General features: G+C 39.7%; 1 protein-coding gene across 3 annotated transcripts; it reads left to right on the top strand.

Annotated features, from left to right (window-relative positions):
* The first annotated feature begins 27,667 nt into the window (after positions 1-27,667).
* PAGE4 (PAGE family member 4) lies at positions 27,668-32,682 on the top strand. Of its 3 annotated transcripts, none has more exons than XM_063703120.1 (5): positions 27,668-27,704; positions 28,816-28,923; positions 29,414-29,501; positions 30,944-31,069; positions 32,265-32,682. In XM_063703120.1, the coding sequence occupies exons 2-5, from the start codon at positions 28,846-28,848 to the stop codon at positions 32,279-32,281; spliced, it is 309 nt and encodes a 102-aa protein (XP_063559190.1). In that variant the 5' UTR covers positions 27,668-27,704; positions 28,816-28,845; the 3' UTR covers positions 32,282-32,682. The 3 variants fall into 3 exon arrangements, with proteins under 3 accessions (XP_063559190.1, XP_063559191.1, XP_018874566.1); XM_063703121.1 differs by lacking the exon at positions 27,668-27,704 and adding an exon at positions 27,711-27,762; XM_019019021.3 differs by lacking the exon at positions 27,668-27,704 and adding an exon at positions 28,128-28,207 and having other exon boundaries at positions 32,265-32,388.
* Positions 32,683-72,089: the final 39,407 nt, after the last annotated feature.

Genomic DNA, 72,089 nt, shown 5'->3' on the forward strand with positions numbered 1-72,089 from the left:
TTGAAGACAGTATTATCACAAATGAAAGGGAAATGTCATAATCATAAAGATGACAGTACCTTAGAAATATGTAACAATTATAAATGGTATACACCTAATGATAGAGTCTCAATGCACATAAAGTAAAAATAGACAGAACTGTAATAGATTTTAACAACGCTTCTTACTTGATAGAATAACGAGACCAAAAAAATTGTAGAAGGCATAGAAGGTTTGAAGATCACTATCAAGCACCTTGACCTAATTGACATCTATAGAATACTTCATGCAACAATTACAGAATATAAAATCTTTTCAAGAGCACATGACACATTTCACCACAATAGATCAGAGGCTGAACCTTAAAATATACCTCAATAAATTTTAAAGGGTCAAGGTCATACAGAGTACATTCTATGGTTATTAGATTAGAAATCAATTATAATATGATATATTGGAAATCTCCAAATATCTGAAAATTAAACAACACACTTTTAAATGATTCATGGGTCAAAAATGAAATCACAAGGGAAATTAGAAAATGTTTTGAGCTGAATGATAAAGTAGAACAGATCAAAATTCAGGGGATTGAACTACAGAGATGCTTAGAGGGAAATTTATAGCTTTAAATGGTAATATTAGAAAAGAAGTACATAAAATCAGTTATCTAAGGTTTCCCCTTAAGAAGCTAAACAAAAAAGTACAAAGTTAACCCTTGGTAACAAGAAGGAAGGAAAAATAATGATAATAATAGGACTCAACATTATAGGACACAGGTAATAGAGAAAATTAACAAATCCAAAGCAGATCTTTGAAAAGATCAACAAACTTGACAAACCTCTAATTAAACTAAAGAAGAAAACTAAAGAGAGGAAACAAATCACTAATATTAGGAACATACATGAGATTTTCACCAGGGACCCTGCAGACATTCAAAGGATAATAAAAAAAATAGTAAACAACTTTCAGCCAACAAATTTGACAACATAGATATGTCAAGTGGGGAAAGAAGTCAAACTTTGATTCAGACCAAATTTCTGCATGGTCACCTCCTTGGGAAGCTCTTGAATGGCCCATCAGTTATTCTGAGTTGGGTCTAGATGACTGTGCCTTTATACCCCTATGTTGATCAGTCATTAAATGGGGGCTATCCAGGGAAGGAGTGTGATCTTTAGTGAGGCATCTGCCTACAGTTGAGACAGTCCTTGAAGGGGCTAACAGCTGTCTGATAATAGCACACCCAGCAACTGAGGTAATAAGCCCTTCATTGGAGGGGGACTGGGTAGTTAATTAATGTCCACCACGGGTCCTTATAGGAACACTTGAAAGCAGTTCAACACTGTCAGTGACAATGCAGGGCACCTTGAGATGGAGAGAATTAAAGGCATGATGTCTTATTAAAGTAATGGGTCTGGGCACGGTAGCTCATGCCTGTAATCCTAGCACTTTGAGAGGCGGAGGTGGGCGGATTGCCTGAGCTCAGGAGTTCGAGACCAGCCTGGGCAACACGGTGAAACCCTGTCTCTACTAAAATGCAAAAAATTAGCCAGGCATGGTGGCATGCGCCTGTAGTTCCAGCTACTCAGGAGGCTGAGGCAGCAGAATTGCTTGAACCTGGGAGGCAGAGGTTGCAGCGAGCTGAGGATCATGGCACTGCACTCCAGCCTGGGAGACAGAGCAAGACTCCGTCTCCAAAAAATAATAAATAAATAAATAAACAAATAAATAAAATTAATTAATTAATTAATTAATGGATAAAAACATAGCAGTAATATCTATCACCCACTATGAGTCAGGCACTGTGGTAGGGAACAGAGATACTGAGAGAAGAAGAGATAATCTTTGCCCTCAGTGGGAAGAGGCACAACAGATAGTGTGAAACTAAATCTCACAAAAAAATTCATGTTATAATAATGCCATAGGCGTGAAGATGGGCGAATAAGAGGTAAGTGTGGTGAGTGGGCTGGATTTCCAGAAAGGTTTTAGGTAACATTTTAGCATCTACAAGACTAAGGGAGTTTTGTACAGGATGTGGCATTTGAGGTGTTCTTTAAACATAGTCCTGATTTTTAATGCGCTTGGAATTGGAATATTATTTGGTTTAGAAAAATATGATGTACACAAGAGTTCTTCCTCTAAAACAACTGCTAATGGAAGACATACCTGTATTACTATAAACAATATATTTTTCTGAGAAATACTTTTCCTGTCAATTATGTGCTGCATTTTAAAAACAACCGTTATGCTGTCTTTGGGACAAACATTTCTTTTCCCTCTGAAAATATAATGGAATCTATAGCAAGCAAAAGCAAGATTTATTTAGGGCATTTAAATTTACAGACATCATTTTGGAAATGTGCTTATGATTTTTAAAAATCCCCTCTACCACTTGGCTATTCATTTATAGGACCCATCAATAGGAAATGGTACTTCATTCAGTCACCTCAGATTTAAATCTTGGAATACAGAACCCCAAATAATTCAAAGACCTCATACCCTGAACACAACCCCAAAACCTCACACTTAACCTTGGAATAAAGGCCCTTAGAGATTTCAAAGACATCACACTTTAAACACAAACCAACAAATAGCAAAGTCTCTACCTTAAAACATAGACACTCAATGAGTTTGGAGGCCTCATACCCTGACATGAACTCCCCAAATATCTCAGATTAAAAACCTGGGACACAGACACTCAACTATACCTCACACACTAAACTTAAGACTCCAAAGACCTTAGACCCAAACTTGGAACAAAGATCATGAAAGAGTTGAGATACCTTGCACACTAAATACAGACACTCAAGTACCTCGTACCCAAACCTCAGAACACAGAATCTCAAAGACTTCAGAGACCATACAACCTGAATACAAACCCCAAACACCTCAGACTCAAATCTTGGGGTACAAACCTTCTAAATGTTCAGAGACTTCACCCTGAACAGAGTCTTAAAATGCCTTATATTCAAACCTTGGAAAGCGCTCTAAATGAGTTCAGAAACCTCATTCCCTAAAAACAGACCCATGATTACCTCAGAATCAGGAAATCTTTGGAAAACAGAGCCCCCAAAGAGTTAAGAGACCTCACACCAACACAGACCCCCCAAAACCTCAGAATCAAATCTTTTTACATAGTTTCTGAGAGAGTTCAGAGAATTTATGCACTGAAAACACATCATCAAATATCTCAGACTCACACCTTGTGACAGACCTTCAAAGAGTTCAGATTCCACAAGCCATTAACTCAGACCCTGAGTTACACAGAATTAAAACCTTGGGACATGACGAAGATGTTCAAAGAATTCAGAGACCTCACACCTTGAACAGACACCTAAATATCTCAGAGTCAAGCCTTGAGATTCAGACCCACACAGATTTCAGAGACCTTCTAACTTGAATATAGACCCCTGAATACCTCAGACTAAAATTTTGGAACACAGACTCTCAAAGATTTCAGAGACCTAATATCCTGAAAGCAGACTCAACAAATACCTCAGACTCAAACCTGGGATACAGACCCACTAAAATTTCAGAGACTAACACCCTGAACACAGTCCCTGAATATCTCAGACTCAAATCTTTAAAAGGGCTCTAAATAAGTTCATAAACCTCACTTTATGAACACAGACCACTAATTACCTCAGACTCAAACCTTGACGCACAATGCGAAAGAGTTCAGGGGCCTTACACCATGAACATAGACCCCCGAAATCTCAGCTCCAAAGCTTAGGATACATATCCTCAAAGAATTCAGAGAGCTCCCAACCTGAACACAGGCAACAAATATCTGAGATTCAGATCTTAGAAAACAGACACTCAAAAATTTTCTGGGACCTTAAACACAGATGCCCTAAACATTACATATGGAAATCTTCAACCCAGACCCTCAAAAAGTCAGAGACCACAAACTCCGGCCAGAGTACTCCAAATACTTAAGACTTAAAACTTGGTACACAGACCCTCAAAAGTTCAGAGACAACACATCCTGGACTCAGATCCCCAAAGCCTCAGATTCAAACCATGTGGATATGTATCCACAAAGAATTCAGGGGCTTCACATTCTGAGCACAGACCACCTATACCGGAGATCAAAAACTTGAAAAACAGATCTCAAAGGATTTTCAGAGACTTCATCTCTTGAACATAGACTGCCCAACACCTGAGACTCAAATCTTGAAACACAGACCCTCAGAAAGTTCAGAGAACTCACATCCTAACCAGAGTATGCCAAATACTTAAGTCTCAAAATTTGGCACACAGACCCTGAAAGAGTCCGGACACCTCACACACCTTGAACACAGACTCCCAAACACCTAAGGCTAAAATGTAAAAAAAAAAAAAACCACACAGACTTGCAAAGATTTCAAGGCCCTCACATCCTGAATATGAACCCCCAAATATCTAATACTCAAACTTTGGGGCATGGAACATTTAAAAGTTCAGAGACTTCACACCTTAAACTCAGTTTCTAATACCTCAGGCTCAAATCTTGGAAGAGGCCTATATGAGTTCAGAAACCTTACTCCCTGAAAACTCCCCAAATAGCTCAGAATTAAACCTTGTGATACAGACCTTTAAAGAATTCAGACACTTTATACCCTGAAAACAAGTCACCTCAGACTCAAATCTTGGGAGAGAACCTCAAAGATTTGAGAAGTCATACCCTGAAAAGAGATCCCCAGGTACCACTCTGTGAACACAGTCCTGCAAATATCTCAGATTTGAATTCTGGAACACAGGCCCTCAAAGAAGTCACATCCTAAATATAAATCCCCAAATACCACAAACTCAAATCTTGGAACACAGAATCTCCAAGAGTACTGAGTCTCTGAGATCTCACACCTTGAAGAGAGACATTAGAACCTCAGAACAAAACTTAGGACAAAAACCTTAAAAGAGTTCGGACCCAAACACCTCAGATTCAAATCTTGTAACAAAGACCCTCAATGACTTCAGAGACCAAAACCCTACAGAAAGTCCCACAATACAGAAACTTGGAATTTTATGTCACTGGCTCCCAAAATCCAAAGACTTCACACTCTAAATACAGAAGAACAAATACCTCAGACTCAATCCTATGAAAAAAATACTGTCAAAAAGATCTCACACTTTGAATGGAGATCCCAAAATGATTCAGATTTAAACACTGGAACACAATTAGTTCAGAGACCTTTCATTCCCTGCTCAGAGGAATGAAACACTTCTGATTCTCAAGTTGGAACAGAAGTCTTCAAAGATTTAATGATTTACACCCAGAACATAAATACCCAAATACCACCGAATATAGGAAAAACAAACTTTTTTCTCCTATTATACTCTCACATCACTCAATACTTCACTTCTGATACCAGATACATGGGAATTTTTGCACACATCAATTCTCCAGTAGGCTCCAGCTGGATATCCCACAATTTAACTCAATTCTGACACTATCTACCTGTAGTTAGAATCAGATCGCATAGGTTAAGGGCTCAGTCCCCCAAGACTGCCCTCCATTTCAGGACCCAATTGCAAGTCCAGACCTTCAGTAGTTCTGACTGATATAAATTGTCTCCCACGGCCCCCTCGTTGGGTTCAATCATTTGCTAGAATGGCTGACAAAATCCAGAGAAATGCTTTCTTACATTTACTAGTTTATTATAAAGGATATTACAAAGTATAGAGATGGAGAGATGAAGAGATGTATAGGGCAATGTAAGTGGGAAGGGGCATGGAGCTTCCATGCCCTCTCCTGGTGCACCAACCTTTAGGCACCTGCATAAGTTCAACAACCCTGAAGCTCTCTAAACCCTGCCCTTTTGTGTTTCTATGGAGGCTTCATCAGTTAAATCACTCAATCTTTTAAATAAAACTTTTTATTGGAATTTCATTTGGAAAATATTTACCTTTGTACAGACTTACACTTATGTTCCTTTTTTTTTTTTTTTTTTTGAGACAGAATCTCACTCTGTTGTCCAGGCTGGAGTGCGGTGGCCTGATCTCGGTTCACTGCAATATCCGCCTCTTGGGTTCAAGTGATTCTCCTGCGTTAGCCTCCCGAGTAGCTGGAATTACAGGTGCCTACCACCACACCCAGGTAATTTTTGTATATTTAGTAGAGACGGGGTCTCACCATGTTGGCCAGGCTGGTCTTGAACTCCTGACCTCAAGTGATCTGCCTAACTCGGCCTTCCAAAATGCTGGGATTACAGGCATGAGCCACTGCACTCAGCCAGATTTATGCTCATTTTCCTTCTATTACAATCCAAATCATTTCTTTTCACCCTTTATTTTAGGTTCAGGGGTACATGTACAGGTTTGTTATATAGGTAAATTGCATGTCATGGGGGTTTGGTTTACATTATTTTACCAGCCAAGTAATAAGCACAGTACACAATAAATAGTTTTTTGATCCTCACCCTCCTCCCATCTTCCACCCTCAAGTAGTCCAGGGTGTCTGTTGTTCTCCGCTTTGTGTCCATGTGTACTCAGTGTTTAGCTTCCACTTATAAGTGAGAACATGCAGTATTTGGTTTTCTGTTCCTGTGTTAATTAACTTAGAATGATGGCTTCCCACTCCATCCATGTTGCTGCAAAGGACATGATCTTATTCTATTTAATGGCTGTGTAGTAGTCCATGGTGTATATGCACCACATTTTCTTTATCCAGTCTACCATTGATAGAATTTAGGTTGATTCCATGTCTTTGTTATTGTGACTACTGCTGCAATGAACATACATGTGCATGTGTCTTTATAGCTGAATGATTTATATTCCTTTGGGTATGTGCCCCAAAATGGGATTGCTGGGTCGAATGGTAATTCTGCTTTGAGTTCTTTGAGAAATCGCCAAACTGCTTTCCACAATGGCTGAACTAATTTACATATCCAGCACCAGTGTATAAGCATTTCCTTTTTTTCTGCAACCTCACCAGCAGCTGTTATTTTTGACTTTTAAATAACTAATTAATTATTATTATTATTTATATAATTATATAATTTATATAATTATTTATATATTTTATATAATTATATAAATTATAACTATATAATTAATTATAACTATATGATTAATTATAATTATAATTAATTATAACTAATAATAAATTATAATTATAATTATATGATTAATTATATAATTATAAATTATATAATCATATTTATATGATTATATAATTACATAAATTATATAATCATATTTATATGATTAATTATATAATTACATAAATTATATAATCATATTTATATGATTCATTATATAATTACATAAATTATATAATCATATTTATATGATTCATTATATAATTACATAAATTATATAATCATATTTATATAATTCATTATATAATTACATAAATTATATAATCATATTTATATAATTCATTATATAATTACATAAATTATATAATCATATTTATATAATTCATTATATAATTACATAAATTATATAATCATATTTATATAATTCATTATATAATTACATAATTAATTATATAATTTATATAATTATATAATTAATTTATAATTATATTATATATGTTTTATATATAAATAATTAATTATATAATTTATATAATTTATATATAATTAATTATATTTATATATAATTATAATTTATTTATATAATTAATTAATATTTATATATTTATAAATTTATATAATTAATTTATATAATTAATTATATAATTACATGATTAATTAATTATATAATTACATGATTAATTAATTATATAATTAATTAATAATTAATTATATAAATATAATTATAATTATTAAATATTCCTTATTATAATTAGTAATTAATATTTAATAATTATAATTATATAATAAATATAATATAATAATATTATAAGTAATATATTAATTAATATAATTATATTAAGATAAATAATTATATTATATAAGTATATTAAGATAAATAATTATATAAGTATATTAAGATAAATAATTATATGATATAATTATATTAAGATAAATAATTATATAAGTATATTAAGATAAATAATTATATGATATAATTATATTAAGATAAATAATTATATAAGTATATTAAGATAAATAATATGATATAATTATATTAAGATAGATAATTATATGATATAATTATATTAAGATAAATAATTATATGGTATAAGTATATTAAGATAAACAATTATATAAGTATATTAAGATAAACAATTATATGATATAATTATATTAAGATAAACAATTATATTATATTAATTATATAATATAAATAATTATATTATGTAATCAATATAAGATATTAATATAATTAATATACCATAATAAATATAATTAATAATTAATCTCACGCCCATTCTGATTGGTGTGAGATGGTAACTCATTGTGGTTTTGATTTGCTTTTCTCTAATGATTAGTTGATGTTGAACATTTTTTCATATGCTTGTTGGACAGGATCTCTCAACTTTTAGCCCTTCTCCCCTCCAAGGTCAGTGGTGGGGCTGAAAGTTCCAACCCTCTAATCATTGCCCCTGGCAACCAGCCCCCATCCTGAGGCTATCTAGGAGCCCATAGCCACCAATCAATCCATTAGCATGCCAAAGACACATCACTTTGGAGATCCCAATGGTTTTGGGAGGGGTAGAGAACAAATATATACTTCTTACTACATGACAAACACACATAAATCTTGGAACACTGACTCTCTAAAGTTCAGAGACCTCACACAATGAATTTAGATGACAACAACAACAACAACAAAAATCCCGGAAGCAAACTTAGGAAACAAATCCTCAAAGAGGTCAGATACCTTCAACCTTGAAAAGAGACTCCAAACACCTCACACTCCAAACTTGGAACACATACCATGTGAGTGTTCTGCCTCATCACAACCTGAATACCTAAAAAAAAAAAATATTGAATGACAACATCACAACCTGGGTATTGAATACTAGTGATTCAATATTTGGAATCTAGACCCTCACCTAATGAATTCATAGACCTCAACCCAGTACATTAGCTTACAGACAAATGAGACTCAAACCTCATGACACAAAACCTGAAAGATTTCAGATATCACATACCCTGAAGGAGACTCCAAACATCTCAACAGCAACCTTGGACCACAAACCTTCAATGAGTTCAGAGAATTTATGCCTTTTAAAAATAACTCATATATGTCATATAAACATTAAAACACAGACCCTAAAATATTTGTGAGTGCTTACACTCAGAAAACAGATATAAAATGCCTTAGTCTCAAGTCTTGGAACATAGACCCTCAAAGATGTCACAGAACTAAAACTCTAAACACAGATGTGCAAATACCTCAAATTCATTATATAGGACATAGACCCTCAGAGACCTCAGAGATCTCACACTCCAAATGCAGATGTGCATATAACTCAAACTCAATTATATAGTATATAATTATATACAAATATGAAAATAAATATGTATTATTTAATATAATTATATATAATATTATATATGTATTTAATATATCTCAAATATTCAATATATTAATATAATATATTATATATTAAATAAATGTGTGTATATATTATATATATTATATATATATTATATATATATAATATATATAATATATATAAAACCTACAAAGAACCAGATACCTCATACCCTAATTATATACCACCAAATGCCTAAGACTCTGTGGGGGAGTAGTAATATAATCCCCAACAGGTTCTTAGTTGGAATGGACCCCTGTTACAAAAGACAGATTAACAAGAGAAAAAAACAGAAGGTTTTTTAACACGTATATTTCATATATACATGGGGAACACCCAGATAATTAGTAGTTCTTAAAGAGATGGCTTTGAATTACAGCTTATATAGCCTTATTAACAAAGAACAGTAACTTTTCAGATAATTCACAAGACAAAGGAAAAGGATCTTGAGTATCTATAGGCAGCAAGTTGGGGAAAGACAAACAAATGGCAGATAAAGGTGAGTTAGCAAAACTTGCCAATATAAATTCCTCTAGAACCATCTCCAAGCTGATGAAAGTCTAAAGCTGTCTTCATTTGTTAACCTTCACTCTTCCTGGTTGTAGGGAGGGGAGCAGGATACCTTTGTTATTATAAATTATGTCCAGTTTTTAGGCAAATAGAGGGAGGGCAGAAAGCTCTCCTGTGCCTATTTTCTCTTAATTGTGTTCAGCTCAACAATCCTTATTTGGGGGAGGCATATTATGGTCTCCCACAATCCCGACCCATCAATCTCAAAGAGTCAGAACCCTCACACCCTGAATAAAGACCCCCAGAAGCTCAGATTCAGAATTTGTACCAAAGATCCTCAGTGATTTCAGAGCCCTCACACCCTAAACATAGATCCGTAAAAACATCAGCTAAAACTTCAGGATGCAGACCCTCAAAAAGTTCAGAGACTATCACATCCTAAACATAGAGTCCCAAACACCTCAGACTCAAACTCTGGGACATGGAGGCTCAAAAAAAAAAAAAAATCAAGAACCTCACTCCCAGGAGTTAAATTAATGCAGGAGAAAACAGGTCACAGATGCTCAGAGTTCAAAGACTTTGTATCTTGAACATTTGCCCTAAATACCGTAGGAAAAAACTTGAAAAATAGGCCCTCAACGAATTCAGAGACCTCTCATTCCAAACTCCAATACTGAAATGCCTCAAACTCAAACAATGAAAGATAAACCCTCAGTGATAATCATAGCCTTCAAACACTGAATGCGGAACCCCCAAATCCCTCAGATTCAGTCTTGGAATGCAGATAGAGAAAACATGAAAGCACAGATACTAAGAGTTCTGAGTACTTACAATCTAAATACTGATCCCAAATGCCTGAGCTTCAAACTTCAAACACAGACCTTCAAAGAGAACTCACACCCTGAACAACTATCTGCAAATACATCAATCTCTACTCTTAGTACACAGACCGTCATAGAGTTCAAAGGCCTTACATTTTAAACCCAGACTCCAGTACCTCCGACTCAATCTTATTTTTAAAAAGTACTTCAACAAGTCAGGCCTCATATGCTGAACTCAGACTCCCAAATCTCTCAGGATTAGTACTTGGAAAACAGATCCCCTAAAATTATAGATATCTCACAGCCTAAACACTGGCCCAATACTGTATCTTTGACTGAAACTTTGGAACACAGACACTATAAGATTTCAGAGACTTCACACCCTCAACACAAATCTCCTAATACCACAAACTCCACACTTGGAAAAAAAACCCTCAAAGTGTTCAAGACTTCACACTCTGGTTGCTGACTTCCAAACAATGTAGACTAAAAGCTTGAAGTACAGACACTTAATGATTTCAGAGACCCAACATACAATCCAGATCCCTTGTTATGTCAGAAAGAGACCTGGGAATACACATCACCAAAGCACTTTAGAATCTCCAACCTGGAACTCACATCCTCATAGAACACAAGCAAATCTTGGTACTAATACCCTTAAAGCACTGAGAGACCTCACACTCAGATCACGGACCCCAAAATATTTCAGGCTGAAACAATGGAGCACAGACAGTTAATAAGTTTGGACACCAGGCCGGGCATGGTGGCTTATCCCAGCACTTTAGGAGGCCAAGGGTAGGAGGATCGCTGGAGCCCAGGAGTTCGAGACCAGACCAGGCAACATAGTGAGATCCTGTCTCTACAGAAAAAAAAAAATTAGCTGGGCATGGTGGTGCATGCCTGTAGTCCCAGCTACTCTGGGGGCTGAGGAGGGAGGATTGCTTGAGCCTGAGAGTCTGAGGCTGCAGTGAGCCATGATCATGCCACTGCACTCCAGCTTGGCCAACAGAGCAAGACCCTGTCTCAAAAAACAAAACAAAACAAAACAAAAACAAAACAAACTAACAAACAAAAAAAACAAACAAACTTCGGACACCTCTCACTCCCTGATCACAGACCCCTCAGAACTCCTGATTCAAACCTTGGAACACAGACCCTCAAATAATTTAGAGAGCTTATGCTCTGACCATAGACTCAGAAACTATTCAGAGACCTCACACCCTGAACACTGATCCCCACATACCTCAGATTCAAACCTAGGGATGCAGGCCTCAAAAACTTCAGAGAGCATGCACACATAACACAGACCTCCAAACACCTCACACTCAAACTTGAGAGACTAAAAATTTGAGACTCCTCTCCCTGAACCCAGACTTCCAAATATCTCAGATTTAAACCTTTATCTGCCAGAGACCCCCAAGTACCTTATATTCATACCTTACAACACAGAACCTTAAAGCTTTCAGAGACCTTTCTCTGCAAACACAGACCTCCAGATACCTCAGATTCAAACCTTTAAATGCAGATTCTCGAAGAGATCACAGACATCACACCCTGAACAGAAATGTCTAAACAACTTAAACAAAAAACTTGGAACCGAGATCTTTTTTTTTTAAATTATTATACTTTAAGTTTTAGGGTACATGTGCACAATGTGCAGGTTAGTTACATATGTATACATGTGCCATGCTGGTGCGCTGCACCCATTAACTCGTCATCTAGCATTAGGTATATCTCCCAATGCTACCCCTCCCCCCTCCCCCCACCCCACGACAGGCCCCAGAGTGTGATATTCCCCTTCCTGTGTCCATGTGTTCTCATTGTTCAGTTCCCACCTATGAGTGAGAATATGCGGTGTTTGGTTTTCTGTTCTTGCGATAGTTTACTGAGAATGATGATTTCCAATTTCATCCATGTCCCTACAAAGGACATGAACTCAGCATTTTTTACGGCTGCATAGTATTCCATGGTGTATATGTGCCACATTTTCTTAATCCAGTCTATCATTGTTGGACATTTGGGTTGGTTCCAAGTCTTTGCTATTGTGAATAATGCCGCAATAAACATACATGTGCATGTGTCTTTATAGCAGCATGATTTATAGTCCTTTGGGTATATACCCAGTAATGGGATGGCTGGGTCAAATGGTATTTCTAGTTCTAGATCCCTGAGGAATCACCACACTGACTTCCACAAGGGTTGAACTAGTTTACAGTCCCACCAACAGTGTAAAAGTGTTCCTATTTCTCCACATCCTCTCCAGCACCTGTTGTTTCCTGACTTTTTAATGATTGCCATTCTAACTGGTGTGAGATGGTATCTCATTGTGGTTGTGATTTGCATTTCTCTGATGGCCAGTGATGGTGAGCATGTTTTCATGTGTTTTTTGGCTGCATAAATATCTTCTTTTGAGAAGTGTCTGTTCATGTCCTTTGCCCACTTTTTGATGGGGTTGTTTGTTTTTTTCTTGTAAATTTGTTTGAGTTCATTGTAGATTGTGGATATTAGCCCTTTGTCAGATGAGTAGGTTGCGAAAATTTTCTCTCATTTTGTAGGTTGCCTGTTCACTCTGATGGTAGTTTCTTTTGCTGTGCAGAAGCTCTTTAGTTTAAAGTTCATATGGAACCAAAAAAGAGCCCGCATCGCCAAGTCAATCCTAACTCAAAAGAACAAAGCTGGAGGCATCACACTACCTGACTTCAAACTATACTACAAGGCTGCAGTAACCAAAACAGCATGGTACTGGTACCAAAACAGAGATATAGATCAATGGAACAGAACAGAGCCCTCAGGAATAACGTCGCATATCTACAACTATCTGATCTTTGACAAACCTGAGAAAAACAAGCAATGGGGAAAGGATTCCCTATTTAATAAATGGTGCTGGGAAAACTGGCTAGCCATATGTAGAAAGCTGAAACTGGATCCCTTCCTTACACCTTATACAATAATCAATTCAAGATGGATTAAAGACTTAAACGTTAGACCTAAAACCATAAAAACCCTAGAAGAAAACCTAGGCTTTACCATTCAGGACATAGGCATGGGCAAGGACTTCATGTCTAAAACACCAAAAGCAATGGCAACAAAAGCCAAAATTGACAAATGGGAACCCAGATCTTAAAAGATTTCAAGGACCTAATTCTTTGAATGCAGAGCAAAAATAGGTCCAAAACTTGGGAACAAAGCCTAAAATTTCAAAGACTTTGCATGTTGATCACAGACCCCCAGTTACCTCCAATTCAAACCTTACAATGCAAATACTGAAAAATTTCAGAGACCTTACACTCTGAACACAGAATCACCAGTTACCTTAGACTTTTGTACTGACCGTGAAATATTTCAGAGAACATAAGTACACACACCTAAGTATCTCAGACTCAAAATGTGGAACATACTCCCTAATAGATATCAGCGACCTCACACCCTGAGCATGGATTTCCAAACACCTCAAGTAAAAAACTTGGAACAAAGACCTTCAAAGAATCCACAGACCTCACTTCTTGAACACAGACAGACCCCAAATTTTATACCTGAGACCCAAATGTGGACTTAGACCCACCAAAAGTTCAAAGACCGTATGTCCTGAATCCAGGCTTCCTAATCCCTAAGACTAAAATCTTGGAACAGAAACTGAAAATTTCAAAGCCTTTCGAGCTCTGAATATGGACCCCTAGATAACTCAGGCTGAATCTTTGGGAAACAGATCCTCTAAAAGTACAGAGACCTCGCACCATGAATTCGGACCTCCGAATATGTGAAACAAACATTTGGAAACAGACCCCCATAGATTGCAGGGACATCTCACCCTGAACAGAGACCCCCAAATACCTCAGACTCAAACGTTAAAACAAAGATACCTGGCCGGGCACGGTGGCTCACGCCTGTAATCCCAGCACTCTGGGAGGCCGAGGTGGGTGGATCACAAGGTCAGGAGATTGAGACCATCCTGGCTAACATGGTGAAACCCCGTCTCTACTAGAAATACAAAAAGTTAGCCGGGCATGGTGGCAGGCGCCTGTAGTCCTAGCTACTCGGGAGGCTGAGGCAGGAGAATGGCGTGAACGCGGGAGGCAGAGGTTACAGTGAGCCGAGATCGTGCCACTGCACTCCAGCCTGGGTGACAGTGTGAGACTCCGTCTCAAAATAAACAAACAAACAAAAACAAAATAAAACAAAACAAAAAAGATACCAAAAGATTTGAGAGGCCTCACATCCTCAACATAGACCCACGATGACTGTAGATTAAAACCTTACAACACCAGTCCTCAAAGACTTCAAAGACCTCACACTTGTGAACACAGATCACCAAATACTATAGCTCAGAGTCCAAACCTTGAGTCACAGACCTTAAAGAGTTCAGAGAACTCACACCCTGAACATAGACCTCCAAACCATTCAGAATCAAACCTCAGAACACAGACTCTCAAGATTTCATAGACCTCACACCCTAAACACAGATAAAGTATTCAGAGGCCTCATACTCTCAACGCTCATCCTGCATAACTCAGATTCAAACCTAGGGACTCACAAATGGTAAATATTTGGGTAAATATAGTAGATGATTCTTCTCCTGAATTCTTTAAAATATGCTTCATGCTTAAAAGTAAAATGTATAACATTGTCTGATGGGGTTTTCAATGTATGCAGATGTAATACATAAGACAACTAGAGCTTGAACAAGGGATGGTTAAGAGGCCTATAAGGTGGCAAGGTTTCTACATTCCAATTAAAATTACAAAACATTGAGTCTAAGTAGAATGTGGAGAGTTAAGTGTGTATCTCCCTCTCTGTAAGGGAGATAGGAGAAATGCACCAGGGTAGAGTTTGGCAGCAGTCATTCCTAGAGTAACTACTAAAAAAACTACAGTTGGCCCTCCATATTTGCAGGTTCTGCATTCTCGAATTGTACCAACTGAGGATAAAAAATATTCAGAAAAAAATTAAAAACGATAAAAATAATACAAATAAAAACAATACAGTATGACAACTAGTTACATAGCATTTACACTGTATCAGGTATTACAAGTAAGCTAGAGATGATTTAAAGTATACAGGAGAATGTGTGTAGGTTGTATGCAAATACTATGCCATTTTATATCGGGGATTTGAGCATCTATGGATTTTGGTATCTACAAGGGTCCTGGAACCAATCCTCCATGGATACTGAGGGACGACTGTGTATGCAAGGATATAGTAAAAACAGATATATCACAACAGATATATTAAAATGTAATACTGAAAGTTTTAAATAACCCAAAACAAGGGAGGAAAGGTAAAACAGAGGAATGAAAAACTGACAGAACAAACCGAAAACAAATTATAAAATGGTAGGTCTAAATACAACTATATCAATAATAAATTTAAATGATCTAAACACACCAATTAAAAGAAATTGTCAAAATGAATTAAAAACCATGACCTAACTATATGCTGTCTGCCAATACAATGATATAGGTAGGATAAAAGTAAAAAGATGGCTGGTTTCAGTGTAGAGATACAGATGGCTGGAAAGGGCATCACTTCCATCCTCACAACAAGAAAAATGCTGGGCAAACTTCAAATTAAATACTTTTCTTGAAATCATCAAGGAAATAAGTTTTCTGGGAAAACAACTAACCTGAAATCTAGAAAGACAAACACCTATAGGGAGACACAGCACCTGAGCATTTGATTATCTGAGACAGATGCCTCTGAATGCCATATATGTCAGCAAGAAAATTAAGGTAGAAACTTCCAAATAACTTGCTAAGGGCTGAGTGTGGGCTAGTGTGAGAGTGTGAGGTCCTGGGGGCTGCAGACATGGTAGTTTTGCACTTGCTTGCAGGTTTTCCCTCTAGCAACTCCAGGAGGCACTGACAGGGAAGGTTGGGAGAATCCTGAGAAGACTAAGGAAGGGTGACAGAAGTCATTGTTGAAACTCCACTCTGCCCAATCTTCTCAATGCCCCACATAAAGCAAAAGCCTTAATTCACAGGCTGAAGAAAACCTATTGCTTGAGGTCACTGGTGCAACCCCACAGCAGTTGGGAGAAAATATGGAAGTCACCATTGAAACTCTGCCCAGACCCACCTTCCTTAGTTTCTATAGTGTGATCAGTGCCTGCAGCTTAAGCCTTTATTTCTGTAAGGGAGATAGGAGAAATGCACCAACGTGGAGTTTGGCAGCAGCTGCTCTTCTTGCCAGCACCATGGGGGAACTTTCTCTGGATTCTCTGTGTGAGCCTAGTGGTAGTACTAGGGGAGAAGCCTACAAGAGGGTAACCTCACATGAATAAGTCTTTTGGGAGCTTCACATTCTCATGCTAGCTCACACTAGGTTCCCAGGACTTCATCAAAATTTATTGTTTAATCTACACACTGGTTCCTGCCCCCTTGTAAGCGTAAGGCACAGAGTCCTGTGTCTCCCTGCAGGTGCCTGTCTCTCTCCAGATTTTGGTATAGCATTTACCCTATGACCTTGGTCCTCTGATGAGTCAAAGAAAAGTTGGCCAGGTGTGGTGGCTCACAGCTGTAATTCCAGCACTTTGGGAGGCCGAGGCAGGTGGATCACTTGAGGTCAGGAGTTCGAGACCAGCCTGGCCAACATGGTGAAACCATGTCTCTACTTAAAAAAAAAAAAAAATTAGCCAGGCGTGGTGGTGGGTGCCTGTAATCTCAGTTACTCAGGAGGCGGAGGTTGCAGTGAGCCAAGATTGCACCACTGCACCCTAGCCTGGGTGACATCTCAAAAAAAAAAAAAAGGCAAAAAGAAAAGAAAAAGAAAAGTAATTAATTTACAGTTTAACCAGCTTTTTTCTTGGATGGGATACGAGCAAAATTTTTTCATTGCTCCATCTCTGAACTTTTGGGTCATATGGTATATATATATTTAAGTTTATAGAAAATTGCCAAACTGTCCTTCAGAGTGGCTGTACAATTTTGCACTCATGTTATTAACATATGGGAGATCTAGTAGTTCTACATCCTTACCCATGCTTGATATTGTCAGTAACTTTTCTTTCAGTGAGTCAAGTAAGTGAGTAATGGTATCTTTTGCGGTTTTAATTTTCATTTCCCAAATGGCCAGTGATGCTGTGCATCTTTTCCTTTGCTAATTTTCCATCTGTATATTCTCTTTGGTTTAGTGACCATGACATTTGCCAACTTACAAATTGGGTTGTGTGTTTTCTTGTTATTGAGTTTAGAGAGTTCTTTAAATTTTATGAATATAAGGCTTTAGTCAGATAGATGATTTACAAACATCTCCCAGTCTATAGTTGTCTTTTTTTTGAAGTTAGTATTTTATTGTTTTAAGGACATTGAAGAGGGCTCATGAAAATGTAAACATAGGTAGAATTTTATCATACACATATGTCCTCAAATTATAGCCTAATCCTCCCTTCTCTTGCATAATCAGAAGCCAATTACCCTAGCTTTGACATTTTAAAGATACCTTGAACAATGAATCAAGTGATTTGAAGTTCTAAGGTCAAAATGCTGGGCAGCAAAAGGCTTGACCTTGTGAAGAAAAGATTGTATCAATTCAACTTAATGATCTTCTATGATAGAAAAACCTTAATGATCAAGAGACACTAATAACATTTTTATTCTTCAGGCCTAAGTTTGGCTTCTATTTCTATTTTATAATCTTATTAATGATTAAGTTGGATGGTTTAGGAATCATACTCCAAGGAACCCAGGGGTTCTATACAGCAGGGGTCCCAGCCCCCAGGCCATAAACCAGTACAGTCCCGTGGCCTGTTAGGAACCGGGCTGGACAGCAGGAGGTGAGTGGTGGGCAAGCCAGCATTACCACCTGAGCTCCACCTCCTGTCACATCACTGGTGGCATTAGATTCTCATAGGAGAGCAAACCCTATTGTGAACTATGCATGCAAGGGATCTAGGTTGTGTGCACTCCTTATAAGAATATAGCTAACGCATGATGATCTGAGGTGGAACAGTTTCATCTCGAAACCATCTCTCCCTACTCCCCAGTCTGTGGAAAAATTATCTTTCACAAAACTGGTCCCTGGTGCCAAAAAGGTTGAGGACTGGTGCTGTAGAGGATTCGCAGAGGCTGCCTAAGAAATTGGGAGTGCAGGGATAGAGATGATGAACCTCTGACCTCTCCTCTCTGGCTTCAAGTGCAGTAGCTCTAATTGTTTTATTATTAGGTTTGGCTACTTTTTTTGTTTAATACCCATTTTTATTTTGAAATGATTTATAGAACAGTTGTAAAGATAATACAGAAACTTCTCATATACTTTTCACCTAGATTCATCTAATGTTAACATCTAATATAACCACAGTACGTTTGTCAAAACTAAGAGATTAACATTGGTAATATACTACTAACTAAATGATAAACTTTATTCAGATTTCATTAATTTTTCCACTATCCTTTTAATGTTCCAGGATACCACAATGCATTTAGAGAAGTTTTTCTTTTAATTCTATTAACAGTATTAAGAGCACAATGCAAAAGTATCAAATTTTTATGAAGTCTGATTTATCAATTTTTTTCTTTCATGAATTGTGCTTTTGGTGTCATGTCTAAGAATTCATTGATAAAGTAAAAGTCTCTTTTTATAAAACTTTCTTGAAAACTTTTATAGTTTTACAGTTTACATTTAGATATATGACCCATTTTGTGTTAATTTTTATATATGGTATGAGGTTTAATAGTGGTTAATTTTTGTTGCATATGACCATCCAATTTTCCTCATACCATTTACTGAAGATACTATCCTTTATCTGTAGAACTACTTTGGCACCTTTGTCAAAAACCAACTGGCCATACTTGTGTAGGCCAATCTCTGGATCCTATTCTTTTTCATTGATCTATGTGCCTTGATTACTGTCACTTTATAATAATTTTAAAAATCAGATTGTTCAGTGTCCAGATCTTAGTTTCTAAATACCATTTCTTAATACAAGGAAGCCAAAAACCTGGAGAAATGGCTGATTCTAGAGCAGGTGAACTTGTCTTATCATGCAGTGCCAGGAAGTAAACAAAAGCTAAAAAACAAAAACAAAAAAAGATGACTGTGATATCAAAAGTGTGTAGGAACCAATCTGAAAGAGGTCCCAATGTATAAGCTAGAAAAATCTGAGTCACAAAACACATGGCAACTGTATTGGAATAGAACTCAAAAAATAAAAAGGAATCCATGAGTCCATACTGATATAAATGAACAATTTAATAAGTAAATAAATGGAGAAGAGACAGATCTTTCTTATGGAATAATTCCAAACAATAAATGTAGAAGGAATGAATGAAATAGAAAATCACTATTAGAACAGCACAGTAATAATTGCTCTAGGTAAGGTCCATGGATTAATACTAAAATTAGACACCTAAACGTTAAGGAGAAAAAGGTTATTTGCATTGCCTCAAAGTATTTCCCCTCAAATACGCATTAGTTACTGTAGAGATTTTAACATATATCCACAAATTCTTTTATATTCTTCCCCGCAGGAGGTGGAGCTTAACTCTCTTCCCCTTGGGTGTGAGCTGGACTTAGTGATACACTTCTAATGAATAGAATAAGAAAAGGGGAAAATAGTAATTTTACAGTGGAGAAACTTGACATACATCATCTTAATCAAGTGATGAAGGTTAATGTCACCAGGAAGAATTCATGTTTACATCACATACCCTCTGATATGATGTGATGAGAAGGGTACTTTACCTCAACAGTATTCTTCCCCAAAATCCATTATCCTAGTCCAATCATGAGACTCAATTAAACTCAAATTGAGGGGCAGTGTAAAATTTACCTGCAAGCACTCTTCAAAACCAGTTAATGAGATTCCGCCAACTTTCTTACTTTTCTTCAAAATTGCGTTAGCCATTCTAATTCATTTGCTTTTCCTTATAGATTTTCGAATCAGACTGTCTTATATGTACAAGAAGTCCTCCTAGGATTTTGATTAGTATTGTGTTAAATCTATATATCAATTTGTCTTTACTATGTTGGGTTTTCAAATCATGAACACAGCATGTATTTCCACTTATTTAGGTCCTCTTTGACTTTTATGATCAGTGTTTTATAGTTTTCAGCACACAGATTCTGTACATATTTTGTGATATTTATATCTAGGCACGTCAGTGTTTTGACTGTAAATGTTTTCTTAATTTCAGTTTCAAATTCTATGTTGTTTTTATTTGTTTGCTTTTTTTAAAATTATACTTTAAGTTTTAGGGTACATGTGCACAATGTGCAAGTTAGTTACATATGTATACATGTCCCATGCTGGTGTGCTGCACCCATTAACTCGTCATTTACATTAGGTATATCTCCAAAGGCTATCCCTCCCCCCTCCCCCCACCCCACAACAGGCCCCGATGTGTGATGTTCCCCTTCCTGTGTCCATGTGTTCTCATTGTTCAATTCCCACCTATGAGTGAGAACATGCGGTGTTTGGTTTTTTGCCCTTGTGATAGTTTGCTGAGAATGATGGTTTCCAGCTTCATCCATGTCCCTACAAAGGACATGAACTCATCATTTTTTACGGCTGCATAGTATTCCATGCTGTATATGTGCCACATTTGACAGACACTCACTTTGTCGCCCAGGCTGGAGTGCAGTGTGGCACGATCTCAGCTCATTGCAACCTCTGCTTCCCAGGTTCAAGCAATTCTCTTGCCTCAGCCTCCCAAGAAGCTAGAACTACAAGTGCGTACCACCATACCTGGCTAATTTTTGTATTTTTAATGGAGATGGGGGTTTCACCAAGTTGGCCAGGCTGGTCTTGGACTCCTGGCCTCAAGTGATTTGCCCACCTCAGCCGCCTAAAGTGCTGGGATTACAGGCCTGAGCCACCATGCCTGGCCCCAATTATATGTTGTTAATATATAGAAATCCAATCGGTTTTTGTGTGATGACCTTGTATATTGCTGCCTTGCTTAAGTTACTTGTTGGTTCTAAGAAGGTTTTTTTTTGTAGATTTCTTGGGATTTTCTATGTAGACGATTATGTTGTCTGCAAATAAGGTAATTTTTACTTCTTCCTTTCCAATCTGAATGCCTTATATGTCTTTTTTCTTGCCTTATTATGCTGGCTAAGACTCCCAGCATGATGTTGAACAGATGTAGTTAGAACAGAAATCTTTGTCTTGTTTCTAATCTTTGGAGGAAAGCATTCAGTCTTTCACCATAAAATACAATGTTAGCTGTCGGTTTTTTGCAGATCTCTTTACAAATTGAGAAAATTTCCTTCTAGTTCTACTTCACCAAGAGTTTTTATCATGAATGGATGCTGTATTTTGTCAAATGCTTCTTCTGCATCAATTGATATTATCAGATGATTTTTCTTCTTTAGACTGTTAATATCAAATATTAAATTGATTGATTATTGAATATTGAATTCGCATTGCATTCCTGGAATGCTGGTTGTGCTGTATTATTGAATTAATTAATGAATGGTTGTGCTGTATTATTCTTATTGCTAGATTCAATTTGCTAATATTTTGTTGCGGATTCTTACATTTATGTTAGTGACAATCCTAAGAACCCCAAATATTTATGCATCTAATAACAGAGTCACAAAATACATGATGAGAAATACACGAATCTATGATTACTGTCTGAGATTACAATATTTCTTTCTCAATAATTGATAGAACATGTTGGCAGAAAATCAGCAAGGATACAATAGACAATAATCTGAAAGACACAAACCACCAAGCCTCACTCAGGAAGAAATAGATAAGCTGAATAACTCTTTATCTGAATAACCCTTTAAAGAAATTGAAACTGTAGCTTAAAAATGTTTCCAAGAAGAAAACTCCAAGCCTAGATGGCATCACTGAAGTATTCTACCAAATATTTAAGGAAGAAATAATACCAATTCTATGCAAAACCTTCCAAAATATTGAGGAGGAAAGAATGCTTTCCTACTCATTCTATGAGGCCAGAATTTCTTAATTCCAAAATTGGACAAAGATATTAATAGAAAAGGAAAATATAAATCAACATCCATCATAAATATACATGCAAAAATTCTAAACAATATTTTAACAAATTAAATCCAGCAATACATTAAAAGAATAATACATCATGACTGAATGGAATTTATTTCAGGAATGCAGGCTGGTTTAATACTTGAAAATGAATCAATAAAATTCACCTTATTAACAGCTAAAAAAGAAAAAAATATGATTATTTTAATAGATGCAGAATGTTGAAAACTTTTGCCCTATGATCAGGAACAAGACAGAGATTTCCACTTTCCCCACTTGTGTTCAACATTGTAGTGGAGGTTCTAGGTAGTGTAGTCATGGAACGAAAGTAAGTAAAATGCATGCAGATTAGGAATAAAGTAAAATCGTCTATTCACAAATAACACAATTGTTTATGTAGAAAACATGATAGAATCTAATTAAACCAATGAAAACCTACTAAAACCAACAAGTGAGTTTAGCAAAATTGCAGGATACAAGCTCAATATAAAGAATAAGTTGTATTTCTGTCTACTAGCAACAAACAATAAAATGGAAATAAAAACAATACCATTTACAAGATCATAAAACATGAAAAACATAAGGGATAAACCTGACAAAATATATGAAAAATCTATACATTGAAAACTACAAAATATTTCTGAGAGAAACTAAGACCTGCATAATTGAAGAAACACAAAAAAAGAAAAAAAAAGACCTACATAAATGAAGAGATATATCTTGTTCACGGGTCTGAAGACTCAATATTGTTAAGATGTCAATTCTCCCCAAATTGATCTATAAATTTGGTGCATTCTCAATCAGAATTACTGAAGGTTTTTTGGGGGGTAGAAATTGACAAGCTGATTCCATAATTCATGTGGAAATGCGAAGGACCAAGATTAGTCAAAGTAGGATTTCAAGAGTTACTACAAAACTATGTCACAGTAGTGTGACATTGGCATAAAGATAAACAAATAGATTAGCATAGCACAGAGAGTCCAAAAATAAACTCACACTTATACAAACAACTGACTTTTGGCAAAGGTATACAGGTAGAGACATAACAACCAGCAAAGGCCAGCATGACCAACGTACCCTCACTAATTACCTGTGAAGGGATACATGCATAAGAGGAGGCTTGCCCAGGAGAAAGAAGTCCAAAGCCAGATGAGCTTTCTAGCACAAGTGAGAGGACTGCACACCATCAGTGAAGACTGAAGTGACAAGCACAACTATGAAATGGGGCTCAGTTGGCACAGAAAGGTGAACCTGGTGGTTTCTGTATAAGGAGACTGGGAAACAAGGGCTTCTCCTTCTGATGGTGGAGCTGTCAAGGACAGAATCTTCCTTCCTCTCCAGTTGCTTCAGGTGAACTACTCGGAAATGCTGACACTAAGTAATAGCTATCTGAATAGATATGAGCATGTGTGCAGCAACTGAATGGGTATGAGTAGTATTTGAAGGAGTTCACAGGTAGTTGGAGTAACAGTTTAAAATAACATACTTTGTCAATCCATGTCAAGATTTCCAGGAACTCTCCTTTGCAATCATGAAAATTGCCTTTATGTTTACCAGTCAGTGTTTAGAAAAATCATCTCACAAAATATTTATATTCATAATATTTATATTCGTGCCCTTATTGTGGCATACAGTAGGTCAAAGGACACCAGAGAAAAGATCCTCCTCTGACCCACAGCCTCAGTCTCCAGCTCCAGTGGCCTCTGCAGTTTGCAAGCATGCTTCCAAGACTTAGCACATGATGTTTCTTCTGTCAGTCCTGCATTCTGCACACGTGGGCACCTATACCACATCACCTCTCATGGATGGCGCTCATGGGGTTACTAAGCTTCTCCTTGAGCTGAGGGATTTAAAGGAACTACTGGATCCATAGGGTAGCACAAGGTGAAGAAGCATACATGTTTATGTTTATGATTCAGGCTTAAACCAGAATCGGAAAGATACAGATTTAATTCCAGGCATAACTTGCCAGAGGGTGTGACATTAGACAAGTTGTACATACTCTCAAGCCCCTATTTCTTCATGTAGGAATTTTTTTTCATGAAGAAATGTTTAAGGAAGTGGACAGAAAATGGTCCATGAGGATGTTTGCTGCAGCATGAATGATCATCTAAAATGATAAATATATGGAAACACATGCACTAAAATGACAAATAGAAGATAGGTTTTTAATGAATGCTGGAACTCCAGAGTTGTTTCTTGATTCTCCTCTTTCTGATTTTGTGGATTGTTTATGAGCATGAATTACTTGAATAACAATGTTCAAACGTATTATTTATCAAAAGTGCAAATTCAAACAGTAGTGTGGTGTTTCCTCCCATCAAATAGCAGAAAACAGTAGAATTAGTCAATTTTTAGTGATTGGATTATTTGTAAGGAGCAGATATCACCTGTGACATAAAATGAATACAATGAAAGTGACATCTGTAATCATCACAACGATACAAACAAGGGCTTGGGATCACCTACATCCTTGATCAGAGTGCTTGCTTTGCACTAATGTTGCCTGAGGATGAGGTTCTCTGGGAAGGCTCATGGTGCTGGGCAAATCGGGATTTCTTTTTCAGTTCAGATCTAAGCTCTCACACAGAAAGGACCTTACCTGTCCTCTCATTCCTTCACAGCATCCTAGAGAAACTTGATCCTATGCAGAGAACACAGCAGCTGCCAACCGACAGGCACCAAGGTCAGGGAGGCAGCAGGCTGCAGATAGCCTTTCCAAGTGATAATAGGAAACACCTGAGAGCTAATGAAAGCACTTTACCTGAGGAGAAACAGGAGGCTGAGACTAGAGCCCACAGTTTATGCTGATTGCAGAGTGTGAGATCTCAGTCTCTCAATAAATCTTTATTTAATCTACATAAAGAACTGAGTAGTAGGAGCAGCTCCTGCTTAGATATAAAAAGTGGTTATCCCTGATTGGTGATATCAAGGAAGAATTATATATTCTTCACACTTGGCTCTGTATTGACTCTACATCTTATCTGTAGGAGAGAGGGAGAGAAGGAGAGGGAGATCTGGCAATTCTACTTCTGCCATGGGGGATCTTTCTAACTCTCAAAGAATGTGCGCTTCTTTAAGGGTAACCTGCAGAGTCTGAGAACGGTCCAGGTCCAGGCATGCAAGGACAGAAAGGATATTTTTCCCCCAGGGGTTTAGCGGGGGCGGGAGGGGGTGGACAGAGATGTGCAGGGCAAGCTCCTTTCTGTCCTGCAGGCACCCATCTAACTTTTGCCCAAAGCAGTAACAGTGGGCTTCTGTCCCCCTACCCCCAACCCCCCACACCTTCTCTGACAGCAGAAGATCAGACCACCTAGGTGATGGTGAAGCTCTTTGACGTGCACCAGGTGCAGGAGACCTATGACCCCTAGCACTGCCTTTTATCTGGTGGGTTCCCCTTGGAGAACCATATATCTTTGGAGCCCCAGAACATGCTGGTTGCACAAGAACAAAGCACACTTACTGTCTGAGAGGAAGGCTGGTGGTGTGGTAGCACTATTGAACCTCTTTTCTTTTGAGATCATATTGTACATACACAGTGCTACATAACTGGATGTTTCAAGTTAATAACTTAAAATGAACAGCACCACTATTACAGGAAATATTATTCAGCACTGGTTTTGGTAGTCACCCATATTTCATTTTCAAGTGTGCCATAATTTACTTATATAGCAAGTCCATGACCATGCTATTATAAATTAAGCTGTTTTGGAAGTCCCATGTATCCAAATTTTTGTTCACATGGTTAAAGAAAAAAAACATTCAGTGGTAGTTGTTAAAGCACAGTAAGGAAAACCTTATTTAGGACCGTGGTGATGGGTATAGGGACCATTGCAATGGGATCTTGCAGTGAGGGAGACAGACTGGGCTCAATACTGAATACAGCGCAGGCCAGTGGGAATGTATAGCGAAGGAGCAGTATGGCGGTCCGTGGGTGGAAAATTACTAAGAGGAAACATCAGGGGTAAGGGGGATTATGGCTAAACCCACCTAGCAGGATTCTTGCTGAAGACAGGCCAAGGGGAATCAGACATCACCTGGGGGATGGTGGAAGATGAAGAACCCCATGCGATAGCAAGTATGATCAGATACTGAGGATGGAGGGTTCATGCCACATTGACTTAGCAGGGCTCTTTGCTAAAACTGGGTTGTACAAGGAAATGCACAGATGGGCCTAGGAGAAGAAGTTTCAGAAGCCTGACTTAAAAGTTTGGCCAAGCAAGGAATATTTGTCAACATTCAAGACAGTTTCCTTAACATTAAAGTCCTAGAAGTAGAAATGCTGGGTCACAGGATTTTTTATTTTTTGAGACAGGGTCTTGCTCTGTTGCCCAAGCTGGAGTGCAGTGGTGTGATCTTGGCTCACTGCAACCTCAACCTCCTGGGCTCAAGCTATCCTCCCACCTCAGCCTCTCAAGTAGCTGGGACTACAGGTGTGCACCACCATGCCCAGCTAATTTTTGTATTTTTTGTAAAGACAGGGTCTTGCCATGTTGCCCAGGATGGTCTCGAACTCCTGGGCTCAAGAAATCCACCCACCTCAGCATCCCAAAGTGCTAGGATTACAGGCATGAGCTGCCGCACCTGGCCTGGATTTTTGTGCAAATGTTTAGGCTTGTTTATGTATGTGGGTTTATCATCCTTCTCCTTTACATTTTTTTCTGGATTCCTATCATGCTTAAAATGGCTTTGCACTCTCTGAGAACCTAAGCTTTCACACATCTCTGGGAAGACTGAATACCCTCTTGAGGGCCACTGAGGTAGCAGCACTGAGAAAAAATTAAAGGGTAAATTTGCAGGTGAAATGCAGAGCTGGGAACATTCCTAGATCCAGAAGGACAGAACATTTTGCAGGAGGGGCCAGAAGCCAGAAACAAGCCCTTCTCAGCACCGAGCAGGCCCTTCCTCCAGGTGGCACAGAGCCTCTAGGAGGCGGGAGAGGGCTGAAAAGACAACCCACGTGACACACCCCCGAGGTTTGGGATTGGCTGGTGGGGTTGACACTGCTGAGGTCTAAACAAGGAGGCAGAAGCAGGTAGGTGCCACTTCTCTTCCCTTCTTCATTCTTCGCCAGGCTCTCTGCTGACTCAAGTGTAAGTGAGAACAGGTGTGAGTGAGTGGGCCGGCGGGCTTCTGGTGGGTCGGGCACTGTGGTCCCTGGCCTCAGAGAAGGAAGGGCCTCGAGGTCATCATCCTTCTCCTAGCAGGCAGCTATGCGGCGGGGCAGGGACAGGGGAGGAAGGAGGGCCATGAAGGGGAGGAGTGTCAGCCAAGATGCTGTGAGTTTTGGAGTGGGACACTATCTGAGTCCTGGAGGCATATGAAACTGCCCATAAAGGACGGATGCTGGGGTCCTCAGTGGGGGCCAGAGAAAGGGTGGGACAGCCCGCGCTTGACAGCGCCCGCCTCAGTGCTCATGTTCACTGGGGGTCTTCCCATCAGCCCCTTCACCCACGAGGTGAACTGCCGCGGAGCTGTGAGGGTGCCGTTTGCATTCCAATTGTCGGGACTCTTTCACCTGAGACTGAGACTCAGTGGGTGGGTCCACCGATCGTTCCTCCTGGGAGTTTAAGTGTGAGGAGGAGCTGGTGGGCTTCAGGCGGGTCGGGCAGCACAGTCGCACAGTCCGTGGCCTCGGAGGAGGAAGGGCCTCACAGGCGGTGGCGCCGCCATGACCTTGTGGTTGTGGCAGGGCTGGGGCGAGGGAGGAAGTTGGGCCACGGAGGGGAGAGGGATCAGATGGAGCAAAACTTGGGGGTACTTTTTGAGGTATCTTTGAGTCCCAGAGGCGCCTGAAACTGCCAAAAGAGGACAGGTTCCGGAGTTCTCAGTGGGGACCTGGGGAGGAGGGGACCTGGGGTGGCTGTATATTAAAAAATCTCTTTATAATGGAGTTTAGTTATGAAATTAAGTCTCTTTAGGAAAGACCCCATGTTTTGATCTAGGACTTGAAGATCACTTCTCTGCCGAGCTGGCTGTGGAAGAAACAAAGCAGTTTGCAGATAGATTTATTTGATGTGATTGGAAACCAGGCGTAGTTATTATTAACTCAGGACCTATTATGGAAATCTCACAAAATTAAAAAAAATTACAATCAGCAGATGGCCATGGAAAGAGTCGAGTATAATTACTCCTTTTTATTGCAGTCTTCAGTTCACGATCTTCTAGTTGCAGCGATGAGTGCACGAGTGAGATCAAGATCCAGAGGAAGAGGAGATGGTCAGGAGGCTCCCAATGTGGTTGCATTCGTGGCTGTGAGTACATTTCAGTATCTTATTTCCATTGGCAGAAATGTATTTTTCTGAAAGAAAATCGAAAACATTGTTAACCAATATAGATCTGTTATATAAAGGACTTCCCTGCTGAAAATAGTTGCAAACTAAATCACATTAATGAGACATTGAGCAAGGAGACTTATTTTCTGATATTGTCTGCATATGTATGTTGTTAAGAGTCTGGAAATAGTCTTATGACTTTCCTATCATGCTTATTAATAAATAATAAAGCCCAGAGAAGATGAAAATGGGTTCCAGAATTATCGGTCCTTGCAGGTAACTCCTTAAAGTATATTCTATATAGGAAGAATAACTTTTCTTAAGAGTACTTACAGAGAAGATAGGAAAAACCTCTTCAGATTTATTAGTGACTAGCTACCTTCACATAGTATGTATATTTGTGACTTCTATTGCCATGATATTAATAACAATATTCTATTTGCATCTACTCTCCCCCACGTCTCAAAAGCCCGGTGAATCTCAGCAAGAGGAACCACCAACTGACAATCAGGATATTGAACCTGGACGAGAGAGAGAAGGAACACCTCCGATCGAAGGTGAGAAGGGCATGGAGGAGCATTTTGTGTTTCATGTATGATTTTATACTAGTAACAGGAATAAATAAACCATCCCCTAAAAATTGGCTGGAAACCTGTAAAGTAATCCTTGGTAAGGGAATAGTGTAGTTTTCAGCTGCCGTAGTCCTTGTGATAAATTTTCTCTTCAGCATTTTACTTATCTCATATCTTAAGAGTTCTTTGGCATACTTGGAAAATACAATCCTTGCCAAGACTCTATATTAGCAAACAAAAGGAAACTACATTAAATTTAGACAAAATTGTAAACTGTTTCATGAGTTAAACTTGGTTTTATTGGGATATTATTTTTCTGGGCATAAGTCATTGCATTAAAAGTTTGAGCAAACCTAGATATATTATGATTAGATCTTACATAGCAATTTTTAGAAAATGTCATAATTCAGAGAAATAAAAATGTGAAATCCTTTTAGTTGCCGTTAAAAGTCTTCAATACTTTTGTCTTTCTGAACCATAATCTATTTGTCGTATATTTATTTTTTAACTTTTTACTTAGAAAGGATTTAAAATGTAAGGAAAAGTTATCTAAGTACAGTGAACTCCTGTGTATTCTTCACCTTGATTCACTGATTGCTATAACATTTTGCCATTTATCTCCCTGTTTTTACCATATTAATATATTATTGCTGAACCACTTGAGAGTTTCAAATATCACAACTGTTTACTCTGTAAGTAATTCAGTATGTATCTGCTAAAAATATGGATCATCTCTTAAATAACCTCAGAACAGTTATCAAATTCAGGAAAATTAGCATTGAGAAAACATCTAATATATAGTCCATTGCAGTTTTGTCAATTGGCCTAGGAATGTCTTTTATAGGATTTTTTTCCTGATCCAGGATCTAATCTAAGACTACTCATTGCATTTAGTTGTCATATCTCTCTGGTCTTCTTTAATCTGGAAGTGTTCCTCGGTCTTTCTTTGCCTGTCATGACATTGACAACTAGAATCCAAACCAGTTGTTTTATAAAATGTTCTTTAATTTGGGTTTGTCTTATGTTAATATTTTTACAGACTTTTTCTCATTCATTTACTGGGGCTTGCTAGGTGCCGGGTAATGTGCTAAGTGCTGAAGATATAAATGAGATAATGATTTCTGCCTTGAGCTCACAATCTAATCAGGGAAATTCATGTAAACAAATAACTGCTGTAATGAGTGATTTACAGTAACAGAAGTATATGTAGATCGTGAAAGTGACAACTAAGTTGTCTTAAACAGTCGTAGGAAAAGAAAACTTCATAGTAGAGATAATATTCTTCCCCATTTTCTAGTAGAAAATTCCAATGCCCATTGCACTCATGCATCACATTTGTTAGAATACAAGCCTACAGAGCTTTATTTAATAGCACTAATTTATAATTTACTGCTTACTTATATCAATAACTTTTTTATTTATATAAGAACGTAAAGTAGAAGGTGATTGCCAGGAAATGGATCTGGAAAAGACTGGGAGTGAGCGTGGAGATGGCTCTGATGTAAAAGAGAAGACTCCACCTAATCCTAAGCATGCTAAGACTAAAGAAGCAGGTACGTTATTCATTTGGAATGGAAGTCATGGGGTTACTCTTCTTCTATAATATACTTTAATAACAAGTCTCGCATACAAATATTATTTGAAAGGTAGTTCAGACACCAAATACTTGATTCAAAGACAGTGTCAGGGTAAAAATGAATTAGGTCAAAGCCATGTTGTTGAATTATAAAATATGAAAGTATTATTACTTTGGAGTAGAAATCTTCCAAAACTCAAGGCAAGTGATCAAATACTTTTAAAAGTATATGCATTACTTAACATACCCCAGGGGCAATTGGGTATCTAAATGACACATAGTGTTGCTTTAAGAAAAAAATTTGCTAGAATTGTTTATCACAAATCGCTTTTAGGCACTAACAAGTAAGATAGATCTGTATGTTTTGAATTTTCCAAGTTGGTTTGTTGTTTTTTTAAAAAATTGTGAGCTAGACTGAGAAACAGTAGCAGTTTCCCTCCCATTTTAATGTCATCTATATGGTAGTGGCTTAAATAAACCAATAAGACCATGTATATATTTTTTAACAGGCATATCTGGCCTCCAACCATGTAATTTTTATCATCTAAATCAGGACACTTTTGAGAGGGAAAGGGAATGCTATGAATACAACATCAGGTTAACAGGTGCCAATGAGACAAATGGCCACCCTGGTATAAAGAATCCACATAAAGATTTAACTAGATCAATGAATTATTTTTGCACTTTTGCTCAAAGAGACAAACCAAATGGAATGGCATTCTTTGACCTCTCTTTAGTCAGCTAAACAATTCCTTAGCTAATATATAATTAGCAGAATGTTTTTAGTCAATACATTTGAGTGACACTGTGTTTGCTTGCTTGTTTTTTGCTTCTTGGACTTTTTGTTTGATTAAAAAATCAAAACAAAACAAAACTGAAATCAGTGGCTGTTTTTGCCCTCTACTTAAAATGATCTTTAAATGGGCTCATAGCATTTAATCTGTTCTGGCTTGAGAAGTCTTTGTTTCCTCGTACCACTAGAGTGAGGCATTTTAAAAATTAGTACACATATACCTGAAAATGTACATTAGCATAGAAGTCTATGCAGTGGTTAGGGTTCTGGTTTTAATTTCATCTTAAGAAACGAAAACTAGTGTTCTTCGTGTGCTTTTAGTGTCATCTCAGTAAAGTTCTGCTAAGTAATGAACTCAACTGTTATGTTTATATTTTAGGAGATGGGCAGCCATAAGTTAAAAAGAGGACAAGCTGAAGCTACACACATGGCTGATGTCACATTGAAAATGTGACTGAAAATTTGAAAATTCTCTCAATAAAGTTTGAGTTTTCTCTGAAGAAGTCATGCGTGTCTTTTGTAAAATTTATTCCTAGGAAATTGACACTATTGTAAATGGTATCTTTAAAAATCCTTGTGCTCTGTTTAGAGCTGGTATATGTTTTTGTATACTGATTTTGTGTTGGGCAACATTGCTAAACTTGCCTATTCTGTTGGTTTATCCCTACATCCTTTTGGATTTTCTCCATACACAATCATACCACATGTAAATAATGATAATTCTGTTTTTTCCTTTTGAGGCTTTGTACTTTCATTTCTGGTCCTTATGACACTGGCCAGACCCCTCCAGTACAATGTTGATTAGAAGTGATGATGATGTGAATTCTTGTCATATTCCTGATGTCAAGAGGGAAACTTTCAACATTTCACTATGATAGGTTTTAAAAATATATGTAGATTCCTTCTATAGGTTGAGTATACCTAATACGAAGTCCTCCAAAATCTGAAACTGTTTGAGTGCCTCCGTGATGCTCAAAGGAAGTGCTCATTTCATATTTCAGATTTTCAGATTATGGATGTTTAACCAGTAAGTATGATGCAAGTATTCCAAAATCTGAAACGGCATTTCAGGGATGGTATACTCAACCTGTATTAGATTAAGGACTTTTCAAAAAATTCTTAGTTTTCTAAGAGTACTTACCATGCTCACCATGAATATATGTTGAATTTTATCAAACACTTGGTCTGCATCTATTGAGGTGTATGATATTTCTCCATTAAGCTGTTAATATAGCATTCCTAGAATAAGCCCAATTTAATTTGTGATATATTGTCCTTTTATGTATTACTGGTTCCTTTTCCTAATGTTTTGTTTAGGATTTTTGCACTTTTGTTCACGAGCTTGACCTATAAATTTTTAATACTCCATTCAGGCCTTGGTATCAAGGGTATTCTGGCTTCATAATATGAGTTAGAATGTATATTCTCCTTTTATTTTTCCACATAGTTCAGCTAACATTGGAATTCTTTCTTAAATGTTTGATAGAATTTGCCAGTGAGGATATCTGGACCTGGAGTTCTCTCTGTAGGGAAGTTTAAAATTGAATCAATATCTTTAGTCACATTAGGACTATTTCAATTTTCTATTTCTTCACTTTGGGTTTTATTTTTCTAGGATTTTGTCCATATTATCTAAATTTTTGTTATACAAAATAGTCCATAATATCCTCTCCTTATCCTCTTAATGCCTGTTTTCATTCATAGAACTGATCATTTGTGTCTTCTCTCTTGTATTCTTGATCAATGTCAGGGTCTTTTCAAAATAAACTAACTTTTGGCTATCCTATTTTTGTTTTACATTTTGCGAATTTTGGCTCCCACGTTTATTCTTTTACTTTGTGTTTAATTTGCTATTTTTAACTCCTTGAGATAGATGTTTAGTTCATTAATTTTCAATCTTCTTTTTAACGTATACTTCATAACTTTCTCTCTAATGAGGGCTTTAGCTGCAGTCCACAAATTATGATATTTAGTATTTTTGTTATTCAACTCAATATTTTCTAATTCACATTATTTCTTTGAATGATAGATTACTTGGAAGTGTATTTCTTCCAAACATTTGAACACTTTCTAGCTGTTGTTGTGTTACACAGTATAGATAACTGACAATATCTGTTTACAAAAGATACATCCAAAACATAAAAATTTACAGAAGTTGAAAGTAAAAGGATGGACAAAAGATATTCTGCACAAAATAATTAAAATAGGCTTTAAGGCAAATGAGCATTACTAGGAATAAAAAGGGGTATTTCACAGAGAAAAGGTTCAATTCACTAGGAAGATTTGATTTTAAATGTGAGCCTAATGTGGCTTCAAAATATGATGGGAAAATTGGCAGAATACGAAAAGAAGTTGGTAACTGAGAGAATAAGCAGACAAAAAGCAATAAGGAGGTGGGGCTCTTCCTTACCGGCAAACTAAGCACTTGGCTTTGTCTGCCTTTAAGGTAGCCTAACACTGATTCTTACCCTGAGGAGGGGATGTGGAGCAGACCTGCTGGAGAGCTCCTGGTCTTTCCTTTAGGTTGTACTCCTCCCAGTCCATCACCAGGTATTGGAACTGCTGTAGGTATGCAAGGAAATCTAATACAACCTGGACATCATTTTTACTTTCTACATGTGTCACCTGGGGGCAAGAGAGAGGTGGCAGATAGAAGGGAATGGCCTCATAAACTGGGTGCGTCATCACAGCAAGGAACTAGTTTTAGAGATTCATTGCAAGCCACAAAGAGCAGACATTTATTGAAAGGATGCTGGAATGCTTCAAGCTGACTCAGGAAGGGTGGGGCCCAGGGCGACCCTCAGTTGTATGGGAACCACGCCTCCTCCTTTCAAGGGCTCCTGATTCCTGAGGACCAACCCCTGCTGCTAACCCTAGGAGGCCTCCCCATCCCCTTCCTGGAGGAAGGGGTCAGGTGGAGAGCTGATGTCCTGTGCTAAACAAGGAGAATGTTGCTAGGGTATGTATACTCAGGCAGCACAGCCACACAAGCCAGACAGCGTGCACTAGGCTACAGCCAGTCACCACCAGGACTCGGGGACTGGACTCTTCCTAGAACACTCTTTCTCCTCCGACCCATGTCCTGATGCCTGCCCTGGGCTGCACTCTCTGGGACCAGCAGCTACAGCCCGACACCCTCGACCCATGCGCCAGGTCTGAGCCACTTACTCTGGGCACACTCTTCATGGGCTTTGGGGTGCTGCTGCCCAGTGCCAGCAGCCCCTTGGCACAGGGGTTCCCAGAGGCCCCTCAGCCCCATGTCCATCCCCCTCTCCCCACTGGCAGCTAGCTCCACAGGCTTCTTTCCACTTCCACCTGCTGCCCACCTGCGGACGCTGCCAGGGCTTAAGGGTCTTGGGACTGTGTCCTGTAGTTTAGGCCCCCTCTCAGCTGTAGGGGAAGTGCCAGCTGTAGGGATGGACTTGTCATGCCTCATCCCTCCAGCTGGCCTTGGAGAGAAGAGCTGGATTGTGCCCCGGGGCTGCTCAGCATCTGCTGGGCCAGAAGGCTGGCTGCCAAGCCATCAACCCACCTATGGCCTTAGGAGCCCAGAAGGAGACAAGGAGCAAGCCCAGACCCTGCAGAGTGCTGATAAGATGGGCCAGGGACATGCCTCTCCAGGCCCAGCAGGCTTGGGAGCCACAGCCGCTCCGGAGCTGGGGTCCAGGCCTCCCCAGAACTGCAGCTGGAGCTTCATCCTTTTCTGGGAAGAGCAGGACCTGGGGTGGGAGGGGAGATTGGGATGGGGCTGGAGGCAGGCTCTGCTGCAGAAAAGATGGCCTGTCACAGCTTCTGCCTGCACTCCTCAGGCAGGCTTCTTGGAGGGGACATTTCACAGCCTCGGAAACATTTCTGGAATTGGCACCCACTCGGCCCCCAGCTCTGTAGTGGCTGGGGGAAGCCTGCATGGAACAGGGGAAGAATAAGGGAGGAAGATCAGAGCTGTAAAAGGGGATACAAAGCCTGTACTCTACGACCATTGTGTCAGGCACAAGGTACTATTCCAGAAGCCTTTGCTGAAGTGCAATGGATAGTACCCTGGATTGGGGATCAAAAGAACTGAGTTGGCTTTTGGTTCTACTTCTGAAAAACTTTGTATAATAACATGTAGATGATCCTCTTTGAGTCTTAGCTTTATTGCTTGTAAAATGCAGATAATTCCTCCCTCCCAAGGATTCTATATAGATTGAGATAAAAAAAAAAGTGCAAATGTGCAAAGTAAACATCTAGGCCTGTCCTAAAGGCACTGTGACGTCGGTTGCATCCAAATCTGAATTTTGTCTGGGACCAGGGTCAGGGACCAGAATACACCAGAGGTGAGGGCCAGCCCTACCTGAGAACCATCAACAAACTTACCCCACATCCCATTATACCTCCTCACTCCCTGCAGCCTGTCAGCTTCCCCAGTCTCCCACACTCACTGTCACCTGGGGCTCTGGTGCACCAGATGACACTACTTGCTCCCTGGTACACAGGTGAGTGCAGCCAGTGTCATACCCAAGGCCTCTAAATGAGGTCCACAGGCAAGAGCCATCCCAGCCCACATCTGATATCCAAGATGCAATGCTAAGTGGAAAAAGCACTGTAGAACAGTGTGTGGAATATGGTCTTGTTTATGTGTGTGTGTAAGATATAGGTATAAAATATGGTTGCATATTCATAGAAAATTTATGGAAGAATACACAAAAATTGTTAACAATGGTTATTACTAGTTCTACAGGGATGATAAACAGGGAGGGGTGAGGACTGTATTTTTACTAATTATTATCATTTGAATATTTTTGCCATGAACATGTGTTACTTTTATAATGTAAAAGCACTTAAAATCAAAAGATGTAGATAGTAAATTAATATGTAGATATAGATAGATGATAGATGGACAATAGCGATAGATAAATGATATGAAAATAGCTAAAAGCTAAACCAGACAGATATCTCTGTGCATTGGTTTCCTCACGTAAAATGGTACCTGTTTCATAGGATTATTGTGAGGATTAAATGACTTCATACGTTCGAGTCCTTGGAACAGTGCCTGGCACACAGTAAGTGCTCAATGTTTTCTTTCGGATAATACTGGTGTGGAGATGGTGGAGGAAGACAGGCTGGCTCGATGTGATAATCTCTTTCGCCATCTTGTGGTCAGTGGAGCACAGGCCACACAGCAACATTAATGCCAATTAGCAGCGTGGGTTCACTTTGCACGTTTTCAATCCTCTTCATAGGTAAGTGTAGGAGTTCAGGCCTTAGGGATGGAGGACCTAGGACTTTTAAAATCGAAAAAGAGCTTAAAGAAATAAACAAATAACTTTACAAATGGGTAGCCAGAATAGGACTTAGAGACCCCTACTCTAGTCATCTTTGACACCAGATGTCCTGATCCCTAGTCCTGTCAGTGTCAAAAAGAAAGCAAATTGGCGGGCCCCTATTTTTTGTTTTGTTTTGTTTTGTTTTTTTCAGGTTCCTCTTTTCCTGTCAGGCTTCTTAGTTGCATCAACAGAACCAATTTTAGCTTACCCAGAAAAGGGATTTTTGAACACGTATTGAGTAGCTCAGGGAAACCTCAAAAAGGCCAGAGAATCTGGTTTGGGAGCTAGGTGGCCACGAGTTGCAATCCTACCCCCTCTGCGGACAGGAGCTACTGAGGCTGAGTCCAGCGTCACTAGGATATCTCTTACAGTTGTTTGTGAAAACTCAGTACAGCTGCTTGTGAAAATTCAGTGTCTCTCTGACACTGTCACCAGGCATAGCTTCTTCTGTTCTTCTGATTTCCGCTGGTCTCTTCACGTGTTTCTCCTGATTCAGAATCTGAATGGGGAACATCTAATTGGTGGAGCCTAGGGCTCACACCTCTCCTCTAGGCTGAGTTCTGGTTTCCACCTTAGGGAGGAAGGACTCTTTTTTTTTTTTTTTTTTTTTTTGGAGACAGATTCTTGCTCTGTCACCCAGGCTGGAGTGCTGGAGTGTAGTGGCACAATCTCAGCTCAATGCAGCCTCCTGGGAGGAAGGACTCAATGCAGGGCTTCTCCAAAATTTAGAAGGGCTATTCAGAAGAGCCTGGGTAGGGCAGGGGATGATGATGCTCTGACTTTGGGAAAACAGCATTGAGCATGTGTGCTTCAGAGTCCCACGTCCCTTCTCCAGGTCCTGTCTATCTAGCTGTAGGTTCTACATATGACCCAGGCAGTACTGGGAATCTAGGTCTGTTTGATTCAGTGGTCAGGCCGGGTATGGTTGCACATGCCTGTAATCCCAGCTACTCGGGAGACTGAGGTGGGAGGATGGCTTGAGTCCAGTAATTCAAAGCAGCAGTGAACTATAATCATGCAACTGCACTCCGGCCTGAGTGACAAAGCAAGACCTGCCTCTTAAAAACAAAAAATTGGTGGTCAGACTCCATATTGATTATTAGGGGACAGGTCATGGTGATACCAGATGGAAGGATTTTTTTGGACAGGGAAGTCCATGGGAGCGGTGGGGCACAGGTTCCATGGCCGACTGGTTTACCACTGTATTCAACAGCAGCTAGCTTGGTGCCTCAATACATGACTGAAAGAATGGTGGAATAAGAGAACAGACTAAGCTGGCCACCTTCCTTCTGTAGTTGTAAAATTTCACTGACACTTAGGGCCCCTAATTTCGGAAGAAACCTAAGAGATGTGTTTTGGAGGTGTCTTGTTAGATAAGGGAGATCAAGAAAGGTAACTCCACTCATACCAAGCTACACCTTCACGTAGGGTTTCTGACTCCCATCCAGGAGGTGACTCCCCTCCACATTTAGTGTCTCCACTCAGAGGGAAAGAACAATCAAGTGTGTGCTACAAGATTCTACTGTCCATCCACACATTTTCTTTCTTTCTTTCTTTTTTGCAACAGAGTCTCACTCTGTCATCCAGACTGGAGGGCAGTGGCAGGAGGCTCACTGCAACCTCCGCCTCCCAGGTTCAAGCGATTCTCCTGCCTTACTCTCCCAAGTAGCTGGGATTACAGGCATGCAGCACCACACCCGGCTAATTTTTGTCTTTTTAGTAGAAACGGGGTTTCACCATCTTAGCCAGGCTGGTCTTTAACTCCTGACCTCAGGTAATCCACCGACCTTGGCCTCCCAAACTGCTGAGATTACAGGCATGAGCCACTGCGCCCGGCCCATCCAGATATTTTCTTGAAACAATTCTGCACTTAGGACATATTTCCAGGAGAAATTGATGAAACATTCCCATAGTGGAATTGCTTGAGATTGCTGGGCCTCAAGGCCTATTGGAATCGAATTTCAACATCCAGCTGGTGGGTCAGCCTGCGGCCTCCATATTTGCTTCTGTGAATCAATGATGGCAAGTGCCCATCTCTGGCCATGCCAGCTGAAAGGCACAGACCACCAGAGGGAGCAGGTGTGCCTCTTCCATGGTGGAACATGGCACTTCCTGTTTGCCGCCCCCACCCCCCAACCTGCCCTGCTCTGGAAAACACCACTGTTGCTTAGCAACAGGGAAGGCAGTCATCCAGGGCCCCATGTTTCTATCAGTCACCAACCCAAGTGAGACATGGAATGTAAAGACCTGCCTTCAGATCACATCTACTGTAGCACTTTGGAACTTGCTGGCCACTCAAAATGTGGCCTGTGACCCTTCAACATTTCAGGGGTCCCCAAGACAGCCCAGACATTCAGTGAATTAGCTAGGACTCATGGGACTCAGTATATTATTGTACTCATGGCTGTTATTACAGCAAAAGGTTATACAATATGATCAGCAAGAAATAGAAAGAACAGGTGGGGTCTGCAGAAGTCCACGCACAGGCTTCCTCATGCTCTCTTTCTCCTGTGAGGGGGCCCATAGAGCACATCCTTTCCCAAGAATGAAAATGCACAATATGTGGGTAATGTTTTGCCCAAGGAAGCTCACTTAGTGCCCCAAATTTTTACTAGGGTCTGGTCATTAGGCACCCCCTGCCTATTATGTACCCAAGTTCCAGACTCTCGGAAGGAAAGCAGGTGTTCAGAATAAACTACGTTGTTGGTACAAACTGGTTAGGCACTGTGAACCACCCCTCTCAATTAGGGAACAAGTCAACTGCTGTCTTAGTTTTCTATTGCTGCCATAACAAATGATCACAAACTTAGAGGCTTAAACTATATAAATGAATCGTCTAACAATTCTGTAGGTCAGAAGTCCAGCTTAGGTCTCTGGGCTGAAATCAAGGTGTTGGCAAGGTTGTGTTCCTTTCTAGAGGCTCTAGGGGAGAATCCATTTCCTACTCATTCCAGGTCGGCAGAATTCAGTTTCTTGACATTGTAGGACAGAGGTCCCTGTTTCCTTAGGCTGTCATCTGAGGGCTATTCTCAGCTTCTATAGGCCACCACATTCCTTAGCTTGTAGCATTTTCCTCCACCTTCAAAGCCAGAACAGTGAGTCGAATCCTTCTCAAGTCACATCTCTCTGGCCACAGCTGGGAAAGGTTCTCCACTTTTAAGGTCTCCTGTGATTGGATTGGGTCCACCCAGTTAATCCAGGATAATCTTCCCATCCCAAAGCCCCAACCCTTAATCATGTCTACAAAATCCTTTTTGCCATGTAAAGTAACATATTCATAGGTCCCAGGGATTAGGACGTGGACATCCTTGCATATCCAGTATTTTGCCTACCACAAGTGCCAAGTTCCTAGATGCCAGCCAAGGGTCTTTCTAAATATAACAGTCTCAGGGATGCTATGTTAACTCTTTTCTGCATACTCATGCATATCTAAAGGAAGGTGACATCATGAGTGATAGGGGATACCTTCTTCCAATATCTTGTAGCCCCTTCCATGCTTAAAATGTCTTGGACTTCATAAACAACTGGACCCGGGGCTCAGCCCACAAAGATGCCTTATAACCCAGATTCCAACATGGCATACACATTCTGACCTTGGGACTGCGCAGTGCTATCCCTTTCCTGCTTCAACCTGGACAGGAGCCAATGTCTAGGAAACTATTAGGTTACGTTCTCTCAAGCATAGGACTTGACAGAAAATATATTTCAGTTTAACTTCTTAGCTATGTACCAAGAGCAAGTTATTTGTTCTCTGTAAGTCTCATTTCCTCATCTGCTTCCAGGTATAACACACTGTCTTATAGATTTAAATGACAGAATACATACAATCATGTATGTGTAAGGCAGTGCTTTCCAGATCACAACGGCTAGTGTGCTAGGAGATGGAACATCCAGTAGGAACAAAAACAAGACTAAAGTCTCCTGTTTCAACATGGAGCTTCCTCTAGGGGGAGAAAGAAGAGAAGAGGCAGAGGTTCACTTTTAGGATCTGCCTGGATCTTTTTTTTTCCTCCCGAGCTCATCACTTTATTGACAAACTTATTTCTCCTTCTTCCTGTGAAGGTGTGATATTGTGAATGATTAACCTTTGTTTTTCACCCCAAGCTCCAGCTTGCCCTTGTACTCTTGGCCCTGCTGCAGATGACAGGCCCAAGGCTTCTGCCCCAGGGTAGAGTTATTTCAGCAGAAATGCAAATAGAATCAAAGAGCCCAAGATCAGCATCTGAGTCACAGAAGAGATTTCAGAAAATGTACACTGAGAAAATAGAACTAAACGAAAGGCTTTTTGAGTTGGAAGATCTTAGGTCTTTTGAATACCAAGACATAAGGACCTGGCCTATCGACAGGCATACAAGGATATATGGTTTGTCCAGGGGACTTCCAGCCATCTAAGACTAGATAAAGCTCCCATACACTAAAGGGAGGGCTGAGAGGGAGGCAGAGAGATACCTATGACATTCAAGGCCAGGGGATTTCAACCTCCATTTTAGACTATGTTGAAATCTTAAGGAGAATCAATCTCTCTCTCTCTCTCTCTCTCTCTCTCTCCCCTCTCCTCTCCTCTCTCTCTCTCTCTCTCTCCTCTCCTCTTCTCTCTCTCTCTCTCTCTCCTCTCCTCTCCTCTTCTCTCTCTCTCTCTCTCTCCTCTCCCTGCTCCCGACTGGTTTGGGTTCCCTTTCATTTCATCTCCAAATATCACAATGGTATTCCCTGGAGGGCAAGAAAGACTTTTAGTCTGGGCCTTGGGATTGAGGAAATAGAAGAGAATCTGTGGTGTTTACAGACACTAGCACCATCCATTAGGGTAGGAACAGTAAGAAAGCAAAGGTTTGTGTCAAAGACTTGAAGTTTTCCTAGTGTGGGTCTTCAGAAAACCACTTTAGGGCCTCTGAGAAAAAAGACACTGCCATACTGGCTTGGTAGTGACAGTCAGGTAAAGACCTCATTCCTCCCATTACTGGAACAGCCATGAGGTCTCCTGACAGCAAGGTGACAGTGTCCAGATAACAACAGGTGAACAAAATAGCCCTACATACCCAGAGACAGAGCCACTTGCCTTGGGCTCAGCTGTTCACTAAGTCATCGGGTTCTTCCATTTCAGTGCAAGGGTGCCTAGCCAATGTAGTGAGCAAAGGTTGATTTTAAGATTGAGTTTTGAGGGATCAAAGTTGGAGCAGGTCAAAATTATTAACAACTCGGCGATGCCCGATCCCTTCTGCCTGCAGCTACTAACACTGCATGGTTCCTAGCTTAACAACCCTCTGAATTTTGGGGAAGCTTCCTGTAAACACTAAAGAAAACAAACAATATGTCTTGAGAGCAGTGTGTATTATGGTTAAAAGCAACTGAATATTGTTCCTCCAGCTGGGTTGCATGAATGCATATCAGGGGAACCATGAGTCCCATTGAATTACAGGCAAACGTACTATGCCAGGTGCTTTTCATGCATTTTTCAAGGGAGAAGAGATATAGCATAATCAGATTCTCAGAGGGGTCTGAGTCTTAAGCCACTGTTGCAATGGGGAGTCTTGGATTTGTGCTTTATTAACTGTGTGTCCTGTGAAAATTCATACGGAACCCCCATGTCATATTTTCCTGCCTGTAGAGTGGAAAAAACCAATATCAACCCCATAACATTATTGTGGGGAATTAATTAAAAGATGCTTTATAAATTAATTGGTTTTAAATGAGACCTTCATGTGTTCCCTTCCCCATCCCCCAATAAATAGCTCTGTTAAATAAAAGGCAGAGATTTTGGATAACAGAGATATATATTTTTCAAAAATGTATGTGTACACAGTTTATATATGTGGAATAATGATGTGTCTAATCCTGTATTTTTTCAAGAATCACTTTCATAGATTATTTGGCATTGTGTGCTTTAAAATAATGATGATGATGATAATGATAATTCCTTGCACTTGCATAGCCAGTAGTCCTCTCATTTATCTCATCGGTTGTTGACAAAGCCCTCCTCTTACTCTTGTAAATGAAATGAGGCTAGTGCTGGGTCCGCAGTGTTTGGTTGCCATGGTTTAAATTCGTTTCATAAGCTGTTGCTTGGCAATCCCACGCGTCAGCTGGCTCTTTTTCCTCAGCACTCTCGCCACACGCTGTCTGAAGTATAATGAGACTGAGGCTGGGCAAAGGAGGATGGCAGTCCCCAAGCACTTTCCATCTTCCCACACAACACTGTTTGTTACCATGATGCTTGATAAATGTGTTAAAAGCAGAGTAGTGAAGTGGTTGCAAACATGGGATTTAGTGTCACATAGACCTGGGTTCAAGTTCTGGGTTGGGATTTGGCTCAGTGTCTCCTTTGGCCATTCACCTAGAAACCCGTCTCAGTTTCTCCATGTATCAAGTGAGAGATTATAATATGCAGCACCTGGAGTGGATGTGAGAATTGGAGGAAAAAATTCATTTAAAGTACCTGCACACAGTAGGTGCTCAGTAGCTATAACCTGTACTAATAAGGGTCATGGGAGCTGGTGGAACTATAACTTTCCTTGTTCTGTAGTAAAATGCTCTGATGTAGCAGTCAGTTTGGACTTAATTTGTGTAGTTGTGGCCCACTTTCTTTTATACATAGTATGAGTGGGCTCACTGCAAATCCACAGAGTAAAACAGAAATTTATAAATAAACTATCAGGATCAAGGAAAAGACTGGGAGTGTTGTGACTAAAGGAAGACAAGTAGAGATGCTGCAGACAGAACATATCAATAGATGTCCACTCCAGGTAGTGAGTGGGTAGGCACTGTGCATTCAAAGGGGCTGTCATGGGGGAGGCTTCTCTCCTCCCTAGATAAACACATACCCATGGGCAGTGGTGTGCAGGTAAAACAGCTCTCAGCGGGAGAAAAGCCTTGATTTGTAGCATTTGCCTATTTCTGTGGTGTAAATACTCCTACCATGACCAATTTCAAACTACCAATGTGATGCCATTGAAGGGAATGTAGAGTTGGAAAGCAATGCCCACAATTGGCTCTCAGGAGCCCATCAGAGCCTGCTTCAGCACAGAAGTAATCCCTTCCCTAGGGGAAGCTTTTTTGTTTTTGCTTTTGTTTTTTTCTCTTTTGTGGACATTTCCAACAAGCTCTTGTATTTATAGCAGTTTAGGGAGGTCAGTTCTCAGGACTGCTCTTCTGGCCTTTGATTTTCCCTGATTGGAAGCATATGGCTGAGGAAATAGCCTCTGTTCTGTTGTGCAGGCCCATCCCACATCTCCATAGGCTGACTTCAGCACCCTTTCTGGCTTAAGATCAGGAGCCCATGATCTTTGCAGGATCCAGAGGAGACTTGGGAGCTAGGAATTACCTAGATGAAAATCTTAATTGAGGTAGTATCTTCTCCCAAAGTTATTTTATCTTTTTTATATAACCCAACTCAGCCATACTGCCCTCGTCATAGTCTCTCATACTCTCATGGTCTCTCATATTCATTGTAGCATTCTCAGTGCTACAATGCATGTGACCTTACTATGTTTATATTAGCCACCAAGCAGTTTCAAAATGAATCACTTTTTAAATTCATCCGTGCCACTGTAAAGCTGCTTCATCTAATATGACTTCAGTGTAGTTGTCTGATTTTGATAGCTGGAGTAAACAAACTGTGTGTGTTTGAATTCCATTCTGGACTGAACAGTTTCAAGTGTCAGTCAGTGATGCTCATTTGTAAGAACAGGCACATTGACCAGCTTTCAGTGAAAATATGTTGCATGTGTTTTACATTTTACATGGTCCATAATTTGTATTTCCTTTCCACTTCGTATCTGACAATGTCCAGTTAAATGGCTCCTACAGACAGAGTGCCCCAAAACATAGTGTCTTTCTTACAAATCAGCTGAAAAATATCAGGATGTTTATGAGGCAGCAGAACAGAAAATTAGATATAAAACCCACAACTTTCTAAGGAGGGTAGGCCCTGTTAACAGGAGATTTTTTTGTGGGGGCAGTAGGGTTAGATACAAAGTCATGAACCTCAATATAATTAATGGCCTGTCACAGTTCTGAGAGTTTTCAGTAGTGGGTGGAGTGTACAAATTTGAAGGTAGAAGCTGGAAGACACTTAAACTTCCCAGCAAAAGCAAGATCCTTGAGGGAGAGACCAAAGTCAGGGAAAATGGAAGCCTGTTAGGGAGATGGTGCAGGGAGTGAGGGGAGGGGGATCTGATCACTGGAGACTGAAAAGAAAGATTTGTGGGAAGGAATAATGTCTAATGGAGACTTTCTAGTTAAATTCTGTGGGGGGAAATGCTCCTAATACATTTCCCCCAGGACATTTTCATTTAATTCTACAATGCTCACTGTTTAATGGGCACAGATTCTCTATGGTGAATGTGAGTAAAATCGTGTTCCAAGATTTAGATATGAGAGAAAAACAAAGCCCATGAGTCAGGGTAGCAGACATGTGGCTTATATATACTCTCGTGTGAATGAAGGGTCATCTTTGCATAGAAAGATCTCATGTTCACCATTAACTTACCAGGTAGGGGTGGGGGATGGAGGGTATTTACTGTGCCTAGCTGGAGGACTGTAGGTTAGACAGGCTTGGTGGGAGGATGGAAATGGAGTTTCTCTAACGAGAGCCTGCAGGTTCCTGGAACTCCTCCTCATGCTGACTGCTCAGAAGTGCCCCACCAAATTCTGCCCAGTGGCGGCAGAGTCCTGCTGGGGATGGTCTCGTCAGATCCAGAAGAGTGGCTTATAAGCAAGAATAAGCATACATTTTCTCTTAAGAAACCAGAGTTAACAATTATTTTATTTTCCATTGTCTTGGTCAGCTTGGGCTACTGTAACAAATTACTGTAGACTGGGTGGCTTAACCAACAAACATTTATTTCTCACAGTTCTGGAGGCTGAGAAGTCCAAGATCAAGGTGCCAGCAGATCCTGTGTCTGGTGAGGGCCCACTTCCTGGTTTGCAGATGGCTGTCTTCTCATTGTATCTCACAGGGTGGAGAGTAGTAAAAGCTCTTTGGAGTCCCTTTTATAAGGGCACTAATTCTATTCATGACGGCTCCACTCATGTCCTAATCACCTCCCAAAGACTCCACCACCTAATACCATCATATTGGGAGCTAGGATTTCAACATATGAATTTGGAAGGGGGGCATAAACATTCAGTCCATAATACCAATGTTTTTGAAATATTTGAAAATGTTGTATACCAAAAGGAAGCTCAGGGACTTTTACTCTTAATATTGTTTTGCCTTTAAGCCTTTGTGTCCAATTATTTAAATGGTGAAAAGTGAGGATGCAATTTTTTATATACCATGAAAAAGTCTTAAAACTTCTCAAGTCTTCTTTTATATGTTGGACAAATTTTCAGATCCTAAAAGAGTTCATTTCTAATTTATTTTCAGGAAATTTTGCCTCACTGCCTTTTTATAAAATCCAAAATTTTGTCTCCAGCTATGATTTATTTGGAAACTAATTTTTTGAAAAGGAGTAAGGAGGGTTGTGGCCATAATAGATTGATGGCTGCCTGCTTTCCATGGCATGGAATTGTTGCTAGGAGAAGCTGCACAGCCATAGATGACAGTTCTCAGTGCCTGCTTCCCCCGATCCAGCTGACATGTACTTGCCAGTGGAGTATGAGAGTTACTACACGGCCAATAAGGGGCTGTAACCCACTCTTGAGGGAATTAATCCATTCCCGTGGAAAACAATCCATTCCCTCTAGGAACTAATTCAGTCTTGCAAGAGTGAGAACTCACGAAGCCATTCATGAAGGATCTGCCTCCATGACCCAAACACCTCCCACCAGGCCCTATCACCCCACACTGCCACGCTGGGGATTAAACTTCAATGTGAGTTTTGGTAGGGACAAACAAAACACATCCAAACTATAGCAGTACCTGAAATGCCTTAATGAGGACTCCTCAGAATCAGAATACATTGTTGTGGGTAGTTGTCTGAAAGAACACCAGTCTTGGTGTTTGTAGTAGAGAGTATTCTTATAGGAAGAACTTTATTTTGATCAGCATGTGTATCAGTCAAAAATCAGTTGCACATAACAGAAATTACTCTAGCTATTTTAACGGGATATGGATTTAACACAGGGAGTAAGGTGCTTACAAAAGTCACCAGAAGGGCTGAAGGAGCAACCTCCAAGCTCGGAAATGACTACTAGAACAACAAAAGAACTGCCACACCAGGAAGATGGCTACCTCTGCCACAATCAGGAAGCTGGGAAATCAGGAACTTTTTTTCCTGACAGCTGGATTCAGAATCAAACCATGTTAGCCCACATCCTGGGATTGGATTAAGGACTCTGCCATCGTAGCTGTTGCTCTAGGAACATGCCACCTTTGCTGTGATTCTGAGAAATGGAGACTGTCATCAAATCTGTTATGCCAGAGCTACCCCATGCCTGCTAGATCCACAGCAGCAAAATCGAAGCCTCTTTCATTGCCACCTCTCTCCCCACATGACTAGATTTTTAAAGATAATTATCACATGAGTAAACCTGATTAGCAGAACCTAAATTACGTCTATTGCCATGTTTCAGAGGAGTAGCTTTCTAGCCTGTGTCATAAAGGAAGACACACTAGAGAGGGCTTAGAAGAGTTGTTTAGCAAGCCAATTATAGGCTTCACCACAGTCATTCCCTGTCTAGAAAGAGGCCCTCATCCCTGACTCTGACCTTCGGAGACTGGCCTTTCATGATATGAAACAGACCCTATTAGATAAAAGCTTCAATTCTGAAAGCACCACAAATAGCAATATAATGTCACTGGACTGAGAAACATTATGATGAGTAAAACCCGCATTGATGTAAGTGATATGCACAATCAAAAAATATAACAAGGCCAGATCTGTAAAGTGAATATTAGTGTCTGAAACAGAAACTAAAATTTGAAAAATCATATTTGAGAAAAAAGTGCCTTAAAAAGTTGTAACATCAAGGAATACCATATATTTTTAAAGGTGCCAAAATATCTAGGACGTATTTCAAATACATTTAGAGTATTTGTCTGTGTTGGAGAGAGGAGAATGGGAATAGGGATTTTGGGTAAAGGAGGAAAAATAAATAAAAAATAGAATAGCCTGTGCTGACTGATGATGAAAGTGTGCCATGATCTGTGTAGTATGAATAGCTCAACTCCTAATTTTGTAATGTCTAAATAGGATACATAAAACTTACCAAAAGTTAAGTTTCTGCACAGCAAAGGAAACCATCAACAAAGTGAAAAGGCAACCTACTGAATGGGAGAAAAGATTTGCAGACCATACATCTAATAAGGGGTTAATATCCAAAATGTATAAGGAACTCACACAACACAATAGCAGAAAAACAAATAGCCCAATTAAAAAAGAGCAAAGGACTCTAATAGACATTTCTCCAAAGAAGACATACAAATGGCCAGCTGGTATATGAAAAAATGCTCAACATCACGAACCACCAGGGAAATGCAAATCAAAACCACAATGAGATAGCACCTCATGCATGTTAGGATGGCTACTATTAAAAAAAAAAAGAACAAGTGCTGGTGAAGAAATTGGAACCCTTGTGTACTGCTGATGAGAATGCAAAATGGTACAGCGTCTTTGAAAAGCAGTATGGAGGTTCCTCAAAAAATTAAATATAGAACTAACATATGACCCAGCAATCCCACTTCTGGGTATTTATCCAAAAGAATTAAAGTCAGAATCTCAAAGACATATCTGCACTGTCATGTTTATTGCATCACTATTCACAATAGCCAAGATGTGGAAACAACTTAAATGTTTATGGATAAATAAATGGATAAAGAGAATATGGCATATACATACAATGTCTTAAATTATACATTCGGTCTTTAAAAAAAAAAAGGGAATCTGCCCACATGTGACAATATGGATGAATCTGAACCTTGTGCTAAGTGAAATAAACCAGTTACAAAAGGACAAATACTGCATGATTCCATTTATATGAGGTATCTAAAATAGCCAAACTCATAGAAGGAGAGAGTAGAATGGTGGCTTCCAGGGGCTAGGGGGAGAAGGAAATGGGGAGTTGCTCTTCAATGGGTATAAAGTTTCAGTAATGCAAGATGAAGAAGTTCTAGAGATCTGTACAACATTGTGTTTATAATTAGCAATGCTGTATCGTACACTTAAAAATTTGTTAAGGGGGTAAATCTCATATTAAGTGTTCTTACCACAATGAAAAAGAAAAGTAAATGGTGACTGGAGGCATGCATTTTAAACTAATTTACAACTGAAAATTTCACAAAACCTGCCAAACAGGACAGGAATAATGTACTTAGATTGAAAATATAAAAAATTAAAATATATAAAACTCATTCCCCAAATTCTGAAAGACATGCAAATATATAATTTTTATAAAGCTTAAAAATGCCACATAGGGTTTAAAATTTAATCAAATGTCCAAATAGAAAGTCTAGGAACATTCACATTCTCCACTCTGACACAAAAGTGTATGGTATCAAAAAGAGATTTGATAAAAAATTGTGCAAATTAAAAGCTTATTGAATATAAAAGACATGTACAATGCAAAATCATTGAAACATTTTTGATGATTTTTTAAAAAAATGGCCAGAACAGTAAATTAAAATTGTTTTAAAATGAACTCAGTAAACAATGATAAAAGTATAAACTGCTGTTTGGGAGATATTTGTTTTCAGCCCATATGAAAACTTTAAAAACTGGAGACAGAGTAAGATTACTTGTCTTCAAATGAAATTGAAATAAAAACAAAAATATCAAAAGAACCAAAAGGAGAAGACTCCCCAAAACCTGAAACAAATCTACTTGACTCATAAAATCATTGAAAATGGAACCCCAAGTCATTCAAATTTACTGAAAGATCATACATTATTTATTAGAAACATTTCATTTTATACCAATTTAAAATTTCATAGTTTTGCCCAAATTGTCCAAATGCTACCCCCTAAAATTTATTATTTTCCAAATTCCCCTGCATCCTATTTACACTAAGGCCCTCACATGATTAGGCAGCTGCTGAGCAGGCTGGGAGACATCCCTTTGGCACTTACAAACTGAAACATTCCACACACATAAAGATCAGCTCTCTCACTTTTGCTTTTCATGCCATGAGATGACTTTGTCAAAACCGAAGCTCTCAGGCCTGCCCTTCCCATCATGAAATAGCCTTTGCCTACAGTAGGGCCTAGGAGAGAACCCAACAGTTCCCAACCAGACCTAGAGCTCTCCTCCTGTGTATCCTTTTCTCTCCCTGAATTGAACCAGGAGCTTCTTCCAGAGCTTGTGACAGTGCAGATCATACTGATGTGATTTGAAGAAAACCCTAGCTGCTTCCCCAGCCAGATGGCTGCTGCAGCGGGATGACGATGGTCAACCTTGGCCTTGTTCCCCTTTGCTACCTCCTGGAGGTGACTCGAAGTTCCTATTGTTAGTTGCAAATATCTTCCATGTGCAGGCTGGAGTAATTAGGTGGGGTATGGATGGAAAACAGAGGAGGTCCCTGATATAGGGGTTGAAGCAGGTTGAAGGGGGCAAATGCCTCAAGTTGTGGGGAGCAGAAGTCAGGGTTCCAGAACAGTGAGGTGAAAGTTCTAGGCTGGGACTGCCTCATTCCAGGAGTGGCTGGTCTGTGGGTCCTGATCTAGGTACGAGCATCTTCAAGGTATAAAGGGTAGAGGTGAAAGCCATGGTGAGGGCTGGGCTGTAGGAGGGAAAATGTGTTCACTAAGGTCTGGCCAGGGACCATCCCCAGATACTGTATTTCATCAAATCTAAGATGCCATCAAGTGTGAGATGTACCATTATTTTATGTATCAATACATTAAGTAAAAAGGCTGCCAGTTAAACCATGCCATGATGTTTTCTCAGCACTTGTAATTTTTTATTTTTGTTGTCAAAAGGGTTCTTTGAGACTTATATAGATATAGTATCTTTCCACATATCACTATTGTGAGTACATAAAAATAAAAGCAATGTAAATTGCTTAAAATATTTCTAGAATTTCTTCACATCTAGAACCTAAGTATCCCAAATCACTTTTCAGCTCAGAGTTCGTTGTCTGTGTTTTCCCACACAGAGTTGGAACTATCTGTGTTTTCCCACACAACATTGTCCTCCATGCCATCAAGACGGTTGGTGATGTAGCATTTCTTAAAAGAGAGACCCACTATTGTCCATGGATTTTCTTCCAAGTTGCTGCTAAACTGCAAGTTTTGACATGGGGCTTTCTTGCTTGGCCTGTGAGAAGTTATCCTGTTGAATGTATCTCAATAACAAAACCCAACAGAATTTCAGCTATTGTAGGTATCTTCCTTGCTTTAGACCTAAAACACACTTTGTTGTTGCTCTGCATGAAAATGTGGAATTGCAACATTTTCTCCATCTTTCAGATAACTATTCCTTCATAACAAACCAGTTACACGGATTTCTGCTTCCAGCCTGAGGGCCACAATTATTCTTTATGCTAATATGTCTCTGAGATTTGATCTTTGCTAGAAAACTCTTTTTCTTTTAACTTTTGAAATAATTATAGACTCACAAGAAGTTGTGAAAATAGTATAGGGAGTTCTCATGGACCCACCACTCAGATTCCCCTAATGGTGATATCTTAAATAACTATAATGCATTTTCCAAAGCAGGCAATCAATTGGCACAATACAATGAACTAAATTGCAGAGATTACTCAGATTGTACCAGTTTTCATGTGCACTCTTTATTTTGTATGTTTGTGGATCATTCTATGACATTTTCCTACAAGTATAGATTTGTATAACCACTACAATCATGATACAGAAGTGTTCTGTCACCACAAAGATCTCCCTCCTGTTACCCCTTTACAGTCACACTTTTCATTGAGGTAACTGTTCTCAGCCTCCTCCCCCTCCACTCTTGGCTTTTTCTGATTGTACATGTTAAGCAGCACTTTTTGTGGCCTGCCTATTTTGCCTCCTAAGCATGCCATGTTCTATTAATCATCTCCACAATTCTCTGCACAGCAAACCCCCTTGGTCCTTCTTCTGACCTTGCCAGTTATTATGGTGATTGCAGCCTCCTAGCTTCTGGCAGTTAACTGCTACCACCTGGCCTCCATTACTTCAAGGCCCCATGATCCCCATGGACGTTAATGAGCCCAGCTCCGTGACCACGGCCCCTACCCTCAGCTCTAGCCTGCAGGTGAGAGCCGCCACTGAACTTCTAAGTGATGCTGGTACCCTTATCACCCATACATTCCTTACGGCTTTGGTGAACAGTGTTTTCTGGGCCCCTATGGAACATAACCCTCTGGCAGGATTTCTGACCTCACATTATGTATCCATTTCAACATGTCCAATTCCTTCAGCCTCTTTATTCCTTCCTCTGCTATCCTCCAGGCAACCCAGGCATTTCGACTTTACTCAGCATGAGCCTTTGCCTACGGCAGGCTTCTAAGAGTCACCCTAGCCATGAGTCTGCCCCATCCTGATACACTTGCCTAGGTGTTAAACTCACCTCATAAGAAAGTACCCTCAAACTGATGAATTCTGGGTTATTCAATCTTATATTCTAACTGCCTTGATCAAACACCTCAAAATCCAATCCCTGGCTCATGCATATGTGCTGGCCAATTTTTCCAGCCCCTTCAGCACATAATCTCTTTCCTTCCCTATCATGCACACCAAATCTCCAGGTGGATTATGCTGGAGCTTAACCCAGGTCATTATCCTGGCAGCTAGGAGATGAGATTGGGGCAGCTCCTGAAGGGGGAACCATTTGCTTCATGGAGAAGAGGCCTCACTAGCATCTTTCAGCACAAGGGGCGTGCTAGCTCTTACTGGGGAAGGATGAGCTAGCTCTGCAGTTTCTGAGAGTTCAGGGAAATCTGCAGAGCCAATATCTCAGAAGCATCCATCTAGATGTCTCCATCCTATTTTTTCAGGTTTCAGGTTTTTCAAACCAAGGCTCTGAGTTTACCATGACAGACTTGCCTGTGATGAGCAATTAATCATCTTGAGAACTCTGTTCTCTATCAAGTCCTGAGTCTGCCCCTCTGATATGTCTGCTTTTCCACTGAAAGAGAAAAGAGCATCTTTATAAGCTACCAATGAGATCCTGTGGCTCTTACATTTAGCCATTAATTGCTTATTAACAGCCCTCAATTTCGTTAACCTTTTGTAGGGCATCAATACAAATTAGAACTAACCAGCCAACTTTGCTGGCTTGTTTTACAAATACCAGAATCATTGTACCTACAAGGTGTTCACCTCCACCAGACATCTCCAGGTCACTACTGGTGAAATCTTTAGCATTTAGGTCATCACCTTGTAGAAAGGACTATTTGTTCCCATCTGCAACTTAGGTAACTTTCCCATCAGCAATTTGTCCACCAGGTGTTGAGTGATCCAGTCCCCAAACCCCATCTGACCATCTGTTTTATTGGACTTCATCAACAGTACAATTCATGTCTGTTCAGAACCTTCAAGAAACAGATGCCAAGATGGGATTAGATGTGCAAGAAATGTATTGGAGGAAGTGCCTATGGGTGATAAAGAGGAAGAAGCAGAAGTAGGCAAGGAGGGCCTTCATAATATAATCCAGGTCTGACATCTATGAAAGGAGAGAAGGAAGGAAGTAGGAAGGAATTGGATAGGAACAGTTCCAGACGGCTGCACAGTTCAAAGAAAGTTTGAGCCAGGCAGATGAATTATAGGAAACTTGCGTCCCACAAGAATGAGCCAAAAGTAATACTTGTACCATGCTCAGTCAGTGGCTATTGGTGGCCCTGGGGAAGCATGGCCTCAGTGCAAACATGGTGGTGGACCAAGTCAGGTGGCAGCTGGGGCTATCAGTCAACTATGCTTCCTGCAGCAGGAGATCTCAGTGGCACATTTTTATGGCCACTGCATGTGGCATTCTAGGAGAAAGCCTCACTTCTGTCTGTGGTTTTGATCCCTGGGGAAAGCGTTGAAGGCTTCTGCCTCTCTCTCTCTCTCTTTCTTTCTCTCTCTCCCTCTCTCTCTTTTATTTGAGACAGGGTCTCACTCTGTAGCCAGGCTGGAGTGCAGTGGCTCAATCAGGGCTCACTGCAGCCTCGACCTTCCAGGCTCAAATGATCCTCCCGCCTCAGCCTCTGGAGTAGCTGGGACTACAGGCTTAAGCCACCATACTCAGTTAAATTTTGAAATTTTTGTAGAGATGGGGTTTCTCCATGTTACCCAGGCTGTTCTCGAACTCCTGGGCTCAAGCAATCCTCCTGTGTCGACCCCCTAAAGTGCTGGGATTACAGGTGTGAGCCATTCCATTTCACTTTAACAGCAATGCATGTACAAAGTAGGGCTGATTGTTTCCCAGTCCCACCTGTATACCGCCAGGACCAGTTTCCACATTACCAAGAAAAGATTCCTTCATCTCCCACTCCCCACTCAAGACTGGGAACAGAAATGGCACCTAGCAATGTGCCGTGATGAATTCTCAATCATTTTAGGAACTTCTTCAGCCCAAGTAGAGTCCTGGCCTGGACTTTGGACTCTGTCATATAGCTAATTGATTTAAAATGTAAAACTCTAGACTAATTGCTATAACTCTTTGCAAAACTGTGTTTTACCCCTGACTCCCACTCTGGGACCCCAAATGTATTAAGGCCTCCATACACAGTTGTCATTCAGGCCCTAATATATACAGATGTTGCTTCCTCAGGCTCATCAACCTGAAGGGAAGGGCTTTTAGCCCAATTACACCTTAAGACATCACAACCTTAGGTAGTTCATTTCAACCTTAGGCAATTCATTTCAACCTTTAGGCCTGATTCATTTTTTTCTACAAAATTGGAGATATGAGATATCTGTGAAGTCTGCTATTCACCAGGTGTTTCTGAGTTGAAAGTGCCCTCACCTTTCCCTAGCAGCGAAATATCTTAATTGGGTGGTTTCTAGTTGTGGGGACACTCTCCTTCATAGTTGGAATGGCCTCAACTTAACAAGAGTAGCTTGGAATTATCTCCAAGAAGAGCCAGTTCTGAGAAGTATTTGACAAAGTTTACCTAAAGTTATGCCCCAGCAAGGGGCCATCTGAAAGCATTTCTTAGGGAGGCTGGTTTGGGACCATCACAGGAATCATTCTAGCCAAGTAGAAAACCAGACTTCTTTCAATGTTTACTTCTCTCCACCATCCAATGTATACAACATCATGATTTCAGGTGCATTACAATGTCTACAGTCTCAGATTCTGTTATGAGTTGAATTGTGTCCCCAGAAAGATATGTTGAACTCCTAATCTCCAGTACCTGTGAATGTGACCTTATTTGGAACAGGGTCTTTGCAGTTAAGATAAGATGAGGTCATTAGGTTGGGCCCTTATTCCAATATGACTGATCTCTTATAAGAAGAGACATAGGGAGAATGCCATGTGACAACAGAAGCAGACTGAAGAGGTGTGTCTACAAGCCCAGGAATGTGAAGGACTGCTAGCAACACCAGAAGCTAAGAGAAAGGCATGGAACACATTCTCCTCTAGAGTTTTCAGAGACAGCATGGTCCTGCCAACACCAACTTCGGACTTCTAGCCTCCAGAAGTGAGAGAGAATAAATTTCTGCTGTTTAAGCCACCCAGTTTGTGGTAATTGACAATAGCCCTGGAAGACTAACAGATTCTATACTGACTGGTTAGTTATGACTGGGGTTTCCAGAACTGTGAAGGGAAAAGTTGGGACCAACTCATCAGAGAGCAGTGTGTGTGATACTTTGGTGTTCCTGGGGCTTCTCCAAGTTCTAATAACCAGGAACAAAAATGTAGAGAAGACGATTCAGCTTAGGTCTCTGGTTGTGAGGTTTTTTTTGTTGTTGTTGGCCAGGCTGGTCTCGAACTCCCGACCTCAGGTGATCCACCCACCTCGGCCTTCCAAAGTGCTGGGATTACAGGCATGAGCCACTGCACCCAGCCTGAAAAATTGTTTTTTATTATATTTTATTTTATTATTATTATACTTTAAGTTTTAGGGTACATGTGCACAACGTGCAGGTTTGTTACATATGTATACATGTGCCATGCTGGTGTGCTGCACCCATTAACCATTAACTCGTCATTTACATTAGGTATATCTCCTAATGCTATCCCTCCCCCCTTCCCCCACCCCACGACAGGCCCCAGTGTGTGATGTTCCCCTTCCTGTGTCCATGTGTTCTCATTGTTCAATTCCCACCTATGAGTGAGAACATGTGGTGTTTGGTTTTTTGTCCTTGCGATAGTTTGCTGAGAATGATGGTTTCCAGCTTCATCCATGTCCCTACAAAGGACATGAACTCATCCTTTTTTATGGCTGCATAGTATTCCATGGTGTATATGTGCCACCTTTTCTTGATCCAGTCTATCATTGGTGGACATTTGGGTTGGTTCCAAGTCTTTGCTATTGTGAATAGTGCCACAATAAACATACATTTGCATGTGTCTTTATAGCAGCATGATTTATAATCCTTTGGGTATATACCCAGTAATGGGATGGCTGGGTCAAATGGCATTTCTAGTTCTAGATCCCTGAGGAATCGCCACACTGACTTCCACAATGGTTGAACTAGTTTCCAGTCCCACCAACAGTGTAAAAGTGTTATAGTTAAGAATCTCACTGCACACTTTGGCCAAGGCATCCAATGTTCCCAATTCTTATTTCTCCATTCATGATGATACTTTGGGCCTCTGGAAATGAAAATAGTAATATTAATAGATAATACTTACAGAGCTCTTGCTTGTTCTAGGTGATTTTACCTTAAGTCACCACTCACAACAATGCTAAAATGGGATCATTATTATTACTGTGTTTATCTTTACAGATGAAAGAGCTGAAGCACAGAGGTGTTAAATAACCTGCCAAAGGTCCTCTAACTAGGAAATGACAGAGGTCGATTTGAATGCTGGCAACAATGGCTCCAGAGTCTGTGCACTTAACTGTTATGTCAGACTGATTCTCTAACAGGAAACATTGCAGAGGTCATGCCAAATAGAATTCACCAAGTACTGAATGCCCCATTAGTCCAACAATCTACTGACTGTCAGAAATAAATAGGTTGACTTTGTTACCATGGTCTGGACATCCTCAAAGTTAGATTGTTCTTTTGGAAGCCCAAAGGCCACAATTTCAATCTCCTAGATCAAATTTCATTTTCCAAGGGAACTTATTTACATTCTAGGTCCCTGGATCCCCGGTCCAGCTTTTCCTGTGCAAAGAAGTCATCTTCAAAGTAAAATTTGTTTTATTGTGCAGTTAGTAGTTCTCTCTCAAGATTATTCAGATGATAGAATAAATAAGTTAGACATAGACATCAATTGATATTGATATAGTTATTTCCCATGGAGAAGTTGGAGGCTTCCCCAAGAATCTATCCACTCAATTGTCATAGGGTACTACTAGTGCCAAGGGTTTATGGACAAATTGAAACTGAAATAATAGAGCATAGTCCTTCATCAAGTTCCATTTGGTTTTGTAATCAATCAGACAGGAATATTTGTGGATGAGCCTTGGCAATAGCTATACTTCCAAGCCAACAATTTTTGGACTGTTGTCCTCATTTCTTCTACGACATCAACAGCAATGGGGTTTGTTTCTGTTAGAGTTTGAGGTAATCATAATCCTTATACCAACTTGAGCTCAGGTTGTAAGAATACATGACCCCTTTGATGGATTTTATTATCTAGCTGACTCCTCCATCAAAATTAATTATGTTGTGGCAGCTTTTTCTTTCTCCATTCCTTATTATGAAGACTGATGACTCTGTTAAATTAGAAAAAGAGAAGAAGAAACCCTTGAGGTTGCTAAGATATATACACTTTAAGCCCAATTCAATCTTGGGTGCTGCTTGTGGAATTTCGGGTACTGCTGCCAATTTTCCCATCTCATAAACAATGCCTGTAGGTGAAGAATTGTTAATAAATTAAACCTATACCAGAATTCAATGGGGAAGTTCAGGTATTCCTTCTGTATTCTTCCCACAACCCCACTGTGGCCTTGGGAAACAGTTATGTGCTGGGGACTCTGTACTTCTGCTTTCTTTGTTTTAAATTTGTGAGGGCGAAGTGATCAGAAATCTCTGGGTATTCTTGGCTCAGAACCAAACCAACTTCTTCCATGTCCCCTGGAAGCAGAGACCTATATATAAGATGCAATAACAGGCAGGCAGACTTTATTGCTCATCTTGGGGCCTCAGGACATAGCCACTCTCTTTGAAAGGTAGGGACACTGTTCTCTTTCTAGAAATGATAGGTGAGTTTATTTGGGAAACCGGAACCCACCAGATTGGTGTCTTTTTTCCAATGTATCCCTCTTTAGATAATCAGTTAAAAACTGTTTTAACCCAACATTTTAAAAAGTCAGGTTTATTAAGATATAATTTACTTGCAGCAAACTCCACCCTTTTTAGAAGTATGGTTCTATGAGTTCTTACAAACATGTACAGTTGTTTACAACTGATTGTGCTACCATCACAATCAAAATATAGAATATTTCCATGCCTCTAAAAGTTCCCTTGTGCTCCTTTTTAGTTAACTCTTCCCTGCTCCCACCAGCTGCTGGTAAGCACTAATGCTTAGCACATAGTTTTGCCTTCTCCGGGATATACATGGAATCATACAATATGTAGCCACCTGATTCTGGTTTCTTTTACTCATCATAATGCGTTTGACATTCATCCATATTATTGTGTGTATCAATAGCTCATTCCCTTCTATTGCTGAATAGTATTTCATTGTGTGGAGATACCAAAGTTAGTTTATCCATTCACTCATGAAGGGTGTTTGGGTTTTTTTTTTTTTGAGCTTCTATAAACATTCATATTCAGGTTTTTGAGTGAATGTACATTTCCATTTATCTTGGGTAAATTCCTAGGAGTGGGATCACTGGGTCATATAATAAGCTTATGTTTGATTTTATAAGAAACTTACCCTCTTATTCTTCCCCAGTCTCTTCCATTCCTCTCTGAAAAGGTAACTACTGCTGACTTGTTGCAGGGGTTCATAATCCCCAAGCCTTTAGTTCACTATTAAAAGTTTGTTTTCTAGACAGTTTTTAAGAAAGTAGTTGCCATTGATCATTTGGTTTAACTTTCTAGTTCTTTGGGTTGTAATAATCAGAAAGTTATACAGTATTTCCATATTTCACATATGGAAACTTGGCCCACATAATGGGCCAAGTGCCAAATTTTCAAGTGGGTTTTTTTTTTTGAGTGGCTATTGCCATTCCTGGGGTTGGGAAGCCTAGACTTTCCATCCTAATTGGAGAACCCTTGTGAAGACTAGCAAAAAGTCTTCCCAGTGATTCTCATGAAGATCTCTCTTAGAATTCACCATTACCTTCTGATTGATCCCATCTTCAAATGCTCCCTATATGTTCTCTGACCTACTTCTACGTATTCCCATATCAACTCTCTGAGCAAAGGCCCCTACAATTTTCTCTTATCTCTAGTGGCATGTTGCCCCATATCTTATCTTACTTCCATCAGCCACTTGGAAAACTTTTCTGTACTTAGGACATGTTCCCTTGCCTTAAAAACTTTCTTGGACTCAACTGGACTTCAAAGTTTTCAATGATAACTGTCCATCCCACTTCAGGGTGGGTGGATGGGTGAGCAGAGCAGCTTTTTGGAGTTGCCTCCAGGCTACTCTGTCCCCCCTCCCTCCTGCATGTTGTTTGCCTTGAAAACCGTCTTCGTTGTTTTATTTGCCTTGACACTTTCATGTGCAGACATGCTTTCTTAGTGGAGCTCAGCTGTGGGTGGGTGCACCACAATGACAAAAGTTTGTCCCTTGCCTTGGCACTCCCTAAATACCTCATATCTTTCAGACACATTCTTTCCATTTAATTCTTAAAGTAAGATACTCTGCCCTACATCTTAGGGAAGATTCCCTAGCGAATCATCAAGACTATCTTTCTAACTCCCCACAATTGTCCCTCCATGTATTAGAACTGTTGTCCTTTGACCTCTAGAATGGAAACTGACTGGCCTGCCACTTTCATCTGTTCACAGAAAATAGGTCAGTGTTGTCCCACACTTTATTCAGTTTGTTCATGCTCCCTCTGTACACCTCAATGAGAGGGAAAGTTCTGTCACAAATTCTGGTAATGTGATCCCTTTCTCTGTTTTTAATCTTCCCGTTTTCCTGCCTCTCCACTAGGAATAACTGGCTCCAAACCAGAACCCAAAGAATCTTCTGCCCCAAATTCCCACAGGATTGTGAATGTCACATTTCTTGGTAGTAGATTCTTCTGGCACACTTAGTGCTCCCCAAACTGCTACTGACAGTGTGAAGATGTTGGATGTCTTTCCAATTCTGGTGGCAGGGCGAGGGAGGTTTACCTGATCTATTTGTGGACTCAGGGCTTTGCTAATTCTAATCTGTTGCTGCAGTTGCTCAAAATATATATATTGTATTCTTATATATTATGTATATATCAATAATAATAATTATAATTGAAATAATATTAATAAGCAGCAGCCAGGATGAATTTTTAACTGGGTAAATGCTTCTTGGCCTGAGATGCAGTGGTGATGTTCTTGAATAGGTTGGGGCTGCTCTTGGTTTGAGGGGCAGAGATGAAATTTGGCCAGAAGCTGTCTTAAGCTGTGAGGGGCCCAGGTGTGTGCACTGGTCTAATTGTGCTAAGAGAGTCCTTGTTTGGTTAGTGCTGCCTCTTCTGGGAAGAGTAGATAAGCAGATCTGGGCAATGTCAACAAATACTGGACCTGAGAACACAATCTTCTCCAGCCCTGTAACCTGTTTCTCTGCCTGTGTTGCCTATCAGCAAATGTCACCACTATGGATGTTGCCCATGAAGAAATCTTAGATTCAATCTATGGGGGCAGGGGGAGAGGTGGTCTACCTCTTCTATTCCTATTTTCCTGCCTCTCCACTAGGAACAACTGGGTCTAAACCAGAACCTAAAGAATCTTCTGCCCCAAATTCCCCCAGGATGGTGAATTCCCCTCTATATCATAATTCTTGGCAGTCTCCTCCCCCAGTCTCCACACCACATCAATCTTAGTTCCATCTAAACATCAGTTCTTCCCGTAAATGACCATAACCACTGCTCGGGGTCTTGCCATCACTAGCCCTCATCAGGATGAACTGGACAGTCTCTACCTCCTCCATGCTTACAAGCAAATGATCTGTCTCCAGGGCATGGCATGTCTAGATTTTCCTATTGTCAACTATGCCTGCTAAACTCTTTGTCATGGTATGCAAGGCCCTTTATGACCTGGATCCAGTTTATGGCTTTAGATTCCTAGTCAGTCATTTCCTTCCCTTGGCAATACTGACCTATCTGCAATTTCTTAAAATACACCCACCAAGGTCTCTCATGACCAGGGATTTTCACTTGCTTTTCCCTCTCCCAAACTCCTTACTTGTCTGCTTCACAAACTCTTACACTTTCTTCTGGTCCCATGTCAAATGCTACTTCATCTATGGAGCTTTTCTGATAACCCAGGCTGACCTATGCCGTCTTTCTTCACCTGTTGTGCCATATGTTGTATATGTGACCTCTCGTATAACAATTGTGTTCAATAATTTACTGCCTGTTTATTTTTCCCTGGGCCACCATTACAGTGAATAACTAGGTCTTTAAACTAGGCACTTGAAAAATAAAGGAAGCTCAAGTGTTGTGTGTATGGAAAAAAGAAATGATAGAAATTGTCCCAATCCCTCTCTCAAGCATATCTCCTCATTCCTGGCCACTGGTAAGAAACTTTCCCTCCATTTTGGTCATCCACGTGAGTGTGAAGTCACCAGGATTGATGACAAAAATAGAAGAGGATTGGAAGACAGTGAGCCAGGTGCCAAACTCTTCAATAATGATGGAGTCTGTTGTTGCCTGCAAAAACGGGGGCCAGTGAACATTACATCAGTGTGTGTGAGCCCCAGGTAAGCCAGGTCTTTTCACCTCCTAGCTCAACACCCGAAGTATCCCATGATATTTGGCAGAATCCAAAAAGGAGGACAGAGCTAGTGAGGGCCAGCTGGGCCTGGTAGGGCATGCTTGTAGCCCTAGCTACTTGGGAGGGTGAGGCGAGAGGATCGCTTGAGCCCAGGACCATAGCTGCAGTGAGCCATGATCATGCCACTGCACTCCAGCCTGGGCGACAGAACAAGATACTATTTCTAAAAAAAAATTTAAAAGTTAGTGAGGCCTAGGCCCCATCCCCTGCTCTTGTATTTTTATATAACTGGCTCAAAAGTACTCTCCTAGTCATATTTATTGTTCACATAGACATTATTGCAATGGGTATAACATTATTTAATATGAGTCTGTAATCACTTATAGTCCACTTTTTCAATTAATCTAAGTCACTTTAAATGTGCGACAATTACTAAAACTACGACTCCCAGTACTAGTACTACCACTACTACTATTAATAGGACCTTACAAATATCAGTTTTTGTGTTATCAGAGAAATATGAGGGTATTGTTAAATTTGAATCAGATGAATTACCTTTTGGTGTAATTGGTTCTAATATTGGTGATGCACATTTTCAAGAATTCAGGTAACATTAAACACTCAGTGAAATCACTTAGATTTTTACACTGTATTGATACATAGTTTATATTTATTCCAAATAAGTATTTGATCATGTCCATTTCAATGAATTCTGGGATGAAATGCCTATGAGCACATCTCCCTTAAAAGCAAAGGTGAAAATTATGCTCACTGTTATTTTATATAAGTAGTAGAAGCAGAAAATTGTGACTTATAATTCTTCATTGCCCTCTAAAAAGATTAAGTCCTTATGCTGGAGGACTTTTTCTTCTGAGTGCAAATAAAATAAAAGCCTCAGAATGGTGGCCTTTCCCACACTTGAAGTAGTATTAAGTATGGGGTAAGTGTCCAATCTGAAGACAGAAGATAAAACAGAGCTCAATTTATCTGCATCAAAAAATTGGGAGACATTGAAAGCCCTGCTAGTATTAGTGGTTGGGTTTTATTCATTTATTTATTTATTTATTTATTTATTTATTTATTTATTTATTATTTTTACATAGAATGTAAGAAATTCTCGAATCTAGTTTCAAGTTTAGGGTCAGGAAATGGCACAGGGCTGACCAGGATAGCCGAACGTGGGAGTTATATTTAATTTATACAAATCACTCTTGTGTGAATAAAGGAGTGTGTTCACATGAGAAGATCTGTATTCACCAGTCACTAGTTAGGCTGGGGTGGAAGGGGATTTAACTATGATCTAGCTGGAGGCCTGTGGTCTAAAGGAGATCAGAACAGACCCTGTGTCTCCTTATTTTGGAGATACATCTAGTGAGAGCCCATAGGGCACCTGGGGCTACTTCCTGCCATGTTATGAATGTATCCCCTCCAAAATTCGTGTTGAAACTTAGCCCTCATTGTGGTGGTATTAAGAAATGGGATCCTTGGGGAAGTGACAAAGGCAGAGAGAGCCCTCATGAATGGATTAATGCTTTATAGAAGGGCTGGAGAGAACTAGCCTAGGTCCTATTTGCCATTCTGCCTTCCACCATGCCAAGATGCAGCAAGAGGACCCTTACCATACATCAAACCTATTGGCACCTTGATCTTGGACTTCCCAGACTCCAGAACTGTAAGAAATAAATTTCTATTATTTATAAGTCACCCAGTCTCAGGTATTTGGTTACAGCAGCACAAATGGACTAAGACACTCCAACAGCTGTGGTCCTGGATGAAGACCTGGGCTTCCATCGATATTGCCCAGGGGAACAGCAAAGGACATAGTGTCACATAGAACTGACCCCTCTGGGATCAGTCTTATTGGAACCTCTGGAGATAATTGGTAACCTCTGCATTCAGGGGGAACAAAAACCCTTGACATTCTAGTTGAAAATGATATGGTAGACAATTACTGCTGAGAATTCAATTTCCTCCTATTTTTATTTGACATTCCTTTTTCAAGAGATTACAGTTGTTTTGTTTTTTGTAACCTCCACTCAGTTTCCCCCAATGGTCACATCTTGTGTAACAGAAAATGGGCATTGGAACAATGTTGTGTGTATAGCTCTACATCATCTCATCATGTAGATCCCACAAGCAAGATACAGAACTGTTCCATCACCACAAAGGTCTTCCTCCTGCTGCCCCTTTGTAGTCATACTCACTCCCCTCCCACCTACCATTCCTAATCCCTGGTGACCACTAATCTGTTTCCCATCTCTGTAATTTTGTCACTTCAAGAACGTCATGTAAATTGAATCATACAGTTTGTGATCTTTTGCAAATGGATTTTGTCCCCACTCAACATAATGCCCTTGAGATCTATCCAAGTTGTGTGTATAGTTTGTCCTTTTATTGGTGAATAGTATTCCATAGTATGGATGTATCACAATATGTTTAACCATTCATCTATTAAAGAACATTTGGAGTTGTTTCCAGTTTTTTTTTTTTTTTTGAGACAGGGTTTGTCACCCAGGCTGGAGTGCAGGTGTGCAGGTGCAGTGATGTGATCATAGCTCACTGCAGCCTTGAACTCCTGGGCTCAAGCAATCCTCCCACTTCAGCCTCCCTAGTAGCTGAGACTACAGGCCCATGCCACCACACCTGGCTAATTTTGTTTCCAGTTTTTGATATTAATATGTTAGGGCTTAAGTCTAACATTTTATTTATTTATTTGTGTTTGATGTCTTTGTTTTTTGTTTCTCTATTCTTTTTCCTGCCTTCTTGTGAGTTACTTGAACATTTCTTTTTTAGAATTGAATTTCTATTTACCTATAGTGTTTTTAAAGTGTATCTCTTTGTATCATTTTTATTATTGGTTGCTCTAGCTATTACAATATATATACAGACCTCTTCACATTCTACTGGTGTTGACATTTTACCACTTTGGTTGAAGTGTAGAACCTTACCTCTCTTTACTCTACTTCCTTTATAATTTAATTGTCTTAAATAGTTCCTCTGCATACATTGAGAACCACATCAGATAGTGTTATAATTTTTGTTTTAACTATCAAACATAATTTAGAAAACTCAAGAGGAAAAGGACAAATCTATTATATTTACCTATATTTTTTTGTTTTGTTTTTTGTTTTGAGAGAGGGTCTCACTCTGTTGCCCAGACTGGAGTGCAGTGGCATGATCTCAGCTCACTGCAACCTCCGCCTCCCAGGCTCAAGCCTGCCTCAGCCTCTCAAGTAGCTGAGGTTACAGGCACGCACCACCGTGTCTGGCTAATTTTTGTATTTTTAGTAGAGTTGGGGTTTCATCATGTTGGCCAGGCTGGTGTTGAACTGCTGATCTCAGGTGATCCACCCACCTCAGCCTCTCAGAGTGCTGGGATTACAGGCATGAGCCACCGCACCTGGCCCAGCCATTCTTTTAAGTCAGGTTTGCTGGTGGCAAATTCTCTCAGTTTTCTTCAACTGAGAACATCTTGATTTCCCCTTCATTCCTGAAGGATATTTTTGCTAGATATGGAATTCTGGATTGACAGTTCTTTCCTTCAGCAGATGAAAAATGTTGTGCCACTTACTTCTTGCCTCCATGGTTTTTTGGTGAAAAATTCTCTGCGATCGAAATTGTTTTTCCCCTATAGACAAGGTGGTGTTTCTCCCTTACTGCCTTCAAGATTTTGTTTTCAAAAGTTAGACTATGATGTGTCCTGGTATGGATTTCTTTGTGTTTATCCTATTTGAGGCTTATTCAACTTCTTGAATCTGTAAGTTTATGTCTTGGGAAATTTTCAGCCATTGTTTCTTTGAATACTTTTTCAGCCTCATCTTTTTTTCTCCTCTCTTTAACTTCCATGACACAAATGTTTGATCTTTTATTATAGTCCCACACGTTCCCCAGGTCTGTTTATTTTTTTTTCTTGACTGTTTTCTCTCTGTAATTCACACTGGGTAATTTCTATTTTTCTATCTTCAAGTTCACTGATTCTTTCCTCTGTCCATTTTATTCTGCTATTGAATCCATCTACTATGTTTTACAATTTGTTATCATGTTTTCCAGTTTTAAAATATCTGGTCGGGTGCAGTGGCTCACTCCTATAATCCCAGCACTTTGGGAGGCCGAAGTGGGCGGATCACTTGAGATCAGGAGTTCGAGACCAGCCTGGCCATCTCTACTAAAAATACAAAAAAAAAAAAAAATTAGCTGGGTCTGGTGGCAGGAGCATGTAATCCCAGCTACTCGGGAGGCCGAGGCAGGAGTATCGCTTGGACCTGGGAGGTGGAGATTGCAATGAGCTGAGATTGCACCACAGCACTCCAGCCTGGGAGAGAAAATGAGGCTCCATCTCAAACAAACAAACAACCCCCTCCAAAAAAAATCCATTTAGTTCTTTTTATGTCTTCTATTTATTTGCTGGGACTTTATACTTTTTCATTTGTCTTGCTTATGTTTGTAATTTATTGTCGAAGCATCTTTATGAACATCTGTGTCATCTTGTGGTTGGTGTCTCTTGATTGTCTTTTTTCTCATTTGAGATTTTCCTGGCTTTTGATATAAGTGATTTTTTTATCGAAACCTGGATATTTGGAGTGTTAAGTTATGAGACTCTGGATCTTCTGTTTTATCAGCCTCCTTCTGACACTGGTCTGACAGGAAAAGGGGAGCGCCACTTCATTATTGCCAGGTGGAGTAGAAGTCCAGATTCTCCTTTCAGCCTCCTTTGATACTGGGAGGAGGGTCTCCCCATTACTCCTTGGCAATGTGGGAGTTCATGTTCCCCACAATGCTTCTGCTGATAGCACACAGGCCAAGAGGGGCAGGGATGCCTTGTTATGGTTCCTTATGCTCTCCACTAACACCATGGTGGTAATGGTGGGGGGTGTGCTTGTAACTGCTGGCTGGTTGTGAAAGTGCCGATTTTACACTAGACCTCCTCTGATACCACTCCAGTGGGTAAAAGAGGAGGGACCCCCTCCTTATTTCCAGGTGGCTGTGGAAGTCCAGGCTTCCTATGTAGTCTCCACTGGCGCTGTGTCAGAGGGGGCTTGTTATTGCCCAGAACTAATTAGTTTTGGCTCCCAACTTGCCCTTCTCTGACGCCTCCCTGAAGGGGGATTTGGGCACTTTGTTACAGCCTGCCAAGGGTGGAAGTCCAAGTTTCCCATTTGGCCTCTGTTAGCATGGGTGGTACCGCAATTTTTTCTGTGGTGTTGGTTTGGAGTAGAGTGGTGATTATTACCTAAAATTCTTCTGTCATGAAAGGTTGCCCCTTTCCTGTTCCTTTGCCAAGAGAAAGTAAGCTTTTTTTAATCCTTAAAGCTTCTTTCTTTCTTTCTTTCTCTCCTTTCTTTCTTTCTCTCTCTCTTTCTTTCTTTCCTTTTTTGTCTATGCTCATTGGTGTTTCCAGGTTATCAGCTTCTCCAGCACCCAGTCCAGCATATACGAGGGAAAAACATCCTCAGGGGACTCACTGCTGTGTCATTCCTGTGTCATTCTGAGGTCTATAGCTATCTGCCTTATACTATCTACTTTTCAGAGTCTTCTTATGTTTATGTTTTATACAATGTCCAGGGTCTATAACTGTACTTAGCAGGTAGAAAAGGGAAAAGTACACCTACCACATCTTTCTGGAAACAGAAATTCTATTGCTTTGTTTTGAAAAATCATTTTATCATGGAAAGATTTAAATATACAGAAAAAGTAGAGAGATAAGTAAAATGAACCCCGTTTACTCAGCTTCAACAATTTTAAACATTTTGCGAATCTTCTTTCATTTATCCTCCCCACCCTAAGATTTGTGGGAGTCTTTTAAATGCAAATCCTAGATATTATATGAGTTCACTTAATGTGAGTATGCATCTCTAACAGAAAATTCTTTTACATAACTACAATACCATTACCACAATTTTTTAATTAATAATTCCTAAATATAATTAAATACCAATTCATATTCAAATCTCCATGACTGTGTCAAGAAGTACTTTTAAAGCTGATTTTTTTTTTAAAAAAAAATAGGATCCAAACTGAATGTAGCATTTAATTTGGTTTTTAATCAGGTCATTTTTCCTATAAAATATCCCACGTTCTGGATTTGGCTGATTGTTTCCCAGTGGTGACATCAAACTTGTTCTTCTATCTCCTATATTCACCATAAACTGGGAGTTAGAGAGCTAGACATTTGATTAGATTTCGGTTCAATTTTTATTTTTGGCATTATCAATACATCACAGGTGATGCTGCATGCTTCCTATTGTATCACATCAGGAAGCACATAATATGTAGCTCTTCCACTCAGTGATGCTCAAATTGATTGGTGGGTTCAGTTGGTATCAACCTGATCCCTCCTTTGTAAAGTTCCAACAACTATTTTACCTAATCTTTTTTATCTGTTCATGATCATTGCCCTAGATAAGTGGTTCTCAACTAGAGGAAATTTTGTCCCCCAGAGGACATTTGACAAAGTCTGGAGACATTTTTTTATCGTCATGACTGGTTGGGGGGTGGCGGATGGGGGAGTGCTATTAGCATTTAGTGGATAGGTGCCAGAGATGCTGCTAAAAATCCTTCAGTGCATAGGACAGGCCCCAGATAATTATCTAGCCACTAATGTCAATAGTGCCAGGGTTAAGCAACCTTGGCCTGGATCTATTATTTCATTAGGGATTGCAAAGGGGGATATACTAATTCTACAATTTCTCCTGCATTTTCTCTTTGAAATTGTTGCATATAAAAGAACGTCTTTAAGTATCTGGTTACCCTGAAATGCAGTTCATACTGGAAAGGTGACATAAATTCTTGATTTTTCTCTTTATTTTATTTTTGCAATAATGATTTGTTGCCCTAGTATCACTCAGGGGTGACCAATGTTTTTAAATGTCATTATGAACTCATGTATTTTATACATTTGATGCTTCATGAACTGCAGCATCTTTAATTGTCCCAATATAGGCAAGTGAGAACCCTTTCATAATGGTTCCTGTGTTCTTTGGGCATAACTCCATTAGTCTTTGATATCTCATTTGCTTTCTAGCAAACCAAGATGTTCCAGATTCATTTTGTATTTTTCCTGTTACAGACCTGGAAACATCATTTCTCCAAGGAGGATTGGCTCCTTTTGGTAGGAAATGATATGTAGAGACCATTCTGCTATGTCTTTTCAGGGGACAGAACTAGAAAATATGTACTTTTTAGAAAAAGAAAAATAAATTATAAGTTCATGTGGATATTTGTATTCTAAAAGTAAGACTACAGAGTTTTTTTCTTTTTAAATTTTATAACTGCATGATTTTACTTTATGTTAAAAATCTTGATTCCTGACAACATTATCGTAATTACTTATTTGTTTTATCCTACAACATACATTTAACAGTTTCAAAATAATAATACCAATAATACTACTAGAAAAAGACTACTGAACACAGTTCCTTTTTTCTTTGGGGTATATCCCATGGGAGATGTATAGTCAGAACATTGTTTCTAAGTTACTTGAAATAAACATTTTCTTTGTGTGGTTATACCATCAATTTGCTACACAGTTAGGGTCATTTGATTCAGTTTGCTTTTAGATATTTTTTTTTCTTTTTAATTGACAGGATTCTAAAGTCAAAGCTGTAAAACAAGGGACTTTAGAAACATCTCATTTTCTTGCCTATTCCCTCCACCCTATTTCCTCCTTCCCCCATAAGTAACCATTTAAGTTAATTTACATTCCATTGTACCATTTATTTCTAAGATGTAAGTAAATGTTTCTGTAAATATTTGTATTTCCCCAACTTTCTTACCCAAAAGGTAGCATACTATATACAATGATCTGTACTTGGTTTGTCCACTTAACAATATATTCCAGCTGTTAATCCTAATCTCACTATATAGAAATCTGTCTCATTCCATAATACTTCATTTCATGGCTCCACTACAATTTATTCAACTACTCCCTTAGTGGTGGACATTTATTTTCCTCCAGTCTTTTGTTATTACACATAGTGCTGCAATGAATGACCTTATGCATATGTCATTTTGTATCTTTGGGTTAGATTCCTAGAAGTGGGATTACTGAGTCAAATAGTGAATACACATGTAATTGTGGAGACATTGCTGAATTTCCTTCTATTGAGGTTATATAATTTCATTTGTATTGCTTTTTGTGGTTTTAAAAGGATTAATATTTTGAAAAAGAATTAAAAGTGTGATTAAGATTTTTATCTGCCAATTTGGGTGCAATATACCCTTCCCCACTCTTCAAGCTTGAAAGAGGCATTCAGGACAAGCACTTCTGTCAGATTCCAAACTTCGGTGAGTAAAATTGCAGAAGGTGTTATTCGTGGTGCTTCTGTCTAAGCTCAGGCCCCGGGCCAGCTATATCCCACAGGGCTAACTCCAGCACTGGACACAGATTTGGGGATTCCAGGGTTTTCCTAAAAGGCAGGGGCAAGATAGATAGGCAGTTTGCCAGGTGTTGTGCCAGCATGCAGGAGGCTGATACAGAGCCCATGTAATGCAGATAGGTAGAGAATCAAAAGTATAAGTCAAATGGGGCATCATTCTGAAGGGGTACAGTCAGAGGTACTGAAGACTGAGGGATGCTAAGAAACAGACTAGCTGGGGGCACTATGTGGTGAAAACTGGGGAAATAGCTGGTCATGGTATGATGCAGTATAATCTACATCATTGCTGTCATCTCTTATAACCTTGACTTTGCTGTCTCTTTGAGCCTTTCCTTTCTTTCAGCCAGACAAGGGCTTGGGCCATTGGAATCACATGGGTGCAGGCTACCTAGGGCTAGATGTGTGCTTGAAGGAAGGCTTGGGCTCCTCCATTCCCTGCCCCTTCCACACCGCTAGCCTTGCTTCTTCCCTCTGTAGGGCTGGAATCTCCTGGAAGCCTGTGGTAGATCCTGATGACCCCATTCCTCAGTTCCCTGATTGCTGGTATGGCTACAGGAGTACAGGATGCAAGGCCTAGTCCTGCTGCATTGGTAGCAGGGGTTGCTGAGCTGACTCCCTTGGTAATCATGAATGGGCCAGCAGCATGGCTATTCCTAAGCAGTTGGGCATGGTCCAAATGGATGGGAGGAGCCTACCTGATCAACTCTTAGACCTAGGCACCCTGGTGCTAAATGGATTTGCTCTTTCCCTTTTCTTTACCTGCGTAAAGACTTGCAGGCCACTAGTGAGACATCAGTGGCATGGAAAAAGTAGGCATCAGACATCTCATTGTTGAAATTAGGTATATTCTGAATAGGAAGAGGCATAGAAGCAAAAAGTAAGTGTAGGCAAATTGAAGGTACTTAAGGTTTTTGTGCCTCAGTTTCCTCATCTGTATAGTGAGAATAATATTAGTACCTACCCCATCAGGGTGTTATAAGACACTTATAAAACACTGCCTGGCATATCATAAGCAATTAATAAATGTTAGTTACTATTATTATGATTTGATTACAATTATTGTATGTAAACCATAAATCATTTCATGTCATTTCCTTGCTTAAAACCTTTCAAATGATTCTCATTGCAATTGAGACAATATTCAAATTCTATATAATTGTCTACAAAGCTCCAGATAATCTGGCCCCTGCCTGCACCTCTATCTTCATCCTCCACTTATGCCACTCTCCTCCTTCTTGGTCACTAAGCTCAAGCCCTTCTGGCCTTATTTTTGTTTGTTGAAATCATCAAGCCCCCACCCTTTTTTTTTGTCTCAGGCCCTTTTCCCTTGCTCTATACTTTTATAATCAGGAAAAAAAAACTTTCACAAATACGACACCAAAATTCAGGATCCATAAATAAAAGTTTCAGAAACTTGTTTACATAATAATCTTAAACATCATATGGTAAAAAATAAAGTAAAATACAACAGCCAATGATAAATGGGAAAAACACATATGTACACTAGACTCTGACACACAATGGGCTAGTAGCTAACAGGCCAACCTCTTGGGTGTCTCTCAATCTCTCTGTGCCTCAGTTCCTTCACATGTAAAATGGGGATGATAACAGCACCTACTTCTTAAAATTGTGGTGAGGTTTAAATAATTTAATAGAGCAGCTTTTGGCATACTTCAAGT

The sequence above is a fragment of the Gorilla gorilla genome, chromosome X (assembly GCF_029281585.2).
Source record: "Gorilla gorilla gorilla isolate KB3781 chromosome X, NHGRI_mGorGor1-v2.1_pri, whole genome shotgun sequence".
Classification (NCBI taxonomy): domain Eukaryota; kingdom Metazoa; phylum Chordata; class Mammalia; order Primates; family Hominidae; genus Gorilla; species Gorilla gorilla.

Coding starts and splice junctions, on each gene's coding strand:
- PAGE4 (XM_063703120.1), top strand. CDS start 28,846: ATGAGTGCACGAGTGAGATCAAGATCCAGAGGAAGAGGAGATGGTCAG. Junction 28,924..29,413: donor ATGTGGTTGCATTCGTGGCT/GTGAGTACATTT, acceptor ACGTCTCAAAAG/CCCGGTGAATCTCAGCAAGA. Junction 29,502..30,943: donor AGGAACACCTCCGATCGAAG/GTGAGAAGGGCA, acceptor TATTTATATAAG/AACGTAAAGTAGAAGGTGAT.